Source organism: Ictalurus furcatus, chromosome 29, assembly GCF_023375685.1.
Source record: "Ictalurus furcatus strain D&B chromosome 29, Billie_1.0, whole genome shotgun sequence".
NCBI classification, from domain to species: domain Eukaryota; kingdom Metazoa; phylum Chordata; class Actinopteri; order Siluriformes; family Ictaluridae; genus Ictalurus; species Ictalurus furcatus.
In genome coordinates this window covers 8,882,379-8,945,172 of record NC_071283.1, presented here as the reverse complement: position 1 = coordinate 8,945,172, position 62,794 = coordinate 8,882,379, and the positions used below count along the sequence as shown (strand labels likewise).

The window sequence follows — 62,794 nt, the reverse complement described above, 5'->3', positions numbered from 1 at the left end:
AAAAACAACAACAACAAAAATAAATAATAATAAAAAAACTTTGTTTTTAAAATGATGGATAATCTGCTGTCAAAGTTATACAGATTCAAGACTAAAGACACTGTTTTGTTTTCTGCATTAATGCAGACTTTTCATGACATTTAATAAGCTTTAAAAATAAGCAATAAAACTAAACGTCTAAAATGTTTGTTTTTTTTAAAGAAATAAAAAAAGGTCTATATTTTTATGAAAAAAGTGACAAGAACTCCATTCTTAGCTAATTTTTGCCTTTTTTTCCTTTTAAAATTGAATTTATTTATATATATATATATATATATATATATATATATATATATATATATATATATATATATATATACATTTTTAAAATAAGCATTATATTTTAAGTCTGTGGTGAGAAACTTGGTTGTAAACTCCACTGTCATTCTCAGACAGTTTCCTCTGTGCCATTTTACTCAACCCACCTCGCAACACTTGACATGACGTTCCAAAATGGCCACCTGATTAATAATCCCAATTCCAAACAGGACAAACAGACAAATAGGAAAATGGGCATCGCATGTGGGGACACATATCCATTATCATTTATTATTGTTTAGGTGGTAGGAGATGCCATCTGCCTAATATTATATTAATATGTGCAGGAACAGGGTTTATGTATATTGTTTCTTGCCTATTGTGTGTGTGTGTGATACAGTAGCATGGCCACCCGCCCCGACAGCTTTGATTGTTTTTTTTCCCCCTTTTTTTTCTCCGCAGCAAAAATGCACCAATTAATATGCAGAGAGTGAGTGAGACAGAGACAAACAGAAAAAAATATACATGCAGGGGAGGAGGGAGGGATGAGGGAGGGCATGGGGAGAAAGAAAAAGGACGGATGGTAAGGGAAGATGAAATGAGAGATGATGAACAAGGCGTGAAAGGGAAAAAGTGATGGAGTGAGGTATGGAAATGGTGAGAGTTGGTCTATGGAAAAGATGTAGAAAAGAGAAAGGGATGGAGAGAGAGAAGGATGGGGTAATGTGAGGGGATCAATATGTACATATTTAGTGGGAGATGGAGGGATCGATAGGGAAGGGGGGAGAGGATGGGGTGAGAAGGGAGTGAAAGAGAGAGATGAGCGGATGGTGAAGGGGTGGAGTGATGTGGCAGTGGGCTGCTGTCTCTTTGTCGCAGTGTCAGGGGTATTGATACTGTAGTATTGCCATGACAATAGCACCACAGCGACGGCCATGACGACTCCGGGGAGCACAATGTGGCCACAAAACTGAGGGCACTGAGGCATCACATATAGCTGAGAGACAGTGAGAGAGATTTCAGGGTGGGGGGGCAGCAGGTGCATGTCTGGAATTTTAGGGACAGATATATAATACTTGTCAGAAGCAGTCATAGTCTAGGCACACATTCCTACACCATATATGATTGATTTCCAGTTCCCCAAATTTGGTTTTATTGCTGAAATGCTAAGGGCATGAATTCTGATTGGGACTATATTTGGGCATACAATCTCAGAAAATGGTACTAAACGGTATCTTTTCTTGTCACTGGGTTGGTACTCACAATCAAGATACATCTTTTTCACTTTTAATGTGTATCTTTCACCTAGAAACATGGATATAATGATTTAAGGTACAAATGGACAGTACTCATTTAAAAATGCATGCACCTTTCTAGGTAAAAGATATCTACTAACAGATACAAAATGTGTACCACCCCAGCAACAAGGAAAGGTACATTTTAGTACCTTTTCTGAGAATATACTTGCTTAACTGTATGCTTTATCCTCATGAAGTTTCATTCATCAGTTTTATGATATACATAGTTCATATTTTTCAGCACCGTGCTAGCTCTCAAAGATATAAACAGTCTCTTGTCAGCCAGGAAGTCAGTGTGAGTGGCCACCCCTTTCTCCCAGTATGATCTATAGTACCCTCCCCGCACCCCTTCCCTCCTTAATATGATGTAAAAAGCTAATCGCATGCAAATGCCTGTTGTCCCGGTAACGGGGGCCGAAAAATCCCTTTGATGTTTCACCCAGCTCATTCTCTCCACGTTCCCCTTTGTTCTGCCGAGTCTCGCTGCTTTGTCAACATAGCCCGTCTATCCCTCACTCTCCATTCCTTTCCCTTTCTATCTTCACCAATCTTTGGCTATCTCTTCTCTACTACATTATCACCCCCTCCTCTCTCTCTCAACCCCACAAACTCTCCTTTTTTCCCTTACCCATTTTTCTCTCCCAAACTTCTTTGTCCCTAACCTTTGCTCTCTACAACATTCAGTCCCTCTCTTGCACACACTTCAGATTTCTAGTGAGACAAAAAACTTCCCTGCTCTCAACCATTCCTCCATGTACAGCATCCCCCCCTCTCTCATTCTTTCACTCTTGTTCTCCCTCTCCCCTCTCTGTGCCTCTCTGTCTGAGCCCTCTCACCCCGTCATTACCCATCATCCCATCTACTGTCTTTTGCCCCGTCCTCTCGAAACCCCTTCCTGTTTCTCACTGTGCTCTCCCTCCCTACATTCCTCCCCCCATTTTAGCTCTCTGTCTTTCTCCCTTAAATATCTGATCCCCTCTATTGACCACTCAGCCGCTGCTATTTTCACTGTGTCACTAATCTTTTCCAATATGTATCCCATAATGCCTGGTGCTGCATAATATGTGCTAAATGTCATTATCGCACACTCTAAAATGGCTGCAACAGACAACACTCTTGTTCATGTCCAGTTTTAATTCTTGAAGAAAAAAAATATCACACTGATGAAGTACAAAATACATAGCAACATAGCATGCAATTATTAAATCATTAAAACTAATAAGAGATTTTGCATTACCAAAAAATTGTAAACATCAATATAATAAGAGTTATACTGAGAAGCTTACAAAAGGCACCTTGTTTCTTTGGTTAATGCTTGTATTTACAGTGAGAACGATGAATCATGCCAAGGTATTTATAGTTATGAAGAGACCTGCTTTAAAAGCGCTGAACTGAACACATTTCCTACTGTGCAAAGTATATTTGGATTAAGTCTGGCTGTGGGTTTAGCTTCATTCCTCATGTAGCTCGCATGCACACTCATACCACCTCTTATATAAAACAACTTAATAATTCTCTAGATGAAGGTTTTTTTTTTTTTTTTGGAGCTCGACTGTTCCAAAATGGATTATGAGTGCTTGGTTAATGTCAGCTCTAACAAAGCGGGATTCAAACTCTTTATATAGAGTCCTGGAATCCAGTGACTATACAAGATTAAGACTGTAAGGTTGAGTAGAATATAATAGAATATAGAAGGGTGGGGTGCCCCAATTACATAACTCAAAGATTAAAGCAGAAACTCGTAGCATTTCCTCTTATGCAAGCAATCTTTGGATTTGGCTGGTGGAGCTGCCATGACAATCAAAGCCAGCTGGATCATAATGCAACTCATAAACAGACAAAGGAAAAATCGACTCTTTTCACACAGTGGGAGAAACTGAGTGAGAGGTGGTGGGTATGTAAATTCATATGGGAGCTATACGAATTCATATGGTGCTAAATATGGAACTAGTAACAATAACAATCAGAGCTGTGTGGAGAAATCTGTTTAGCTCTCAAGAGTTATTTTCAACTCCAACACACTCCTTTATTTGAAATACTGAAGGGAAAAAGGTCAACGTGGCAATTTGGTCAACATTTACATCATGTTTTTCAGAGCATTATGTGCTGCCCAGCAGTTTTTGCCTGTTAATGAACAGAGTAAAAGTGCTATCGATCCAAAATGTACACAGCATCACCACAAATGAGCAGCTATTCATTGTCCTACAAATAGCATTTTGGCCTTAAAAAATAGGAGACACATTGTTTCCAAGCTGCAGTTGCTCATTAACACCACCTATTGGACAATATCTGATTTCTGGCTTGGATTCGGGTAAAAAAAAAAAAAAAAAAAGCATATTTAAATTTATTTAAGAGCCTTTTTGTATATCTGAAAGATTATGTAATATGAGGAGAAATTAAAAAGAAATGTTAATCTCCTTTGTTTGATCAGAATTATATAGAGCAGGATTAAAGTCAGTAGACTTAACTCCAATTTGTCACATCCATTCATAGTCATGTCACTGTCATGCTGAGGGGTTCTCAAACATTTTGCAGCCAGGGACACCTTTAAATGTTAAATAAATTCTATAGACACCCTCCGAATAACTATTTCATTATTAGGTTAATTATTTAAATGTGTACCGTAATATTCTGGCTATTTTTTATAGACATAGACTTTTTGTTTTTTAATTATTATTATTTTTATTTTTTTAAATATTTTTTTTTACAATCACTTTGGCAGTAATTTCCGAACCTTGATGTAATTTTTCAAAACTCCAGACAAAACTCACAACCGATTATCAAAATGCACATTGTTCAAAATGCTAATACTTTTTCCAGCTGCTTGGATACAGTAAACATAACCCTTAGATCATTTGTTCATTGAACTAAACTCACATGTTCAAAATGACTGAACATAACATCAAAGTATTACCATTTCAAAATGCAATTCATACATTATATCTGAGATGACTGTCTATTCATTTCATTACAGTGATCTAACTATCAACTGATACAACTGCTCAAAATGATAAGTAACTGTTGCTTTACTCTTAATGCATAGTTTTCTGGAAACTGAAAACAATATTCATGAAAGTTTCGGGATAACGAGATCCATTGACACGTGGAACATGAACCATTATCTATGGATGTGATATTTCATCATCATTCTTTATCAGACACTGTTTCTATGGTCCCAAGTACCACTTTTCTAGACCATGTTTTCAGACTGACATTACAGAGAGGGAAAATTCTGACTGACCAACAAGAGCGGGCTGTGGTCAATTTGGTTTGGGCCAGAAATGACATTCGCCTTACAGACATTCAGCAGCACATCTCGGACAATGACCACATGTTCAACAATGTGGAAGCCATAAGTTTGCCGATGATTGTGCGCATTCTGAAAAGGCACCAGGTGTCTCTAAAACAGCTATACCATGTGCCTTTTGAAAGAAATGTGGACACAGTGAAGTAACTGAGGACTGAGTACATTCAGATATGTTCAATTTCAAGATGACTGCTGTGAAAATTTCCCCCCAAATTCTACATCGTAATCAGTAGTTGTCTTTCCAAAATGTATTTTTACTGGGTGATGGAGCTGGATGCTGACAAAAACATCAGAAATTCATCTTTTTGGATGAGGCAGGCTTCAACCTGGCCAAGACAAGGAGGAGATACCGGAATTTCATTGGCCAGTAGGCAACCATCCAAGTACCTGGACAACGTGGGGCCAAAATCACCATGTGTGGGGCTATATTGGAAGATTGTGTGGTGGGACGCAGACCTAGTCTTTGATGAGCCAAGAACCTTCTTTGATGAGCTAAATCAGATCTGTAGAGCTGATGGCGTGACCTAGCGTAATGTCATTGTGTGGGTTAATGTCAGGTTCCACCATGTTCAAATGGTGCAAGCATGGTTTCAGGCCCATCCACAATTTACCACCCTGTACTTACCCCCACACTCTTTGTACAAATAACTACGCAGTGAAACTCGATATCTTCTGTGTGAGTGATCTAAATGAATGTTCCTATGGTATTTAATGATAAAGTTATTTGAACCAATGATTCGGCAAGTGCAAGGTATCGTTAAAGATATGAATGAACAATGCAATGTTTCGAACATTGGACAGCCTGTGTTACAAGTGATGACCGAATTTTGAAAAATGACAATAAGGTTCCGAAAATGGTGCCAAAGATAATGTAAAAAACTGTAATGGGGTTAGATTAAACTCATTCAATTCAAGTAACTAGTCAAAGAAGCTAATAACTATAGGAATGCAATAATGATAAGGCTGGGTTGTTATTTCTCCCACTGTATCAAAATTTTAAAAATAAAAAAGATCACTGTCATTATGTGTTGTTAATTTGTTTTTAATTGTGGCTTGATTAGGTAATGGAAGTAAAAACTGCATCGGAATTGACGCCATAATCTTAGGTGTCATTCAAACACTTCTCAATTATCGTTCCCTTGAAATAAGACTTTTATACATAACAGGATATGCACTAGAGGAAGAAAGTGAATATATTTAAGAGAAAATGGCAGTTATTCAGTGGCTGCAATGACAATCAATTAATTTTTCTATAGAACAAATAGGGCTTTGCTCAACAGTACTTTGCGTGAAACATTTTCCTTTGCTGCTATGGCACATGGCTACAGAAAATGTGATTGGAAAATAGTATCTGTAAATTGTTTTTACAATTTGCAGGCTGTGAATTGGGATTTTATATTATGTTTGAGATTGTACCATTATAGATGTTGAAAAATAATCTGGACAATCGACATGTAAAATCAAATCTACACATAACAGGGTAACATTAGGTTATAATTTTAAGATTCTTTCGTTAAAATGGGACACATAAAGCAAGTAATGAGAGAGCAAGAAAGGCAAAAATACACAGTAAAGTATGGTATACTATTGAAGTCATTCTTGGCAAGCAGCAAATCAGTTGGAGGCAGCAGTGCATGAAAGCCTGAAACACATTACCCTGCTACACGCTCCAGTACCTGGCGATTAGTTGCATACGGAGCAACTGTGAGAGACAGAGCCAAGATGGCCCTGTGAAATGTAGCATGGCTTACAAAACTTCAGTATACCATATCATGCCGTAATGTTGCTGAGTCATCTTCCCGTTTCTGTTAGATAAACATTTGTCCAGTTGAATTTCTAATCCTTCAAATTTCCACCGAAGAGTTAAGACTCTGTTTAGAAGGATGAGGAAGAGAAAAAAATGGCTTAATTACATCATATAAATATATAATGTATTATTTACTTATATTATCTTATAACAAATTTCAGATTTTAAAAAAATGTTTGTGGGAGGAAAGGACTAACATTTGTGATTCAGATGATATTCAAACGGCGGTCGATGGTGATGAGCTCTAAACAAAAATAATAGAAATTATCAAATACGTTATTTATTGATTGTGTATGTGTTTGCAGCATCAGAGATGCCATATGAGTGTAAAACATTTAATGTAACAGCCTACAGAGACTAGAAAGCTCTATATATTATGCCTGTTGCTACATACTCACTGACCATTTTATTAAGAACACCTGTATGTACACGTGCTCATGCATGCAATTATCCAACCAACAAATTATTTGCCAGCAGTGCAGTGTATAAAATCATGCAGATACAGTTCAAGAGCTTTAGTTAATGTTCACATCAAACATCAGAATGGGGGAAAATGTGATCTCAGTGACTCTGACAATGGTATGGTTGCTGGTGCCAGTCTGCTGATCTCATATTTTTACACACACAGCTCTAGAGTTTAGGCAATTGTAATTCGAAAAACCACTTCGTACAGCCCTGGTGAGCACAAAGCATTTCAGTAAGAACAACACGTCAAACCCTGAGGTGGATGGGTTAGAACAGTAGAATACCCCATCAGTTTCTACTCATGTCAGCCAAGAACAAGAATCTGAGGCTACAGTGGGCACAATCTCACCGAAACTGGACAACTGAAAAATGTTACCTAGTCAACATTTCAGCAGTGACATCCAGATGGTAGGGTCTGAATTTGGCATCAAAAGCAAGAATCCATGGACCCAACCTGCCTTGTGTCATCAGTTCAGGATGGTAGTGGTCATGTAATGGTGTGAGGAATTTTTCCTTGGCACACATGGTGCCCCTTAATACCAATCGAGCATTGTTTGAATGCCACCGCCTATCTGAGTATTGTTACTGACCTTTATGGGTACAATTTTTCCATCCTATAATGGCTACTTACAGCATGATACTGCACCATGTCACAAAGCACAAGTGGTCTCAAATTGGTTTCATGAACATGACAATGAGTTGATTGTATTTCAGTGGTCTCCCCAATAACCAGAGTTGAATCCACTAGAGCACCCTTTGGATGGTAGATCAGCAGATTTGTAGTATGAATGTGCATTTGACAGATCTGCTGTATTTATGTGACACAATCATGTCAGCATGGACCAAAATCTCAAAAAAATGTCTCTAACACAATGTGGAATTCATGCCGCAAAGCTGAGGCCAAGGCTGTTTTGAGTCCTACCCAGAATTATTAGTATATGGTGTCCCTAATGAAGGGGTCAGTGAATATTTTAGCATTTTTTAAAAAGGTAAATAAAAAAAGCATTAAACGTGTGTGTGTGTGTGTGTGTGTGTGTGTGTGTGTGTGTGTGTGTTGGTTGTAGTTCTCACTTGTGTATGGACAGTTTGTGCTGAATCTTTCTTTGCATCTCTTGCGATGGAGGGAGAACCTCCTTCTTTCTGACTTCCCACTGAGGAAGAGTCTGAACAGCTACTCTGGACTGGGAGAGAGAAAAAGGCAGGGTAAAGAAAGCTGCTTTCATTTTGGTAGAGGTCTTATGCTGTGTATATAGAAAATTGCTACATAAGCATTATACAATGTCACTGGAGACACCCTGTGGACATAAAGCATATAAGACACCAATTTCAGTATTAGTAATGAAGTATTGCAATATAGAGCTAGTAGTGTGTGTGTATGTATACCAGAGATGGCACGATACTGCTTTCTCTTTTCCGATACCATCAAGGTTTTCAAACCTTGAGTATTTCCTGATAGCATGAACCAATTTGTTTTTACAAAGCTTTAAAATAAGCTATTTTTAATTGACGCAGGACGCATACTCAAACACTACTTCTCTACAGGAAGAAATGCATAGCTGTCATTCATTCATCATTCACTACTTCTTTATGACATATATATAAGCAAATATTTAAATAAATATTTATAAAGAAGTAGATAAAAACAATAAAACATTGTAAACCTGCTAAAATAAATAGAATATTATAATAGTATGTTCGCTAAAATCGGACAGGCTCCTCCGATCTCTGATCCAGCATTTTCTGCTGATATGGATATAGAATTTTATCCAGCTCTAATATTGCATCTGTCGTAACATTGTGACTGGCAGAATGTAAATGTACCTCTATTTTGCAATTTTACAATTTGTTTACATAAAGAATTCCAAGGTGTTAAACATGTTAGAGTAAATTTATTTCTTTATATTTTTTTACAATAAGGGTATGCAAAATTAATGGTGTGAATGTGTGAGAATGTGCATTTTTGTGGGTGTATATTATACCCCTGTCATTAAGGCTGAAGCCTGAGTCTAGCTCAGATGTCTGAGTTCCCGTCACATCCAGCAGCAACTTGCTGGACACTCCCATGCACAGAGATTCCTTTAGACACAATTCTTTGAAAACACAAAGACAAAATATTTATTTACGTTTTGATCCAGACCTTGGAGCTTTCTGCACTTGAGACTTCCCAAAAACAGTTTATGCCCAGACCCTTGTAGACAACCTCACCTGGATACTATAGACTTGTATCTAAGAAATGCTTCTATAATCAGAAAGACTGTCCGTTGTTTATAATGAACATCAACATTTTTTCAAACTTCACAAAATTCTTAAATAAGGTTTCAACAGCCTGCATTGTGGTAGTGACTGCTATCTTTACACAGTTTGTATAGTCCTTTAGTCTGTCCAGCTCTCTCACCATCTCATCTTTATACTCTGCTCAAACTGATCAGGTTCCACAGCTTCAGCTTTTATGCTAATACTGCCATCAATTCCATCGTGCTCATCACTGCTAACTAGCCGAGCCGTGAAACCTGCCAGTTATCCCATATGTCAATCATTGTAAATTCTCCCAAGAACAGCCAAAATAAGGCATCAACAAACAAATTACCACCAGAATAGCTATGCATGTCACAAACATTTCAATATACACATATTTTACATGTCTCCGGAGTTTCCCTTGTTTCACTTTTTCACCAATTTTTGAACACGGTGGACAAATGACAGTCTTCTCATAAGAGGCTACATACAGAGTTAATATAATTAAACTGTCTTATATTGATCTCTTAATTACATATAAAACTGGGTCATTAATGACATCCCATAATGATTTAACTACTTCTTAATTACGGGATGTGTGCTCAATTAATTAAATAAAACTTTGTGGTTAACAAATAAATATAATTGATTTTATGATCAATTAAAGTGCAAATGAAATTATTTCTTCTATACACAAACAATATTATAACAACCAGTAAAAAATATTTTCATTAAAACTAAAATGACATTTAATGCTGCCTCAATAAGACATTTTTAAAACCTTTGTCTATTTATGGACCTTTTTGAGTTCACGAAGTACACACAAACACTACACAAATAATAGTTAACAAATTCATACATTTTCTTGAAAGGAATGACCAAGGTTAAACAGTAATGTACTCACCTGTGTTATGGATGGCATGAGTCCACAGGAGCTGGGCAATGTCATGCGTCCAGGCTTCTCTGTCCTCTGAAGATGATGCCTGGAGAGTGAGACAGTATTTGGTGCGAGATGTCTGTCTCACCCAAACTTCAAACCTCAGACCCTCCTCTCCAACGCTTTGGGTCAAACCCATCTCTCCTGTCTGAAGCAGAGAGACATGATAAGTGTGTGCATGCACTGAAAAACTGGTGTAGCCTTTAAGGTATAGTGTATTTTGCCTTCCATTGGTCTTTTTTTCCTATTATAGCAGCAGAAGGGCCAACATCTACTGTACAACAGCCATAGCATTTATGATTTTTCATCCTTTATGACAGTGATACAGAAGATACCTGAAAATTATGCTTTTCTATTAGTTCAGAAAAAAAAGTGGTCAGAAAAGAATTCCACACCTGCCAACCCAAAGAGGAATTACGTGTAGTCCCACCAAAGGGGGGGGGGGTATTAAAAATGTAGTAAACAGTAAAAAACATGATGAAGTACATTTACAAATTACTTGTCTAGTGGCTGTTGTAGAAACCATGAAATGCTTCCACATGGATGAAGATTTTCACTGTTATTGTGCTGCTGCTCAAACTTGAACATGTCTATGCATTTTTTATTTTTTTTAATCACCATTACCATTATTTGTAAAGCATCGGATTTGACACTTTGTTTTTTTGCTAAATGATTTTAACTTGTCTAAGTCAGAAATACACTGGTAGATTATTTCATACTAAAAAGATCAAAAGATTGGTCATTTACACAGACTGAAAGCAAGGGTTCTGCATCAGTGCACCTTTCAAATAGGACAATTTGAGTCGAGACAAGAGCAGTGGCCAAAATCATGAAGTAGTCACGAGACTTTTGCCATGCTGTTTTTTTTTTCACTCACATGAACTAAGGGTTTTATGGTCAAATTATCTTTTTTTTTCTCTCTGCCTGTAGAATTTTCTTGATATCAATATCGACACCACTGTAACAGTTTGATTTTTTATTTGTTTATTATTTATTTTAAACATTGCACGTTTAGCTTTCAGCCGACTCCATGTTTGTGTGTGCATATGTGTGTGTGTGTGTTCATGCACCTTTATGCTGTTTTTAAAGGTGTATGCACTGCAGCCTTGGCTAGGAGTTTTGTGTTTGGTGAGAATAACGTAATGCTGGTAGAGAAACACAGTCCTGATGCCTGTCTTCTTTCTCCGTCCGCCTGGACAGACATATAGCTCGCCCTGACGTACCAAATCCCCACGTTCTGCCACAGGTACCTGAGACACACATATACATACATTTCCAGTATATGAATTAGAGACAAAAATTTACAACATTCTATTGTTCTGGGAATTATTAAAAACAGACCTATGAGATTATCCTTGGGGATATATAAAAATGTTATTACAACAGTGACCACACACTAGACATTCAACACCTTTCTCACCAGCCTCCATGGAAGTCTACTGGAGTAGTTAAAGTAAGCGCTGCATACACACTACCACCATTCATTAAATCCTTTGAAATTTCGGGTATTGTCATTGTACAGTATGACATATGCTTCTTTATAGCACAGCGCGGCTGCGTTTTTTAGAAGGAGTCTCCAGTATCAGTGCTTTGTAACAGTCTGAAATAAAGCTGTAACTTTTTGAAAACTTTTTGTTTTCTAATATGGAAAGACTTCAGGACAGCAAGCTGTTTTCCTTATTGTTTGTCTGTTTTATTAGCATTGAGAGAGAAAAAAGTGAGGCTGGTGCAGGAACAGGTGTTGTTAGCAGGTGTAAAATATGTGATAAAGGCAACTAGCTTATTTGTAAAAGGATTGTAAAAGGAAAAAAAAAATTACAACATGCCCTTCTTTAATAAATAAAAGTTGTAATCACTGGCAGATTTCTGTGGTATAAAAAGAATAAAACACTGCCATATGTGCTGTTTTTGGAAAATAATAAACTTCAGGGTGCTGAAGACCCCATTGTTTATTACTCCTTATGTAACTTGTAACAAAAAAGGATTGGACATCGTTTCGGGGATAGTTAATTTTACTTATATGTGCAAATCTGTCTAAATATAACATTTTCAAAATCACTGAAATGCAATATTTGTGTCACAGTTTTAACACTATGACATCCCCACTCTAATCACATTCACTTTAAAGCACAAACCCTATATTCACCCATTCATACTGTGCACTTTAAGTCTCACCGGACAGCCAGTGATGAGGTCACTTATCCTCAGGTCCTCTCCATGGCGCTGTGCATGTCTGATAATGGAGAGGGCAGAGCCGGGTCCAGGGTTTACACCTCCCAGTTCCTCAAGGATCTCGCAGTAGTGCTGTAGTCTTTGAGTTGGAACAGCAAGGCACTGAGGAAAGGAGATGGTGGAGAGCACAGGAGAGCTGGACAGCTTTACCTAGAAAGAGAGAGAAAGAAGTAAATGCTGTTGAAATGTTGAAAAAAAGTTGAAAATGGCTCTTTAGCAGAAGGTTGAAAATGTCTGCATAACATATGTTCTTGGGAATTAACACACAGATTGTAGCTGCATCATCATAACATGCAGTTGTGTGTGAAATAATCTACTGAACATGAGAATAATGTCATGGATGAACAAAAAAAGTGGCCAGATGCTGCCTTTGCATTCTATCTCTGCACTCAATAATTGTATTAGCCACCTAGTGGATACAAATGGTAATGTTTCAGCAAATGCTAAAATGCAGTCAGTGACGGTCCACTCCTTTGAACACATTACCAGACACGTGGTGGGAGCTTAGCTCCCAATTGTATATTAAAGAATAATCAAGCCTAACCTCATTCTACCACTTGAGTTCAGGAGCTCACCTTGAAGAAATCGGCAGCTTGGTTGACCAGCAGGGAGTCCAGCTCTGGCTTCATACGGATGTAGTGGGAGTATTGCAGTAATTGATCCCTCTGGGTATTAGTGTTCCAGTTTGAGTGTTTGCGTAAGAGAGACAGTTTCAATTCAATTTCAATTAAGAGATTTTTATAAATATTACATATACTTTACTCATATTACCAAGATATTTTTTTAAATAATGACAATTGATTTATGGGATCCTTAACTCCAGCAATAACATCTATTATAGCTAGCACAAATGTTTTTCTTGTACCATGCACATTAACTCTGTCAGTCACACCCTGGGATGCACTGATCTGATTTTGGGTATTGTTATCAGGGCCAATACTGAAAAAATTAAATGGTGGCTGGATATTGGAAGGGATTTAACATATTTTGATTTTCAATATAATTAGCAAAATTATTTACAAATAAAAAAGTTTATACGTGTATGCATCACCCTTGTTATGAAGCCTTTGAATGACCCTTTCTAGTACAACCAGATGCAGCTTAATTAATTGAATATTCTCTGGTAAAATATCAATTGAAATTTGGTTATGAAAAAAAATATCCCGAACCTTGAACATCCTGCAGCGCACCATTAAATGACTAGAGGAGGCTGTTCACCAAATGTCTGTGTCCAGGTAACTAATTAACTTATAATGACATCTGGTGTCTCCCCCTGCCACCCCCAAATCCAAAAGGTAAAAGATAAAAGTTTAAGGGAGTTGAATACTTATGCAAGCCACCGTATTTTATACCATGAACATGTGTAACAACACAAACCTTGCACATGAGAATATGACACATCCTGTCTTAAAGCAGGCCGCTAGCATGCCCCTGCTGATGGGCATAAACATTCTCAGCTTGCTGAGTCTGCTCAGTTAGTAACAGGATTGGACAGTATTGCCTCGCTATCCTGGCTCATAGTCAGTGCATCACAAGTTCTGGGACTACCTTTAACAGAGCCTCATTGACCCCTCACCCCTAGCTAGCCATGCATGATAAATGAGATGACATAAGGAAAAGCATTGAAATGCAGACAGTGTGTGCAAGTACAGACATAAAATCTTACATATTTGCTGAAGCAGTCAGTTTGCTGTAGCGTTTGAGAGAGGGCACCCTCAATGGCGGGGAGGAGTAGCTGTGAATGAAAAGTGGCAAGGCTGCTCCAGTTGGAGAAGATTGAGTCAGCCTTTCCTCTCAGACAGAGTGGTGTATCAGTACTATCCAGCAGAGGGAGGTAAGTCTCCTCCACAGCCTTCAGTAGAGCTACGTACTGTCTTTCTGAATTGACCAGCCTACACCACTGCAGATACAACTTACTAAGAAAGTGAGAGAGAAAGAGACTGTAAAAGTACTGTTTATATTAGTGACCTAACCAAGTAGTTGAGTGCAAATTTTCTCATATACATAATACAAAAAAAGTTCACACTACAAGGGATTAGACTTATTTGTGCATGTCTGCTACCTCAATCTGAACTGGCATTCTATTGCAGTGCACTACAGACCTGCCAACCCTGGAGAGGAATAGTGTATAATCCAACAGAGGCAGGAGGTTGTTAAACACTTAGTCCTTTCAGAAATCATTTATCTAAGATAGAAGAAGTGTGCATACAGTATATAGAGGGTTTTTACTGTAGCCATCAGACACTTGGGAGAAAAGCTTCTGCTTGTCTGTTTTAGTTAAAATGTTGACAATGGATAGTTACATGAAACACAGTAGAATTGTTTACTTAATTCCGAGTATAGAGATTTAAAACATGTTGTGCACTGCATTCTGGATAAGTTCCACAGGTCGAATGGAACTCACGAGTAGACTTGCCCGGAATACATCACTTTCTAATTATCATTTCCATTGAAATTATTTGCAAAAGAATAGTCTTTATTTCACATTAAGGAACTCAAAACATGCTCCATTCACCTTGACAGAAAGTGAGGTGCCACATCTGTCAAGCGTGGAAATCAGGTTGATCAATGAAATCAATGGGCCTGTTTACACCTGGTCACTTCATCGGTTTTCTTTGATCGGATAGCTATCTGATTTGTTAAAACGGTTCCATTTGCCATGTAATGCGTTTCAGCTAAACGGTTATATATCCGTTCTTCCATTCCCACGCAAAATGCAAATACACATTTCTGCTGAACTGAAATGGCAGCCACCGTTATTTTGCTCTATTTGGGTTTGTGAATACAGTCGAAAAGAAAACGAAAATGCTTGCTACAACGCTTACGCAACAAAAGGCAGCACTTACTACGTGCAGCATTTTCGCTGTCGGCAGTGCTAAACCCAGCAAGATACTTGGATGAAAGCCAGTAGTCAACACTGGTGGGAAAATATAGTGCTGGCTTCTTTTACGGTACAAGACTGGCTATCCAGTTTCCAAATGGGGCGCCGGACCTTCGATTATCTTTGTATCAGCCTGCAAAGCAATTTAATGAGGAGGCATGCTCATCTTTGCTTCTGGAACGGCTAAAGCGAGTGACATACTTCTATTTGGGAAGAGAAAAGCCTTGATGTACGTAGTTTCAACAACCAGATGCACTTAGACTTGTCGAGTTTCGTCTGGAATGCGTCTCAGACCACCTTCTGATGTGGTATGAGCGATCGGATTTAAATCCGTCTCGAAGGTGTTTCGGAAGGCATTTACACCTGGTCTTTTCACAATCAGATAGCTATCCGATCAGAGAAAACACGTGAAGTGACCAGGTGTAAACAGGCCCAGTAAGTCGCCAGCTGAAAGATTACTAATGTGAGATGGAGGGAAGAAGGTGGGACTTCCAGGGGACAGTAAATATTGGAGTTCAAAGCACCTATGCAAATGTTAATCGTTCCAGATTCATATGTTGATTGGCTCATCTGTTGTTTTTTATTGGGGGAAAAAAGAAGAGTCTTTTGGCATACTTTTGAGCGAAAACTCATAGCACCTTACTCTGATGGTAAAATGTGGAGCTCTTATATAAAATGTGTAAAGGTTGGTAGGTCTGGCACTATATAGGTTCTAAAACATCATTATGTCATATCACAGGTACTAAGCATACTGTATATAATGAATAGGAAACCAGCTGGGATTCGGCCATTGAAAACATTGCATGATGAGCACAGACACTCAGAAATAGCCTAAATAAGTGGGATATCCATTGTAAAGTAGTTCCATAATCATAATCAAAGGCTACACACTGGATTAAAAGTTATCCTTAAAACCACATACATTCTCTAAAGCACATGCATACCTCTGTGCAGTAGTGCCAGGCCTCTCCACTCCTGTCTCTCTATCAGTCCGGCCAAGCAGTACGTGCTGTCTGGTGAGCCCCGTATGATCTGCCACCTCCTTACTGCTGACCTCCACGCCCCGGATCAACACACCCCCTCCTCCTACCCCTCCTCCAACTTTCTCATCCCTCCATCCTGGTACAGCTGTCGCAATCCCTGCCGTGAGGATAGGCTCAGCTATGGCTTTCTTCCCCAGCCAGGACAGCGGAGATGAGCGGCTGCTCATGGCAAGTGGAGCCTCTGCTGGCTTTGGTGATGCTGTAGCTGAACGACGGGGCGCCAGCAAGGCCTGGAGGTCAAAGCTTGGGTGACGTCTGCGAGGTGGTTTCGGAGGGAGGGGAGCTTCAGTGGGCTAAGTGAGGTGGGGGTGGGGAGGGGGGAGACACACAAAGATTATTTGCTATGGACAAAAGGACAATTATACAACTTGAATGCAAACAGAAAAAATCCTCAGTGTGATCATGTGGTGTAAGTAGGATACAGAAGTTGAGTCCACTACAAAAAACTTGAGGAAAACTAATACAATTTTGTCAAATTCTACAGGAAAATGCATTTTTCATAAAAAATAGTAAATGCAGTTTACACAAAACCCCCAAAAAATCTGGCTTGTCTTTTAATAACTGCATAACATTTTGTATTAAAGTTTGATAAATGATTTCTACATAACACAGCTATGCTCTCTGCCCTGAATACTATCTGTTGAGGTCTCTGCCTTTGGTGAATGGAGATGTCTGTGTTCTCTCTCACTTACTGTCAGTCTATTTATGCCTTCTGTTATACCTCACAAATGCAATCTAGCTCTAGTCTGACCCCATGCCAAACTGCACAATTAAGTGGATGATCTAGTTATACCCTCAGCTCCTGCTATTCACCAGTCTCTACCAGGACTCCAGCACCTAGTTAGATCCATCCTGCTTTAAGAAACTCAAGGGAGCTGTGGGAGGTGGCTCTGCCTCAACCATAACTGCTCTCCCAATTGGTTTTCTCAACCACTGGAGTACGTTTCACCTGTCTTTTTTTCATCTAATATCTTTGTGAACTCTGGCAAAATTCTAACAAAGGTCTGAGCTCACTTTCCTTCTCTGGTGATTCCTGTAACCCAAGACCTTTTTTTGGTGTTTTCTGTGGGGTTTTTTTGTGTTCCTGTTATGTTTTGATTGGTGATATGGATTGATATTGATTATAATTCTATTTCCTTGTCACGATTTCCCCTGGAGTCAGCGCCACAATATTGCAGTGTGCGCCGAAAACCGAAGCACATGCGCGTGCACGAGCCAGGTGCGCGAGCACTTAGTGAACGCACGCTCTTCGATCTTTCCTGACAGTGACTTTGTTTACATTGGACATTTGCTTTTGTTATGGTTATGTTCTTAATCTGCCCCTGTTTTGTCACTGGTTATTTCTCGAGTCTGTGGCATTATTGTTTTCAGCTGCCCGTGTTTAACCCATGAGTACATTTGTCATTTAAAGCCCTCCTGTCTCAGAGCACATTGCGTAGTATTGAGTTTATCTCATACCAAGCGATTGTTCTTTGTTTCTCGTTTCGTTTCATGTTCTCTGACCTCGTTTCTCGTTTCTCGACTCTGATTATGGCCGATCGTCTGACCTTTTGTATGTTTTTGACCATGCTTTGGATTACTGATTTGGATTTTCTGCCTTTATCTCCTTTAATAAAACTCTTAACTGCACTTGCATCTGTCCTATCCTCCCTTACGTTCCGGAACGTGACATTCCTTGCTTTACTAACACAAATTCCTGTCTGGCCAGTATTACAATGATAAAATAAAAACAGTTTTTGATAGTGGATTCATAGTTAGAACCCTCTACACTATCATAACCACAAAGCCTCTCATTTCACTGTGATACATTCTCTTAACAATGCAAAAACTGCGCTCAAATACATGCAGAAACTACAACTCACACTTTTCTTGCTTGGGTTTAGCAAGTTCTGCAGGAACTTCCCTCCCCCCGCAGCTCCTGCAGTTCCCTCTTTCTTCTTCTCTTCTCCTATCTTCAGCGTAGAGCAATTCTGTGGACGGAACAGTGAGGCCAGTGAGCCCCAGGACTGCAGCCCTGCTTCACCTCCTCCTCCACACCACTCTCCATCTCCCTCTCCCTCTATCTCCCACAAACTAGAGGTAGTGGAGATGGGTGTTTTTGGCGCCTGTGCCATGCCCACACTGGGATCCTGACCATGGTTGGTGGGCATGCCACGTTCAGCCTGAAGCATGCGAGTCTTGAAGTGTGCTAATGTGCGCTGGTAACGCTCCAGAGTCTGGGCCCACAGGTCCAACAGAGCACCACCACCAAGCTCAAGGGCCAAAGCTCGTGCATCTTGGAAACGGGATGGAGGGATGGGAGGGAGAGAGGACAGAGGAGAGGAAGGCGTGGAATGGGGAGAGGAGGAAGAGACCACATCGCACCACTGGGAGGCCTATAAATGGAGGCAGTATTATTATTAAATACGTGCTTGTGTGGGGGTAGAAGTGTATGGTTATGTGATGTATGTGCATGTGGTACCTCAGTAAGTGTGGACAGTAGTCTCTGGGTGTTGTCCAGTTGGGTCCAGCAGTCAGACAGGCAGTGAGACATTCCTCTCACTTTCTCTCTTATCGATGGGAGTCGCTTAAGGACTGCCGTCAGGCCTCCCCACTCCAGCTCAGACCAGCTCTCGACCTCACCCAGCACCACTAGTGTCTCACTGTGAAGTTCCTGTACACACACAATGACGTCTATAACTTCATTGTACAACACACACAAACACACACACACACACACACACACTCACCATGGCAGATTCCCTGAAGCTTTTGAACTTCTGCTGTTTGAGTGAGAGGCGGCTTAGTGATTGAGGAGGATCCTTATATTCCTCCAGTTGCTCCTGCACACGGTCTATTTCATTCTCGCACTAAGGATGAGAAAGATTTGCAATCTATAAAATAATTAATATATCGGTGAATAGAAATCAGTTCCACAAGACTGGAAGGATCTTGAGCACCTTATCCAGTTTGTCCACTAGAGTTGCCAGTCTACTGAGTGCTTCCAGGTCATGACTTCTCTGATTAGAAACACGCACCAGTCGATGGAGTGAATCATCGACACTGTCATAGAGACTGGAGGTTGCGGCCAAAGCAGCACTTAAAATATAAAACATCAGAAGTAGAAATCAAAAGACAAAATTACGAGAAATATCCAGTATCCAAGAGAGTTGGGTCAAAATACTAATTTGTTCTGGAGCATATAATTTATCCTAAATATGGATGGAAAACTTCTAATGAGTCACATACTGTTTTTATTCATTTAATTCAGTCTCTATGGCTACCTGCAGTCTGGTGACCTGTGAGCCAATCTGGATGTTCCGTTAGCCAGTCCAGCCAGCCAAGCCCCACCCCGTCTTTGTAACTCTGTCAACCGTTGGTCAGACAGAACACCAGTCATCAGCTGCTTGTGCTTTTCAACACTTAGTGGTACAGACTGGAGTGGAAACAAAACAGGCAATGGTCTCATTTGACAGATCATGAATTGAGCTTGCAGAAGCTGTGGCATCCCGAGCTGCATCTATGTGGTTTCCTAGTCAAATTGTGAAATGTAAAACTGTAAAAAAAAAAAAAAACAAAAAAAAAAAACAGCGATGTTTAACAGACTGACAAGCTCTGTTTAAACTTTCCGCTGTGGTCGTGACTGTTGTCCTGAGCTCCATTTTATATAGAAAATGATGACCTTAGGTTCAAAAGTATTCACAAATCTAGAAAATAAAGAAGATGGTATTGCACCACACGGAGATGTAGCTTTAATTTCTGAGGACGTGCACAAACGACACTCCACACAACCACAAGATACAAGTGGCAGCCATCTTGCATATGCGTACACATCGTTAAAAGCAAGCATAAGCCTTCAGAGCCCACCATCTCTATACTACTAAACTGTTCACCATAATTACCACCAATCAGTCTCACTTGGTTGTAATCACTACTCATTAGCCTCTGCACATGCACACCATTTTATGGAGGATTGATTCAGACTGATAAAGAAAATAATAATTGAACACATTTTTTTTCAAAAGGCTGTAATGTAGAAAATAGGAAAAGAGAGGACAGGGTTTGAATACATTGTGAATGCAATGTATACTAAAATACTAATATTGTATTACTACATTACCTTAATACAGTCAGGCAGTGGTTCTGTGCCCATAGACATTAGTGCATCTTCCAACAGAGAGAGGACACTCTCACAGCGTTCAGTCAAATGTTCCAGGCTCTACATGCAAGGAGAGGAAACCAAGAACAGTATATAAGGTACTGCTGCTGTTGGATTAGATATACAGTATCATGGGTTAAGTTATATGTAATTTTATGGGTCGTTTTCACTGATTATACTAAATTCTGTTTCTAAATGTGTAACAACACTTGTTACAGGAAGTCCTCAAATCAAAGTGGTACACTTGGATAAGTAAGGAATAAAACATGACAGGGCGTGCTTTTATAGGAAAATTATCAATGGCTGGGTGGTATGATGCAGCTCCATGCAAAATGGAGGGCTGTTATCATTCAGAAGTTGATTGGTTAGGTACAAGAGCACATCCAGAAGTGTTTTTATTCCTCTTATACCACCACAATTTGCCAATTCTTTATTCCTGTAAAGAAACTGCAAAACCCTCCAACTGGCTAATGAAAATCTAAAGGAACAGCATTACATCTGACTGTTACAAAGCACTGACACTGGTGACTCCTACTAAAAATGTTAAATAAATATCTCACACTTTATATCAACAACCATATCAACAACTACACATTTTATCACGTGGATCGTCCACCGTACAAGCCCCTGTGAATTAGTTGTTACTATAGAAATAATAGTATAAATATAATCGAGATAATGTATTAGAATTAGCACGTTAATAATATAAACCTGTGATTTGACTTGTAGCTGGAACTACCTTTTGACCAATCAGATTTGAGAATTCAACAATGCAGTGGCATATATGGTGTTAAATCATCTACCTAATTTTAGTTCCCCAGGTGAAATTAACCAAGTTAAATCAACCACTGAAATTTTACATGCTTTTTTTAAAAAATACAATTGCTGACAAAGCAGTTACAGAGGCTGGTAAATTGTTTTTTTCTCAAATTAGTTCATATCCACATCAAATGATTAAATACAGGGTATCCGCAGCTATCAGCGCTTCAGATTTTTAAATACTTTTTAATACCATATTCAAGACATTTCCAAAAAAAATGTTAAGACCTGCACGTCACTTTATCATATCAGCTATAATGAATTGTTTTCATGCATACAGTGAGGGAAAAAAGTATTTGATCCCCTGCTGATTTTGTACGTTTGCCCACTGACAAAGAAATGATCAGTCTATAATTTTAATGGTAGATTTATTTGAACAGTGAGAAACAGAATAACAACAAGAAAATCCAGAAAAACGCATGCCAAAAATGTTATAAATTGATTTGCATTTTAATGAGGGAAATAAGTATTTGACCCCCTCTCAATCAGAAAGATTTCTGGCTCCCAGGTGTCTTTTATACAGGTAACGAGCTGAGATTAGGAGCACACTCTTAAAGGGAGTGCTCCTAATCTCAGCTTGTTACCTGTATGAAAGACACCTGTCCACAGAAGCAATCAATCAATCAGATTCCAAACTCTCCACTATGGCCAAGACCAATGAGCTCTCCAAGGATGTCAGGGACAAGATTGTAGACCTACACAAGTCTGGAATGGGCTACAAGACCATTGCCAAGCAGCTTGGTGAGAAGGTGACAACAGTTGGTGCGATTATTCGCAAATGGAAGAAACACAAAAGAACTGTCAGTCTCCCTCGGCCTGGGGCTCCATGTAAGATCTCACCTTGTGGAGTTGCAATGATCATGAGAATAGTGAGGAATCAGCCCAGAACTACACGGGAGGATCTTGTCAATGATCTCAAGGCAGCTGGGACCATAGTCACCAAGAAAACAATTGGTAACACACTACGCCATGAAGGACTGAAATCCTGCAGCGCCCGCAAGGTCCCCCTGCTCAAGAAAGCACATATACATGCCCGTCTGAAGTTTGCCAATGAACATCTGAATGATTCAGAGGACAACTGGGTGAAAGTGTTGTGGTCAGATGAGACCAAAATGGAGCTCTTTGGCATCAACTCAACTTGCCGTGTTTGGAAGAGGAGGAATGCTGCCTATGACCCCAAGAACACCATCCCCACCGTCAAACATGGAGGTGATTTGGGGGTGTTTTTCTGCTAAGGGGACAGGACAACTTCACCGCATCAAAGGGACGATGGACGGGGCCATGTACCGTCAAATCTTGGGTGAGAACCTCCTTCCCTCAGCCAGGGCATTGAAAATGGGTCGTGGATGGGTATTCCAGCATGACAATGACCCAAAACACACGGCCAAGGCAACAAAGGAGTGGCTCAAGAAGACTCACATTAAGGTCCTTAAGTGGCCTAGCCAGTCTCCAGACCTTAATCCCATAGAAAATCTGTGGAGGGAGCTGAAGGTTCGAGTTGCCAAACGTCAGCCTCGAAACCTTAATGACTTGGAGAAGATCTGCAAAGAGGAGTGGGACAAAATCCCTCCTGAGATGTGTGCAAACCTGGTGGCCAACTACAAGAAACGTCTGACCTCTGTGATTGCCAACAAGGGTTTTGCCACCAAGTACTAAGTCATGTTTTGCAGAGGGGTCAAATACATATTTCCCTCATTAAAATGCAAATCAATTTATAACATTTTTGACATGCGTTTTTCTGGATTTTTGTTGTTGTTATTCTGTCTCTCACTGTTCAAATAAATCTACCATTAAAATTATAGAATGATCATTTCTTTGTCAGTGGGCAAACGTACAAAATCAGCAGGGGATCAAATACTTTTTTCCCTCACTGTATACATCCATTTCTGGGTTTAAGTAAACTAAAGCAGGGTAAAATTCTACAGAGGTATATGGGAGACCACAGCAAATATCCTTTTTGTATTACCATTTACTCCAACAGTGAAAGAAAAAATCCAATATTTCCTTCCCATGACTTTCCAAGAAAGGAAAAAAATATAGAGAGATGGATTTCGGCAGTCAGAAGAGAAAAAGATGTCAAATTTACCATCAGCAGCTGTATTAGAAACCCCCCTGTAGCAGTGTTTGCTAGTTTTTTTTTGTAATTTAATGCCAGAGTAATGTAACAAGTAGTGTTATAAATGTACATTAATTATTGTAAAGAAGAAAAAATATATATTTTTTTAAAACGTTGCTATTTTGTAATTGTAATTACTATTGCACTGAATAATACTTACTACTACTACTACTACTACTACTACTAATAATAATAATAATTATACATTTTTATTTGGGGTACAAATAGTAATATAACAATAGTAATACCTTTCTGACTTAATTCACTTTTATGCGTTAGACCTTGTGGCTTTTATTTTGGCGGAAAACCGCAGGAAGAGATTTCTCATTACCAATCAGGTGAAATGCAGTAGACCGCTGCTCACAACAAATGTTTCAGATTGCTCTAACATAAAACCAAAGTGAATCTGTCATGTGTTATGTCTAATGCAGGTTATAAGCAACTCAAACTCACAGCACAGACAGATATGAAGTTGGTGTGGAGCGGCGTTTACTGTGAACCGAGCCGCTCTAAAACATAGATTGCAACACAGTGACATGGGTTTACTATTTCAAAAAGCAACGAGTGAAAATAAAATCTAAATCTGCTTTATGGTGTCGGTTCGGTTGCATTTTTAAGACCTTTTGAAACGTGAATTTCAGACATTTTAATGCTAATTAAGGCCTTAGTTTTACATTAAGGAATTTAAGACATTTTAAGACTTTTTAAGGACCTGCGGAAACCCTGTAAACATTACTTCCCACCTTCATACAATGTCATCTCTTGAACATGCCTAAACAGCTTTATTCTGGTTTCTTTTAACAGTCAATGTGTACAAATAGAGGAATTCTCACCAGTCTGAAGGATAACCAGTCATTATGTGAGTGCTCAAAGTCTCCATCCAATTCTTTAGTCAGCTGCTGTCTATCCACATACTGCTGAAGGACTCCAGTTCCTTTTACTGTGTGTACCTGCATGAGTTAAAAAAAAAAGAAGATTAATTTAAAATCACATGGTTCCATTATGTTGCTCACTCTTAATGATCGGAAATTAGGATTACTATTTTATTTGTTAGTTCATTTTGTTTATTTATTTATTATTATTATCATGTGAGGTGGAGTTATGTGAGGCACCTCTATCCCATCCAGCGTATATGAGGCTGATTCTTGCTCTTCCTCTGTAAGAATGAGAACACAGCCAAGGCCTGCAGCTATCTGAGCCTGAACACACACATGCATACAAATGTATACACACATATATATGTACATATACATAATAATTGTATCCTAATAATACAATGTCTCACCTTGAATGAACTCAAGGCAGAAAAGCAAAGCTCAGAAGGTGAAGCCTGCCTACTGTCCACCAGCACTGTCAAGCCCTTTTCTCTGGCTGAAGGTCTGAAAATAAAAAAATAAAAAAAAAGTTAAAAAGTAACTTAGTAACTTAATCCAAATTAGGAATGTTAGGAATTCAATTCAATTCAGTTTTATTTGTATAGCGCTTTTAACATTGTCTCAAAGCAGATTTACAGTAATCTATAAATTAAGGATATAGATTTTAAATATATGACTTTATCCCTAATGAGCAAGCCAGAACCGAAGATGGCGAGGAAAAACTCCCTGAGACGATATGAGGAATAAACCTTGAGAGGAACCAGACACAAAAGGGAACCCATCCTCATCTGGGTGACACCGGATAGTGCATTTATAAATAAATCCTTTCTATAAATGTGCTAATGCTACATGGTCAAATAGTGCAGTTGTGTAACCAGGAAATTTATTTTGAATTTGCTGTGAGATATTACCCCACTCTTCCACCAAGGCATTTGCCATGGTTACATGTATTGCTTGAAAATTTATTACAGTTTTTACATGAAGTCTGTTTTGTTGAACTGCTCCACTGTTCACTAATGGAAACTTGTCAGCTGGTCAGAGGAATGTCAGCTCAGTGCAGGCAAGGGTCCTGGACTAATGCCCACAAAGGAACCAATTTGGGGATAAGGGGGAACCTACACTTAAGAATACAGGGAGTTAAAATATGGTTATGTTGAGCAAAATGTATTTAGTTTTAACCCTTTCATGCATGAATTATGAAATCCTGATCAAGGATATTTTCTCTGTGTTTTTAGTGTTTTTTAGACATAAAAAAAATATTTTACCTTCATTTTACTTTTACATACATTTTTCAAAAAGTTATTGAAATGTCCACTCCAGTGGACTGCATGTATTCAAACGAATAATTAGTGTCCACTCTAGTGGCTGTTATACAGCTATTCTATTGAAATCCTTGCAATAGCCACAAAATGGCTTTTGAATGGCTGTCCACTGTAGTGACCACTATGCATGAAAGGGTTAAAGAGCATGAAAACCAGCTTGTTCTTGTGGTCTTGGGTTTGCAATCTCTTGAGGCCTCATAAGTCTCTGTCACAATATTGGACTAGTTATCAATCTTGTATTATGGTCTCACAAGACTGCAGTGTGTTGGATACTAAGGTTCTGGATAATGTACTAAATTACCACTTCCTTTCACTACTAGTCTGTGCTGTATCTTCGCCGCCACAGATTAATAACTCTTACAGGAATAGGCTCCAGATCTACCACGACCCTTACCAAGATAAAGTGGGCCCTGAAGATGAATGAATAAGTTAATGAATGAGTGAAACTATTATCGTCTACATAACCAGCTTTGGAAGGTTAGGGAGAAGTTTGTGTTTTGTTGGCAGAATCTAAAGAGCACCAAGAATAAAAGTAATTGTCTAAAATGGCAATAACAATAACATTAAAGCATTCAGCTACAGTGCCGTACATGGTGAGTTTATTTATTTATTTTGCTTTTAAATATACAATACGGTAAGTCCAACAGTGTCATAAATCGTTTTGGCAGGTCTGCATGATATTACTAAAGCACTGTATGTGGTTAGAGCCATATATTTCCATTGAGTAGGCAGGATTTAGGAGTGACTTGCTTGTTGGCTAGAATACATTCATAGCTCCAGTGCAAACATAAAGTGGTAACTATGGTCACCAAACATGTTCTAGCTCATCAGTTACATTTGGGGGAAATTTTTTCTCCAAAGGTCCTTTTGTTGTATGTTTGCATTTCTTATATACTCAGCAAAAAAAAAAATGTCCTCTCACATTCAACTGCTTTTTTCCCAGCAAATTTCTTAACATGTGTAAATATTTATATTAACATAAAAACATTCACCAACTGAGACATAAACTGAACAAGTTTCACAGACATTTGACAAACAGAAATGGAATAATGAGTCCCTGAACAAAGGGGGGGGGGGGGGGGGTCAATATTAAAAGTAACAGTCAGTATGTGGTGGCCAGCAGCTGCTTTAAGTACTACAGTGCATCTCATCCTCATGGACTGCACCAGATTGGTCAGTTCTTGCTGTGAGATGTTACACCACTCTTCCACCAAGGCATTTGCCAGTTCTCGATCACGTCTGGGGGGTACACATGGTTACATGTAATTTTCCACTGCAAGGACGATCAGCTGTCCTTCCTGTCTCCTTGTAGCACTGTCTTAGGTGTCTTACATTACAGACATTGCAGTTTATTGCTCTGGACACATCTGCAGTCCTCATGCCTCCCTGCAGCAGGCCTATGCCATGTTCACGCAGGTGAGCAGGAACCCTAGACATCTTTCTTCTGGTGTTATTCAGAGTCAATAGAAAGGTCTCTTTGGTGTCCTAAGTTATTGTAACTGTGACCTTAATTGCCTAGCGCCTGTAAACTGTTAGTGTTCCACAGGTGCATGTGCAATAATTGTTTATGGTTCACTGAATAAGGATGAAACACATTGTCTAAACCATTGTTTTTGTAAAATCCAAATAAACTTTACAGATCTTTATTGGAAAAGGTTTAGACTCTAAACCGTTTCCAATAAAGATCTGTAAAGCTTCTTTGGATTTTACTAAATGATCTTTAAAATAAAGTCTCCTGATAAAGAGACGTTTCTTTTTTTGCTGAGCATATAATTTTTCATTATTTTACAGCAGACTGGAGGCACATAGTATATGGTCAAACCAAAGAAAACAGTATGTCAAACATAACTTCAATAGTTTTCATTTACCATCAGCAATATTAGTATTTTGGATCATTTTCCTGTCCAAGTTATTTGAATGCTATACAGGTTGTTAGTTACCTGGTAATGGTGTAATAACAGGATAAGAGCTGCACAATGTCACTGAGACTATGACCCTCCTCAGGAACGTGTGCTTCTGTAATAACCAACCCACGTCCCAGTCTATCCACAGTACCTTCACACAGATAAAGAAAGACAGGAGTTTAAGATCAAAGACAGCAGATTGAATATTATGTTATATTCTATATATTATATTATATTATAACATATTCTATCAGGTATATCATATATTCTACATATGTTATCCAGTTATCCAGTTTACCTGTGACTATGAACTTTCCTGACTGGAGCAGATCTTCATTTAACTCTCTAAGCAGAGGAGGGGCTTTCGGAGATGGTGCCTTTGACTGGTCAGAAGATGCTGATGGTATAATCTCTTCTGGTGAATGATCAGGTGAAGCTGCTTCTGATTGAGCCTTAGCATCTGGGAAGATTTCGTGTTGGCCATCTGGTTGTTTTTCTGCCAATTAACAGACAAAATGTAATGTACTGCAAGCACAAGTCTACAACACCAACCCTGTGAGTTTTTGGATTCAAACAAACCTCCAGCCCCATCAGTAGATTTCGGCTCTACTTCATGACCGTTCGCTAGCTTCTTTACTGTATTTTTACCCTCATCTGAATGGCTATCTTTGAAGAGAGGTGATTTAGCTGGTGAATCAGATGTTTCGGGTAGTTGGCTTGCTTTCTTCTGACCCTTTGTGGAACTATCAGGGTCTTCTTTGTTTTTAGGGTTACCACGGCCACCAGATTTGCCCTTCCTTTTTCCACCCTTAGCTTTCCTCCTTCTCCTATAAGCAAATGAAAAACAAACAAAACCATTAAATATTTACACAATACCATACCACTACATATACACTATATACCCAAAAGTTTGTGGTCAGCTGACCTTCACCCTCATATGTGAGTCTTCCCCCAACTGTTGCCACAAATTGTACAGAATACCTTTGGACACTGTAGCACTACAATTTCCCTTCACTGTAACTAAGAGGCCCAAACATGTTCCAGCATGACAGTGCCCCTGTACAAAAAGGTCTCTGAAGGAATGGTTTGCCAAGGTTGGAGTAATAGAACTTGAGTGGCTTACACAGAGCCCTGACCTCAACCTCACCGAACACCTTTTAAATGAACTGGAATGCTGACTGCAGTCCAGGCTTCATCGCCCAACTTCAGGCTATACACTTGCCATAGTACAGTCATGTGAAGAAATAAGTACACCCCATGGTTTGGAAAAGCAAACATTTCATCGTCTTTGAAACACTGCCTATTAATGAAGTTGATATACTTGAACAAAACCACTAAGAAGATTAGCTTTTTCAATCATTTATTCAACAGAAATTTCAATAGATGTGATATTCTTCTGTGGAAAAAGTAAGTATACCCTTGGCCTCAGAAGCTAGTATTGCCCCCTTTAGGATAATTGTTCACCAGGCTTGCTGGAATTTTTGACCATTCTCCCATGCAATATTCTTTCAGATGCAAGATGTTTGAAGGTTTTCTTTGCCTGTTTCAAATCCCCCACAACATTTCAATGGGATTCAAATCTGTGCTTTGACTAGGCCATTCCATAACCCTCCATTTCTTCTTTTTGAGCCATTCCTTGGTGGATTTGCTAGTGTGAATAGGATCATTTGGACAGATGGCTTTACATTATCTTCAACCACTCTTTGATATGATGCAGAATTCATAGTTGATTCAAGCTGTCCAGTCCCTGAGGCAGCAAAGCAACCCCAATCCATAACATTTCCACCACAATGCTTCACAAGTGGAATGAGGTGCTTCTCATGAAAAGCTGTCTTTGGTCTGCTCCAAACATGTCTGCTGTTACTGTGGCCAAACAACTCTATCTGTGATTCGTCTGTCCAGAGCACATTATCCCACAAGGCCTGGCCTTTGTCTATATGCTCTTTGGCAAACTGTAGTCTTGCAAAGGCCTTTGCCTGGAACGCCTCCCATGCAGGTCAAATTTGTGCAATCTCTTTCTGATTGTAGACACATGCACTTTGACACCAACAGCTGCAAGACTTACTAGCAGATCCTGTGATGAAATTTTGGGGTTCTTGGAGACTTCTTTTTGCATCAGACATTCTGCTCTTGGGCCGAATTTGTGGGACGGTCAATCCTGGACAAATTGGCAGTCATTTAAAATCTGCGCCACTTGTGGATTATTTTCCTTACAGTGGAACGATGTATTTCAAATCATTTGGAGATCTTTTTAAATCTCTTGCCATCCTCATAGGCATCCACAACCTTTTTTTTTAAAGGAATTACAGAACTCTTTAGATCTTGGCATGATGACACCACACACTTCAAAGGGAACACCAGACACTGGATATGAGAGGGGTATAAATAAGACAGGTTCCACCTACACTCCCTAAACAGGTTCTAATCCCTGGCACCCAATCTTCAACATCTGATTCTAATTTCATGGATTTGAAGGTGTGATAAATGTAGGGCTGTACTTACTTTTTCCATGTGGCTGATCTGTTTTTTTGTTCATTTAAATTGTGAAAATTACTTTAAAATGTTAATTTTATGTGTCATTTGATAGAGTGTTTCAAAGAGGATCAAATGTTTGCTTGTCCAAATATGTCAAAAAAGCCAACAATTTCCATGGGGTGTACTTATTTGTTCACATGACTGTAAATTTTAAAAGTGAAGTAAAGGAAAAAGACACACAGCTGACACAGACAATCAGAAAACAGGAAACTAAGTAGCATATACGTGTGTGACTATAATTATTATTTATGAAAAACAATATAAAATTACATAAATAAATAACAGCTAAAATTGAACAAAGAATAATATCAATAACAGCAAAAATTTGATAAATGAAACAGGCTGTAGGTGGACCCATAATTGTGGAATATTCAGAGGTGGGTAGTAACTAGTTAAACCTTTAATAGAATTGTCATGTTTTGGCTGATCATGTTTTTTTTTTTTGTTTTTTTTTGTATCATTTACCTCCAGTAACATTTTTATATTACATTTTAGATTATATATTTATCATGTTCTATAACAAAAATCTTTATCACTATGATATCAGTACTTACTTTTTGAACATAATAAAATTTTACAGTAGCCCATTAGTTTTCCAAAATAAGAATAATAATGGATTATAGAGTATCATCTCATACTGTATGAAATGTGATGTAAAACTGCAACTCAGTCAAAGTGAAGTCTTTTTGAAAAGTAAGAACAAATATGTAGTTTGACACTTTTTCTCATACTCAGGTTGGTTATGGAGGATATCTATCTATCTATCTATCTATCTATCTATCTACCTATCTATCTATCGATCGATCGATCGATCTCTCTCTCTCTCTCTCTCTCTATATATATATATATACTTTTATTTGTTTACTCAAGTATATTTTGCCTACTCTACCCACCTCTGGTGATGTTATACCTGGGTGCTCGAGATCCTCCCACTTTGACATCCTTTCCCCTGGGGCACACATGTTCCTCCAATTTCCCAACTTGCCTTTCACCAGCAATGTTGTCAGTACCTGGTTGAGAAAGATTTTTTTCTGGTTTCCTATGTTCATTACATTTTCCTTTTTGTCCTTTGGAGTTTCCTGAGTTTTTGGTTGAATTTTGATCATTGTGGGAAGAGTTTAACTCCCTGTTTTGAGATGAATCTGGTGGTGTGTTAAGCTTTGCTTTCGATCCATTAACCAAATGTCCGCTACAATCAGACACATTATTCACACCTGCTGTCGCATTACGCAATGTTTCACCTTCAGCCATTGACTTATCATCCTCAAAAACACAGTCTGAGTGGAATCCTTGATCCTGATCTGATTGGTCTGCCCCTATAGTTCCTGTAGTATGAATGTCTATTCTGTTGATATATTTACTTCTAGAGCTCAGCTCACTGCTGCTGGCCCTTCCTCTATGGCACTCTTCCCAGGGTAGTGTGCTTCCAGCTCCTTTCCTCTCCTCACCCACACCAGGCCTTCTCTCCTTGGATGGACCCTCTAAATAAAGGTCCTGGTTATCCATGACTACTGCATCTCCACCACCCTCATCTGAGTCCTGAATGCACTGATGCGATGGCTGTCTCTCTCGCACCAAATCAATGACTCGAGGTGGGGGTCGAGAGTTGACCAAATCTTTGCGAGCAACTCCAATATTCTTCCCGCTGTTGTTGCTGTCCCTCCTACGTAAGCTCCCCATCCTTCCACTGATCTCAGTCTTCGCGTACCCCCAGGCCTTACCCCGCCGAATTCGAAAGGCCTTGCTTCGCCTACATAGCGGCAATGTTTTGGTTTTGCAGATCCCATGCATCTCCAAATAGCGCTGCTTGGAATCAGTGCCACCATCTGGACCTCCTCGAGGTTCCAGGAGCTCCACATAATCCCCACATCCATCACTGGCTTGTCTGAGGTGCCGCAGCATAGAGTCACTATCAGCCTCATTGCCATCTGGAGGAAGATCGTCCTCTTCATCCCAGGACCAGGCATCAGGATCTCCAGGGGAAGAGCACCATCCCAGACTCCCTGTGTTTGGAGAAAGGTAATCAAGGGCAGGGGGGTGTGTGGAAGGAAGCTCCAGGTCGGTGGGGTTGTGTAGCAGTTTTGGGTAAACAACCTCGTCCCATGGAATACGTACTACTCCATCAGAAGTACTAACCAGACAAGTATCTAAACCACCACCACCTGAAAAGAAAGATAAAACAAAAGAAAATGACTGACAAGTGATTGACTTTCTAAAAAGTCAGTCAAATGATTCACTTTCTAGTAATAAGAGAAATCAAAACACAATGCTTTAACCTTTTAGCCTCATGTACCTAACGGTTGCCAATATAAAATTGATGGAGTAACTGCCTGACTGATCCCACACATTCAGAGGCATCACTCAGAGGAAAACGCAATTACTGTACTGTAGCTATCCATACACTCAGGGCTGTTTCTTTGGTGTCCCTAAGTGACATCCTACCTGGGTGCAAGTTGCAGACCAGATGGGGAGCCCATGCAAATGGTAATAACCATGAACTCACTGTCCCTTATCAGCAAAAGATATTACCATAATTGTTACATATAATTGTTAAAACAATCCTGCTTTCTTACAAGGTCACTGGGACTGAAAGTGACTGTTTATACCATCTATACCCATATGTATATATTATATATAAACAGTATATACCGTTCATACCCACATGCATAGACCAGTTGGTGGTAAATGCTTCAAAATATGAATATCTTGAGAGAAAAAGCAACCATGTACCAGTGATATCTGTGTGCTAGGTGGCTGTATAGAGTAGCAAGGAACTGTGCATTATTTTTTCTACTTCCAGAGAATTTTATACCCATATTCCAAGTTCCAGTGACAGTGTTTTGATGGTTTTCACTTTATGTGGTTTTGCGTGGTTTTATACATTAAATATTTTGTGACCTGCAGCCAATCTGTGGATGGGAACACATGCTTTAAGTAATTCTGATATGAACATTAACTTCAGTGTTAATTCACAGCTTTCACAGCTTTAATATACATGGCATACAGTAATCAGTTTAAGTAAATTATGCTTTTGATTAAATAAGTGATCGGTAACAGAGAAGAAATGTTTTAGATCCAAATGAAAATTAAGAATTAATTAATATGAAGAAATATCATGAAGGCAAAGGTTTAGCATTGCATGTACGTATGTTGTAATCTTATGTAACTATACAAATATCAATCTATCAAGCTCACCTTCTCTCTTGCAACCACGTTCCTTGTTGATGCAGTGCAGCCACTCTGCTGTAAACACCAGAGGGTGCTGAGATTCAGGAACCAACACCTCCTGGACATTACGGCCACCCAGAGCTAGACACTTGAGGGCCAGGCGGGGACAGCGCGTGGAGAATGGCACCACCTGCAGGTAGAAGTCGTTGCTTCGCAAGAGCCTCCAGTCAAGAGTAGAAAGCTGGACCACCACCTTCTCACCCAAACAAAGGGGCCAACCCGAGTGGAGGAACAAACAGCCCAAATACTGAGACTGAAAAAGAGAGAGTGATGTAACACTATTTTATTATTATTTTTTATTATGAATTCAAAAAGTTTACTTTCTGGATACATACAATCATCTTTTTTTCTATTATTGCTTTCAGTAAAAAGTGAATCTTTTGACACCATGGAAAATAATGTAATCGTGTTTGAGAAATATAAGTTGTGAGAAATGTGGTTCTGGACATGCCAGAAACATCAGCACATGTTTAATAAACATTTAGAGATTTAAACTGTTTTTGTGCTTCTTCAGCTTTCTCTCCCCTTTGCTTCATCTTTCCTTTCAGTAAATTTGCTTTGATCCTTTTATCAGGAGAAACTTTTTCAAACTGAGAAGCCAGCACTAAAAAAAAAAACAACAACACAAATAACACAATCTTTTGTGTCCCAAAGCCAAATTCACCCAACATCATTACCATTAACATTATGAGCTATCATTCACCTTTTCTCCCTGTTTGTTTCCTGTTAAAGACCTTTCTCTTTACTTATTATAAGCAACCTAAGTTCTGCTGGATTTTCAGTTTACTTCAAGTTTAATTATCCAGTGATATGATCCCCTGCTCTCCAACTCTCTCAACCATTTCACACACTCATAAGGCCAAATTACATATTATATTATGGAACACACACAGCTCCACTGTCACTAGCATACACGTAAAAAGTGAAGCATACTTAGTTTACTAAGCTTACTCTTCCCTCTCTCTACTACTGTCCAACTCCACTCTTCTCTTTAGATCTGTATTTTATATCATTTTCTCTTAGTCATTTTGTGAGATATAAAAACATATTCAGAGAAAACTTTCCACGTCTCTAGTCATTTTATTTGAATCCAGCTATTAAGTTTCCTCCACTACACTCTCTATCTGCCACAGTGCCTCAGTCCCACTTTCTCAATGTGTGCCTTAGTATTCTGTTACTTTATCCCTCCCCCTATTTCTCAATAAATCCTCTATAGCCCCAGACTGCTCTCTCTCTCTCTCATTCTCTTTTTGCTCCCTTATTCCCCTTTTTAAATTCTTTCTCACACAAGTAGCAGCCAAGCCCCCTTTCCTTCACCCCACCCCCCTTCTGTCTTAGACACACATATGGTAAGAATTATAGTCATGACTCATAGCTCTCATCCCAGTCAGTTCCTCATAGCGACAATGAAAACAGAGCCAGCAGAAAATGTGTGTCAGAGAATTCTGGTGTATGAATGAATGAGATATATCCATATTGTAATCATACAGTGGTGTGTGTGTTGGTCATTCTGTCTCAAGTGGTCCAAGTTGGTTGCTTGACCGAAATTTATTTTTAGAAACATTTTTTATTTTTTTTGCATGATTACCTCTATGTATTGGCATTGCAAAACCACCTTGTTTAAAAAAAAATCTTGGTTTAACTACAACGGCCATCTTTGTGTCATGGCACACAACAAATTTTGTTTACACAGCTGTTTACAGAAACCTCAATATCTCACTTCAGGATAGGCCTAGTTCTTTGGAACAAAAACTGATCTCTAGAGCACATTACAAGGTACATGTATATTTAAACACATTTTGCACATTCACGTTCCTTAGAAGTTAAGTCCAAATGTAATGCTCAAGATGGCTCACAGTTCCACTTCTGGGTCAATTTATAATGGGAAGGGCTTGAGTCTCAGTCTTAATTTTTATTGGGTACCTAGGGGATACTCATTTTTTCTCTCTCCTTATTTTAGACAACATGTCGTCTAAGCTTTTCATGTTACAGAGAAACCAAAAATTCTTTAAAACTCTCCTGTGGCAGAGAGCATACTATTCCAAAGTGCTGATGTGAAGACTCCTTCCACTATACAGCGCATCCGGAAAGTATTCACAGCGCTTCACTTTTCCCACATTTTGTTATGTTACAGCCTTATTCCAAAATGGATTAAATTCATTATTTTCCTCAAAATTCTACAAACAATACCCCATAATGACAACATGAAGGAAGGTTGTTTGAAATCTTTGCAAATTTATTAAAAATAAAAAACAAAAAAATCACATTTACATAAGTATTCACAGCCTTTGCTCAATACTTTGTTGAAGCACCTTTGGCACCAATTACAGCCTCAAGTCTTTTTGAGTATGATGCTACAAGCTTGGCACACCTATTTTTGGGCAGTTTCTCCCATTCTTCTTTGCAGGATTTCTCAAGCTCCATCAGGTTGGATGGGGAGCAGCAGTGCACAGCCATTTTCAGATCTCTCCAGAGATGTTCAATCCGGTTCAAGTCTGGGCTCTGGCTGGGCCACTCAAGGACATTCACAGAGTTGTCCTGTAGCCACTCCTTTGTTATCTTGGCTGTGTGCTTAGGGTCGTTGTCTTGTTGGAAGATTAACCTTTGCCCCAGTCTGAGGTCCAGAGTGCTCTGGAGCAGGTTTTCATCAAGGATGTCTCTGTACATTGCTGCATTCATATTTCCCTCGATCCTGACTAGTCTCCCAGTTCCTGCCGCTGAAAAACATACCCACAGCATGATGCTGCCACCACCATGCTTCACTGTAGGGATGGTATTGGCCAGGTGATGAGTGGTGCCTGGTTTCCTCCAGACATGACACTTGCCATTCAGGCCAAACAGTTCAATCTTTGTCTTGGTCTGAGAGTCCTTCAGGTGCCTTTTGGCAAACTCCAGGTGGGCTGTCATGTGCCTTTTACTGAGGAGTGGCTTCCGTCTGGCCTCTCTACCATACAGGCCTGATTGATGGAGTTCTGCAGAGATGGTTGTTCTTCTGGAAGGTTCTCCTCTCTCCACAGAGACACGCTGGAGCTCTGTCAGAGTGACCATCGGGTTTTTGGTCACCTCCCTGACTAAGGCGCTTCTCCCCCGATCGCTCCGTTTGGCCAGGCGGCCAGCTCTAGGAAGAGTCCTGCTGGTTCCAGACATCTTCCATTTACGGATGATGGAGGCCACTGTGCTCATTGGGACCTTCAATGCTGCAGAAATGTTTCTGTACCCTTCCCCAGATCTGTGCCCCAGATCAATCCTGCCTCGGAGGTCTACAAACAATTCCTTGGACTTTATGGCTTGGTTTGTGCTCTGGCATGCATTGTTAACTGTGGGACCTTATATAGACAGGTGTGTGCCTTTCCAAATCATGTCCAATCAACTGAATTTACCACAGGTGGACTCCAATCAAGTTCTAGAAACATCTCAGGGATGATCAGTGGAAAGAGGATGCCCCTGAGCTCAATTTTGAGTGTCATGGCAAAGGCTGTGAATACTTATGTAAATGTGCTTTTTGTTGTTGTTTATTTTTAATAAATTTGCAAAGATTTCAAACAAACTTCTTTCACGTTGTCATTATGGGGTATTGTTTGTAAAATTTTGAGGAAAATAATGAATTTAATCCATTTTGGAATAAGGCTGTAACATAACAAAATGTGGGAAAAGTGAAGTGCTGCAAATACTTTCTGGATGCACTGTAACTGAATTTGAGCACCCCTGTGCTATCTAAATGAAACAATTTACTATTGTTCAGTGAGTGTGCATACTCACACAAGCATGCTGCTGGAGTCTGTGCAGAAGATGTTTGGCTGGGATGAAGAAATCCAGCAGATACCTTAAACTGTCATGTTGATAGGTGGACTCCAAGACAGAAAAGACCTAAAGACACACACAGACCACTGATATAGTAAATATGCTACTAGGAAGAAGAAAAGAAGATAAAATGTAAAACATTGCACAATTTAGAGCAGAGGTATTGGATTAATTACTTGGAGCCCCATTTTGCACATCTGTAATCTTAACCAACTACTGCAGGTCTATTCGATGTTATAAAAGACTTAAATACTTTAAAAGGTGTTGATACTATTAAGGCTAATGAAAAATTCTATGATTTTTCCAATACTTAATGTTGTTGTTTTTTTCCCAATACTTTTCCCTGTGTGGAAAATGAAATGTAATTTCCTGTGACATTTACAGGATTTCCACAACCATGGAATCCCTGAGAAAAGCACGGACCTGGGATAGAAGGGGGGGTGCAGTGCTCTCAAATGGAGGATAGAGGGAGGAGAGCGCCCCTTGCACACAGTCCTCCACCGCCTCCGAACCCTGGGATAAAGTGAACAAGAAAAAGAACATAAAAATATTGTGTATATGTTGCATGTTATGTCAGATGACAACAAATGATATTCACATTGAGAAAAAGAGAGACAGAGAGGGAGAGAGAGAAGGAGAGAGAGGGAGAGAGAGAGAGAGAGAGAGAGAGAATGATGGCAGCTTGTTCATCTCACATACAGACACAATTTCCTGTTTTGTGTTCCAGGGGCTGTCAAAAACTTCCTGGAGACCAAATGGTTGTTGTGTTCTTTCAAGCAGTTACACTTTTTGACCTTTAAACCCTCTCATCAAAACATAAACACACACACACACACACACACACACACACACCACCCACATACAAACTCCAGAAAACACCTGCAAACTCTAGCCACCGTGCAACGTGTGGCTTTTCTCTTATTTCACTACAGCACAGTTGTCACAGCAACTCAAAATGTTTTCTCCCTTTTTCCAACGTTCTTCCTCTTTTATTATTTTTAGTTATCCACACTTCCCTCCGCTCCTTACTCTCTTCTGCTCTATTCATTTCTTCCTCTCCCTCAAAAAAATCATCTGACAGTAATTACAGAGAGATTTTCTGAAAAAGTATGGCATTCTAGCGGAGTCTTGGCGAGCAGGTCAGAAAACGAGCAACGGGAAAAGAGGGGGTGGAAAAAAAAAGTGAGGGATGACTAGGGAAAATGGGCCAGGAATAGTGTTTTATGCAAGGCCAAGAACGAGTGGAAAGAGAGGAAAAGAAAAACAAATGCTAAGGAGAAAGAGGTAGGAAAGAACGTAAAAGGAGAGGGACAGAAAGCTAAGGGCAGTATGGAGGCTAAAATGTGGCCTAAATGGTGAGGCACATCACATTATAAGCATAGTTTGTTTTGTCTTGTTTAATGTTTTGGTCTGAAAGAATAGAACCATACACCAATTTCTATCAGAAATTCTGACAGATTAATTCAGTCAGTTCTTTTCAGTCGATTAAATTTATTTGTATTAATGTATATTTATTAGGCAATTTAAACATATGTAAAACTTTGTCCAAGAGTGAACAGAGTGTGCAAGATTTTTTCTCTGTGTTGATGATATGACAGCGCAGGTGCATCATGTACATTCTGACAGGCGAAATCTGATTTCGGAACTGAACTGATTTAATTTATGTGCATTACGCTGTGGTATATAGCAAAGCAAAATTTGATCAATTCGTGAAAACATCACACTTAGCTCACTTAGCTAGCAAAGGTTTAGACATTTTTAGGCAAACTGACAAGGTTAGAAAGTAGCCTAAATAAAAGTTTTCCACATTTTTGGTATATTTTTGGTAAAATATACATATGTTTTCTTAAAATAGAGATATCAAAGTGTATTACTAGACTGTAAAACTGAATTTTGGTCAAAACCTGACTTTTTGTCATTTTTGTGTTTCCAGAAGTCACAATGACTTCCAAAGGGTTCTTGCAGACTTTCTCAAACACGATGACGTCATTATTTTCCAATAGAGTATAAGTTAGCATGCTGCTATAGGAAGATAATCAATGTGTGATGCAGCGCTACATGAAGCATAGTTACTGTTACCACCCCAAAGTTGATTATTTTCCTACAGGACACAGGTTTTATTTCTCTTATACCACAGCAATTACCCACCTGCAACATATTCTATTTATTAAAGTAAGACACATCATACTTTCTTTCTGTTTATATTAGAGATGCACCAATACTAAATTTCTCAGCCGATACCGATAACCAAATATTCAGAGTGATATCGTCAAATGCAGACAGTTTGGTGGTTCTGCTTTTTAAACCTTCTTTTAAATTAATAGTAATTAATTCCACAATTCTGAAGGAAATGCAAATAAAAACTTTATTCTCTCCATTTCAACAAGTTGTTTCACATTAACTGGTCTCATAAACACAAAACACATTACTCTAATTAACATTAACACATGAACTAAACTCTGAAGATTAAAGTAAGATTTCTTAACTTATTGAATATCATTAATTCATCTTAACATTGACTGAATTCTAAAAAACCTCCTGTTAGTCTCATATTCACTCACCAGAAACAAAAGCATTTCTACTTCATCACTGAACAACAAACTGGTAATACAGTGAGGGAAAAAAGTATTTGATCCCCTGCTGATTTTGTACGTTTGCCCACTGACAAAGAAATGATCATTCTATAATTTTAATGGTAGATTTATTTGGACAGTGAGAGACAGAATAACAACAAGAAAATCCAGAAAAACGCATGTCAAAAATGTTATAAATTGATTTGCATTTTAATGAGGGAAATAAGTATTTGACCCCCTCTCAATCAGAAAGATTTCTGGCTCCCAGGTCTCTTTTATACAAGTAACGAGCTGAGATTAGGAGCACACTCTTAAAGGGAGTGCTCCTAATCTCAGCTTGTTACCTGTATAAAAGATACCTGTCCACAGAAGCAATCAATCAATCAGATTCCAAACTCTCCACTATGGCCAAGACCAATGAGCTCTCCAAGGATGTCAGGGACAAGATTGTAGACCTACACAAGTCTGGAATGGGCTACAAGACCATTGCCAAGCAGCTTGGTGAGAAGGTGACAACAGTTGGTGCGATTATTCGCAAATGGAAGAAACACAAAAGAACTGTCAATCTCCCTCGGCCTGGGGCTCCATGCAAGATCTCACCTCGTGGAGTTGCAATGATCATGAGAACAGTGAGGAATCAGCCCAGAACTACACGGGAGGATCTTGTCAATGATCTCAAGGTAGCTGGGACCATAGTCACCAAGAAAACAATTGGTAACACACTACGCCGTGAAGGACTGAAATCCTGCAGCGCCCGCAAGGTCCCCCTGCTCAAGAAAGCACATATACATGCCCGTCTGAAGTTTGCCAATGAACATCTGAATGATTCAGAGGACAACTGGGTGAAAGTGTTGTGGTCAGATGAGACCAAAATGGAGCTCTTTGGCATCAACTCAACTCGCCGTGTTTGGAGGAGGAGGAATGCTGCCTATGACCCCAAGAACACCATCCCCACCGTCAAACATGGAGGTGGAAACATTATGCTTTGGGGGTGTTTTTCTGCAAAGGGGACAGGACAACTTCACCGCATCAAAGGGACGATGGACGGGGCCATGTACTGTCAAATCTTGGGTGAGAACCTCCTTCCCTCAGCCAGGGCATTGAAAATGGGTCGTGGATGGGTATTCCCTCATGACAATGACCCAAAACACAAGGCCAAGACAACAAAGGAGTGGCTCAAGAAGAAGCACATTAAGGTCCTGGAGTGGCCTAGCCAGTCTCCAGACCTTAATCCCATAGAAAATCTGTGGAGGGAGCTGAAGGTTCGAGTTGCCAAACGTCAGCCTCGAAACCTTAATGACTTGGAGAAGATCTGCAAAGAGGAGTGGGACAAAATCCCTCCTGAGATGTGTGCAAACCTGGTGGCCAACTACAAGAAACGTCTGACCTCTGTGATTGCCAACAAGGGTTTTGCCACCAAGTACTAAGTCATGTTTTGCAGAGGGGTCAAATACTTATTTCCCTCATTAAAATGCAAATCAATTTATAAAATTTTTGACATGCATTTTTCTGGATTTTCTTGTTGTTATTCTGTCTCTCACTGTTCAAATAAATCTACCATTAAAATTATAGAATGATCATTTCTTTGTCAGTGGGCAAACGTACAAAATCAGCAGGGAACAAAAAAAAATACTTTTTTCCCTCACTGTATATAATATAAACTTTTTTTTATATATTAACTCATATTAACATTAACTGGAGATGAAATATACTACTCTACAAATATATTTTTCTGTGCAATATATACCTTTTTTGTAAACTCATCAAATTTAAATCTTTCAACGGTGTACTGGCACTTTAATTCAGCGTGAGCAGCGCGGCAAAAAAAGAATTTAGACCCGACGCCGAAACTCCCGTTTCACTGCTGCAGCGTCCGGTATAAAAGCACTCGTTCATTAACATGCATGCCGAAAAAATACGCACTGCTTTTGCTCTGCTGCAGCATGCGGTGTAAAATTTTAGCAGTGCAGAGCTTACAAACTGCAGTTTTGTCGTCATTCCACACAAGAGACATCATCTTTACACACAGCACGAAATCGATGTGTTTTCCCGCCCTCTTTTGATTGACAGGATATAATCGGCCCTGATCATCGGATGTTTTTAAACTATTGGCCAATGGATAAATTGCCTTTATCGGCCGATACTGATTATTGGCCGATACATCGGTGCATCTCTAGTTTATAGTCACATTTAATTTTGAGTAACGAACTGGTTGAACTGGCAGGGAACACATGATGCTTCTCACCTGTGTCTTATTAGAGGCGGTCTACTTATTTGTGTCCATTTGTGCTTTCAAGGACTCCCGTAACCCATGAGAGAGTGAAACAGAGTGTGATACCGCTTGGCAGAGCTTGTGACACACACACACACACACACTCACAGACACACACGGCAAGAAGCGTGAACTTGAACCTGATGGAACGAAAGCGGTAAGTCTGGGACAGACCCATTGCTTGTGCTTGTGTTGTGTCTTGTTGAGTTTTGAAAGTGTGCTGAAAAGCACAGACTGAATAAACATGAGCCGGGAACTCAGCTAAAATTCAGCATGTCCCCCGGAGTCTTCCTCCACACCATCACACACTGGGGTTCTACACATATTATAGCAGCACAAGCCTATTTTTTCTCTCTCTCTTGGAGTACATAATATGAAAAAAATGCAACTATGTTACTTAGAAACTGCAAATCCCTCTGTTGAAAATACGTTCCCATGTCATAAATTTTAAAAGAAGAGCTTTACTTCTCACTATTACAAACCACTGACACTGGAGACTCCTTACATAAATGCTAAATAAATGTCTCCTCACACAAAGAATTACACACATTTTTAATCTGTTAAAAAATGTATGTGGCACATCCACCATGCAAGTCCCTGTGTAGTGAACAAGCGATAACGTATTAGACAACGTCAATCAGTAGTACTGTTAGGTTTAATAGTTTATGAATGTTGGTTATGTACTGAAACTGAATTTCAAGAATGGCAGCAAAATATATAGTATATTATATGTTATACCAATGCTGTGATGTGTCTTGAAATTTGTCTTTGTGCATCAGGAATACACATACAGATAGGAATCTGCAGTCTGACACTTGCTCTGTGTTCACTCTTTTCACAGTGCTTGATAACCCAACCTCTGCACAAAGGCCTTCTGTATGTGGGCACCCAACTACCAGCACTCTGGCAGACAAAACAAGAACACCAAACTATGTGCTGGACTCAACAGCTTAAAGAAACATCACTATATAACTGGTGTTTCCTTGGATTGTCTTTGGATCACATAGTTTTTCCTGGAATCAGATTGTATAGTCTGATGAACCACTCAAGATGAAGAGAAAGGGGAAAGCCTTGAGATGACTAGGGCATGAGACACAATCACAAAATTTTGTTTATTAGATTATTAGTCTAGTATTCAGTAATAGTGACTGATGAAATTGACTGATATCTTATATAAGTATTATGAGGAAATCTGACCTAAATAATACTGTTCTTATAATAATTATAATAATGTTATTATTACTTGATCCAAACAAGCATCCATTAAGTTTAATGATTATTTCTACACTAATACACTACATGATTTTATTTATAACATATTAAATTAAATGCACACTTGGGGTAACCGGGATTTAATTTGCTTGAACTTGCCTTGTTTTTATACAATATATACAAACATAATGTGTTATAATATGCCCTAATTTGACCGCGTGAAAGATTTTCTCAGGCCTCCACCGCACATATTTTACCTGCTTCAATTTTATTTTGTGCTAAGAGAGAAAGCAGAAGAGAAAGAATATTCTCTAGAGAGCTATTGTCCTTTTCCTGCAATGTGAATTGTATTTTGCTTGAGCATTGTGGTTGAAATGGCTCCTTTGTTTGAGTTGTTAGTTTTACTGCCACTGCATTTTTCAAGTTGAATGATAAACAGCCAGGTCGGCACTTAGCGGGACAATATTTTTTTGCAGAGAGTACTCTATTAATAATCTATTAATAAAAATATTATATATAATTAATTGCAGAGAGTACTACTGTACAATCAGGTTCAGGGTTAGATATTCACAAAGCTATTGTTATATTACCTCGCTGCCACAATAAACTGTAGTTGAAATTAAATAAATAATATGACTTCAAAGTACAGACTTTCAGGTTTAATTTGAGAGTACTTCTGTCTAAATCTGTTGAACAAATTTCAGCACTGTGTTAACTCTGTTAAATCTCACTATGAAGTCCAAATTATCACTGTCAATTAAGAAAGCCAGCATTAGGCTGAAAAAAACTAATCTAAACAAATCCATCAGAGAGAAAACAAAAACATTAGGTGTGGCCAAATCAACTATATGGAACTTTTTAAAAGGAAAGAATACACTAGTGAGCTCACTAACACCAAAAGACCATATAAAACAATTGTCGTAGATAACAGAAAAATGATTTCCCTGGTGAAGAAAAACACCTTCACAACAGTTGCTCAGATCAAGCACACCCTTCAGGAGGTCAATCAAGAGAAGACTTCGCTAGAGTAAATACAGATGGATTACCACAAGATGTAACCATTGGTAAGCCTCAAAAACAGGAAGCCCAACAGCTAGCTCTCAGTCATCCATACTGTGATTAAACTGTCTGTCTGCTTGTATAGAACAAAGCAATTCTGCTTCATTTCTACCAGAATTATTTTTTATTACAATAGTCTTAAAGTGACTCAGAACATTGTAGCTAAAGTGTTTACGTGATTCATTATATGTAATTGTTGACATTTTTTTAACACATCAGAAGCTGTATTGACAAGCAATCACCTCTCTAGTTCTCCAAACTGGCACTAAAAGGTCTTAGCATAGGGTTCTAAAAACCTTTTTGCAAAATGGATGAAGCAAAGTTATGTTAATTAATCTTGGAAGTGTTTGACTGATGTGGTATCAGACCCATTTCACATGTTAGGCTACAAGACAAAACACAAAAATTCAAATAGATAGATAATATGTACATCTAGACAACTACTTGTACATCTGCCTCGTTGTACACTGCTGAGGGAATTCTACTTTACATTTAGGGTATGTTTACATGACAACGATGTACTAAAAACAAGTTTTTCCTTTGGGATTTTAAAACATTTTGCATACAGACAACAACTCTGTCAAAACAATCCACAAAAATGACAAAAATGCTGTATTATGCATGTATTATGCAGGCTTTTGACATGCAGAAGTTTTCATTCCATTCACGCTCGTCAACAACTGATAACGTTTTCCGACCAACTGCTTGTCCTCCCAGGTCTTACCCAAATGTGCCTTTTGAATGCCCTTCGTCGGCGTAGATGTGGGTTAATAATTTGGCATATGTAACAAGTGCGTCTCCACTGGTCGTAGTAGTGATGCAGTAAATCTACACTTTGCTAGAGAAGTGTCAATAAAATCAAAATCTTGAGCAGCACAAACACATTCATTTAGCCTGCCATTGTAGTTTTGAATGTCTTGCACGTTGTTTTGAAGTACTCGCACATGGCATTAGACTGAACAGGTAATACGTGTGCACATGAGGTCATTGTTTTCACAAATTTGTGCTTTTGCATGTTTACACAGAGACAAAAACTTTCACTTTGAGACCTGTTTTCAAAAGTTTGTGTTTTCAGGCCCCAAAACGCTGTTGTTGTGTGAATGAACAGCCACAATGCATAAAATGTTTTCCGTTTTTAGTTGAAAATGTGTAAACGGCCTGTTATTAATACATTATTAACTTAAATAACTTAATAACTAATTATTAAGAAATAGAAAAGAGAAATTGGTGAGAGAATTAATGTTTGTAGCTGTCATATAGCTGTTTGTAACATATATGATAACAGAAACATAACAACAAATATGGAAGTATTTTGCAGACAATATTCAAAAGCAATTGCAAACTGTATTAGCAGTTGCATTTCCCGTGTGTTACGCATTATGATCCTGTCAGTTTGAAATAGCAATAGCAGTTACCTCGTTTGCATTTTCATTTCCTCTGTGTGGCATATGGAGCCTGTCAATATTCAAATGGAATGGCGAATCCATTTGTATTTCACATGCCTTGCACAGAAACCTGGCAATCAGTTTTGGGGGTGGGAGTATACTATGGGGCGTGTTTGTATTTGGAAGTGACGTCACTCACAGTCGACCGCATTTTAGACTGCCTCGCAGTCACCGGAGATTCACTGTACATTCGAGATTCTCTCTTCAATTACTCAAACAATAAACTCACAGAAATTACAAAATGTGTATGGTCTTACTCTGGAGTGGAATGAGAACCAATACAATTTAATATATATATATATTATTCCTGTCAAATCCCCCTGAAGCGAATCTCTCAGAAGCGCCCAGCTCTTATAGTAATAAAGTCAGTAAGGGACTGTCTAAAAATGTAATGACCTGGGCAACTATGTACAATTCTACCAAGATTATAGTCATCTACTTGCATATCTAACGTATTGCCGTATTATGATACAGTATGGATACAGGATTTATTAATTTTTTATAGCATATAGTTTATTAATAATAATTAATGATATACATTTTTAAATGTGATTACACATATAAACAATTATTATTATATAAACATTATTGTGCCACATAAAACCCAGGGTTTGTCACGTAAAGGAGGTTTATGACAGATACAAGTGCACATAAGAGCTTTATTATAGATGATATAGCTTGCACTTCGGGTTTCAGAGCGCACTGCGAGCTCCAGCGCTTTGCATGAGGGGAAATCGTGACAGAAACCGCCCCCCAAAAAAAAAGTGCTACTCCTAGAGCACCAGAAAACACTCCCTCCCCTAGGCAGCACCCAGGTGTGGGAAGCTGGATCGTCAGCTTCGGTGGAACTGGATGGCAGAGCGACGTCCTCAGCTGAGCAGTCGTTCTCCATCGACTATGTAGGCTGAACTTGGTTGGCCGTGTCAGCAGACTCTGGTGTGAGCAGAACTTGGTTGGCCGTCTCGTCACCCTCAGACAGGACCATGGCTTGAGAGGCCGTTTTGTCACCCTCAGACAGGAACATGGCTTGAGAGGCCGTCTCGTTGCCCTCAGACAGGAACATGGCTTGGGAGGTCACCTCATCACCCTCAGACACGAAAATGGCTTGGGAGGTCACCTCGTCGCCCTCAGACAGGAACATGGCTTGAAAGGCCGTGTTGTTGCCCTCAGACAGGACCATGACTTGAGATGCCGTCTCATCGACCTCGGACAGGAACGTGGCTTGGGAGGTCACCTCGTCGCCCTCAGACAGGAACATTTCTTGAAAGGCCATCTCATCGCCCTTAGTCAGGAACATGGCTTGGGAGGCAGTCTCGTCGCCCTCAGTCAGGAAAAGGGCATGGGAGGCCATCTCGTCTGCCTCAGACAGGAACATGGCTTGGAAGGCTGTCTCTTCGACCTCCGACAGGAACATGGCTTGGGAGGCCATCTCTTCAGCCTTCAACTGGAACTTGATGTGGGAGGTCGCCTCGTTGGTCTCCAATGGGAGTTCAGCAGGTGAGACCACCTCATAGGTCTCATGCTGGAACTCTGGAGACGAGGTAGCCACGTTGACCCAAGGCAGGCACTCTGCAGGTGAGACCCTTTTGCACCTCAGTCTGGAGCTCTGGGGCAGAGGTCATCACGTTGACCTCCGATTGGAGCTCGGCAGGTGAGACCACCTTGTGGGTCTCAGGTTGGAGCTCTGGAGTCGAGGTCGCCCGGTTGAACTCCAGCTGGAGCTCCGCAGGGGAAACCACCTCTTGGGTCTCAGGCTGGAACTCTGGAGAAGAGGCCACCAGGTTGACCTCCGGCTGGGGCTCTGCAGGTGAGACTGCCTATTGGGTCTCAGACTGAAGCTCTGGGGCCGAGGTCGTAATGTTCAACTCCGACTGGAGCTCTGCAGGGGAGACCACCTCATGGATATCAGACTGGAGCTCTGTGGTTGAGGCTACCTTGTAGGTCTTGGGCTGTAGCTCTGGAGCTGAGGTTGTTATGTTGACCTCTGGCTGGAGCTCTGCAGGTGAGACCACCTTGTGGATCTCAGGCTGGAGCTTTTGGGAGGAGGTCACCCTGTTTGACTGCAGCCATAATAAGTGGTGAACAGCAGGGAAGGTTTAACTGCCAGGGCAGGTTTAAACCCCCTGCCCAAAAAAAAAAAAAAAAAAAAAAAGATGTTCCAGGTCATCCTTGGATCCTAGCCTCCCAAATATCATTTCAACAAGTCCCACAAACTGAGTTACATTCTCAAGTTCCCTGTATCCCTTGGCCACGAGAAGCTGCACCCACTTGTGGGCTGGGCCGAAGAGCCGGGACCACATGAACTTGAGCAATTGATTCTCGTCGGGATTGGGGTCTGCTAGGCTAGCAAAATAGAACTGGCAGTCAACAAGAAAATAGTCAGGGTAGCCAAAAAAGTGGTAGCTCAGTGGTTAAAGGCTCTGGGTTACTGATAAGAAGGTCAAGAGTTCAAGTCACAGCACTGCCAAGCTACCACTGTTGGGCCCTTGGGCAAGGCCCTTAACTCTCAACTGCTCAGTTGTATAAATGAGATTAATGTAAGTCGTTCTGGATAAGGGCATCTGCCAAAAATGCCATAAATGTAAATGCAAAAAAACCCATCATACGGTTCTGGGAGATCTATGACAGTCCACTGGGGAAACTGGATCGAATCCAAAGCTGGGATGGTTTCCTTAGTTTCCCTGGTGTGATGTCAAAAGTAAACCAACATTGAGAAACCAGTTTGGAAAAAATAAGTACATCATATATTGCAGTAATACAGTAGAACCATTTTTAAAAACATTAAAGTAAACATTTTCTCTAAGGGATTATCAGTCTTTCACAGTCTCTTTTAGAGACGCTTGGGCCCACTCTTCTTTCCAGGGTTGTTGGAGTTCATTTATGCTTGAGGGCATTAAGTTATGTACAACTCTCTTAAGATCCCACCACAGCATCACAATTAGGTTGAGGTCTGGACTATGACCATTCCAACACCATTTCTTCCATTCAGCTATTCAGATGCCTATTTGCTGGTGTGCTTGGCATCATTTTCCTGTTGCATGACGCAATTTCAGACCAGCTAAAACTGCTGGACAGATGGTCCCCTGAGGTTATTTAGAAGAAGCCTTTATTTGTCACATATACATTACAGCACAGTGAAATTCATTTTTCGCATATTCCAGCTTGTTCAGAAGCATGGGTCAGAGTGCGGGGTTTGCCATGATATGGCACCCCTGGAGCAGATACTGTTAAGGGTCTCGCTCATGGGGCCCAACAGTGGCAGCTTGGCGGTGCTGGATGCATATGGTATAACCCAGAGCCTTAACCGTTGAGCCACCACAGTCCAACCTTGCCAGGCTATTTCTTTGTTTGTAGAAGTTGGTAAGGACCACACAATTTTTATTTAGGTCCTAATAAGTAAAATTAGAATTAAAATTAGAATTAATATAGAATTGAAGGAGGGTGCACATGTCTGTATATCAAATATTGATAGATTTTATACATCAATAATAGACATCTGAAGAGGTTTTTAAGATTTCTGTAATTTGTTTCATATGAGTATCGATATTTTCATTAGAATTTTTCTTCTAATTTGTTTGAAATTGAGCTGTGCATGGTGTTCTCATGTCTGATTGCACTGCTTGCAAGGAAATATCATATGCAGGGTGGTCAGTATGTGTGACCTAGCACTCTGTCCAGTAGGGTGTGTACTGTATGTAATGGGGGTTTCTGCTCTTCCTCTCTTTCCTCTCAACTTCCTCTCTTTTTCTCCAGCCTGAAAGGGTACAGCTTCTATCGGAAAAGTCTGGAGACCTCCTCCAAACAGACACAGCACAGAAAAGAGAGAGTGAGGGAGAGTCCAAGCCAAGGTGAGAGAAAAGGTGAAGAAAATAGCAAGGAGCAGTATGATAGAATGCAGATCCAAGAGAAAGAGAACTGGATAGTGAAAGTATGTGAGAAAAAAGAGGGATCAACAAGATGCTAAGCTTTTTATAACAGTTGTGCGTTCCCATCTGTTATATCAACCTGAGTTTTGTAAACATGAGGTTTAACTTTAGAATGTTCTAGGTTGTATCCGGAATATGATAATGCAAAAAAGTTGTTTTGCTGTTGTTCAGCATGATGATCTTGTGGTACATTCTATATTCAAGCTGCAATCAGCATACACATACTTACTGTCTGTGTGCAGGAGTTTTCCATATCACACCTCTTCCAACTAAAAAAAATCTCTCTCTCTCACTCTCCCTTTCTTTTCCTCTCATTTTGTCTCTTGTTCTCATTTTCCCATCCTCCTTTCTCTCCTTCTGCATTTCCAATGTGGAAAATGCAACATCACCCCTACCATAACTATGGCTCTTTACATCTCCCAAAATAAAGTGGGCCTCTCTCTCCCTCCCTTTTTCTGTCCCTCTCTTTTCCAAACTACTCCACCCAGTCCCACACACCAAATGCTGGCTTCACCATTCTAGAGCTTATTTTGTCTGCATTACCTCAAACCCTGTGCTACCTTTTCCTTCTCCATTTTCAGCTCAGTTTCTCCTTCCTAACTTTTGTGATCATTAAAACTGCACAGGGTCTTTGTGTGGAAGGTTAACAGCAGTTTGTCTTATTGTGGTTTGCCTTTAACCAATCTCATCCATACAGGTTAGTTTACTACAGCCAGCATCCAAAGATCATAACAGCTTTCTGATCTTCCCAACCCAACAAACAAATGAGATGGCAGAAACCTCTGTATAACAAGCATCGTTCTCCACCTTTGCTTGAGTAGTCTCATGTCCTTCAAAAATGGCATTCAAAAATGATTTGATTAAATGTGCTTACAGTGAATAACATAAGTGACTTGTTTATCAGGCATTAGGCGTAACTATAAACGGCAAACAAGTATCATATCTTGAAGTTTAATGAAGAAATTGACAGGGTTGACAAATTACTGTGATAGAAGAGGAATAACACACTTCAGGGTGTGCTGTTATAGGAAAATAATCAACTTAGAGGTGGCAATGGTAACTTCCCTTCACACTGGGCTGCATCATCATCACTGAGTATTTTCTTATCTTAGCACAAATTGTCAAAATGTTTTATTCATTATTTCTAGACTCAGCAAATGATTAATCATCTTAAACCATATTATGGACATTTTGAACAGTGAATTAAAAACTCCAATATATTTACAATTAAAGGTACTTCCAACAAATTGACAGTTTATTAGGTCACTATATTGTTATATCTGATAAACTGGAAGAAATATTATATATGTTTAGAGTTATACTGAGTTGCCAGTTTATTAGGTACAGCCAGGTCTGTAATGCATATTGTCCAGGAAACACCATTTGTAAAATCTTAGCAAACTTGCATTAGTGAACGTAACTAATAGCCAGAGACCATAAAACCAAATGTCTGTGACTAGCCATGAAGGTTTAGAAGCTGTTACTGTGAAAACACAGCAGACTCTCAAACCATTTTACAGTATACAGTAGGTGCATTCATAACTTATCTTATGAGTTGCACATGATGAATTGCCCTAGACCATCATAATTTTATTAAATAAATGCATTTCAAACAGTACTATTCTGCATGTCAGTGGACTACTAAACTCTCCTGGACCTGGGACCACTTTCCTAATAATCCTTTCAACGGTTGACCTCTGAGTACATCGATATCTTTAGGTATACTTGCTTATACAGAAAAACACTGATTGAGTGTCTTTCCTGCCATTCCTTTACACATTTAATTCTAACACTATGTATAATGAATAAGAAATAATTTGTATTTGCACAAATGTGCTGTAATATAAATCCACTACATGGATAAGATAAGATAAGATAAACTTTATTGAACCCACACTGGGGAAATTCCTTCATTGTGAACATGGGAAGCCACAATCTATGAAATATCTGAAAATTATATCGTTGCATTTGTTACTGAACTGACATCAAAGTTATCACCCTTTAATAAAACTACAGTATAGCTTGCAATTTAAGTGCAACTGAATGAATTTCCTCCAGTGCCAGAAGGGGGGATTTCCCTCACCAACAACCACATTCCAACTCTTCAAACACATTTTCTTTAGAGATAAGAACAGGAAGTCTGGATCAGAACAAATTCTTTTTCAATGGAAGTTGTTCATTCTGTACAAAAGAGGCATTAAAATTCAAGAAAGAAGGAAGCAAAGAAAGAAAGAAAGAAATCAAATACATAGAAGGAGTAAAAACAAAGCAAAATATGACGTATACATGCAGGGCTCGTAAATATAAAAACAAACAATATTTTCTGAAGGTTTTATGAGTGAATTTGTGCCTGGGACACTTACCATGACTGAGCTCCGTGTCTTCGCCTACATGACCGTTATATTTTCCCTCTTCTTCGACATGTGATCCAACATCATCAGTAAATCCGAAATGTACACTCTTTCTAGACGCGGCTCGTGTTAGTGTCTGTCAGTTAGAAGGTCTGATAAAAATGCTGAGGACGAGATCATAGCGTGGCATTATGTTTGCATTTGTCTTCTCTAGTTTGAGAGCGCTATGTGAAAGGCGCTATGTGAGAGGCGCTTGTCCGATGTTAGCCCGGCCGGGTTGCCAGATTGGATTTAAGTCTCTCTCTTCAATAGCAGTTTAAAACCCGCATAACTCAACAGAGCAAAAAATTATTTCGACAAACGCTAATGTTTGATTATAGCGCTTTTTATACGTTGTTTTAAGTATGATAACATGTTATAAGGACTTTGATATGATGTAACTATAGGTTATGTTGACAATAGTTTCTAATGAATATGGGTTACTAGGTTCTATTTTTATTATTTATTATTATAGGTGCTACTACTAACTATATATGACCTAGGCGCATTAGTTGTGCCTACTTTCTGTATTAACCGAAGGTTCAACCCACCGCTAATGTTGATTAATAGAAAAGTTTAAAAAAAACCTGATCTGGCAACCCATCAATCAAGTCCCGCCCTCAGCATTTAGAACAGCGGCGCTATAGAGGCGCATCTACAGCTGCTGATCATTCCAACTATTCAACATTTCCCCTCTAGTGTATAAACAACGACACACTGTTCATCCACGTACCAATTTTCCTTTACACACACACACACACACACACAATCACACAATCACACTCTCTCTGTGGGGAAATTGAGGTAGGTAAGTACCAGAGGTACAAAATATCCTTCAATATGTTCTCCCTGAAAAGAGACTGAAATAGAACACACACGTGCACGATATTTGTATCATAGACTATAGGCTAGTAGAACTTTATTAAATAAGACTCAATTACTTTTAAGTCTGTTTTTGCATCACATTCCTGTGCAGTGAACTGACCGACCAAGGATAACGATTATTCGACTATTATTATTATTATTATTATTATTATTATTATTATTATTATTATTTCAACATATTGCATGACGTCATACGCATTAAGGTTGGTGTACACAGTGGCTATAGAAGTCTTTATAAAATGCATTAATGTAACCTAATTTAACAATCTAACCACATTCCTATAATGATCATCCTCATCATCATGCCAACACATTTGCAGGACATTTCATGTCTCTCAAGAACAAAATGGTGTAGTGGCGACATCTGCTGTTCATAAGTCTCTGATCAAATTTAAGGGGAAACAGTAGAATCAGTTTTCTTACTTCAGTTACCTTCTGTAAACTATCTCAGCCTAGGAACACTGTGCACAAGGAATACACCAACAATACACCCTGTATAGCACTCATTCACACTTATATGGCAATTTAGCATAGCCAATGCACTGAGTATGTTTTTGGGAGGTGGGAGGAAACCAGGGAACCAAGAGGAAACCCACACAGACATGGAAAAACTTGTGACATTACACGTTAAAGGCACCTGAGCTGAGGATTGAACCGGGAACCGTGGAACTGTGAAGCGGTAACATGCTACCAGATGCACCACCTTGTTAGAGACGTCATTCATCACCCAGCTCACTCTACAAACTAGTAACAAACTAGCATTAAGACTCCAGACAAAAATTAATGGGCAATGTACTTTTTGAATTCTGAATTAATAGTTCACTTCAATCTGGCATGGACAACATTTAACTATTTCTAAAACAATTTTTTTTAATATTTTTATCTGTCATATAGTAAGATGGCAATATTCTGATGGATGTGGAAAGTCACAATGGGACATTTTGTAGTAGGAGTGTGAAATTTTTGCAATGGCTAACATACATTCCCCTCTGAAACTATTGGAAAGGCAAGGCCAATTCATTTGTTTTTGCTGTAGATTGAATGTATTTGAGTTTGAGATAATAAAAAAAATTAATATAAGAAGACAGTTTACAATTGCATGTATTTTATATGTAGGTGTGTTAAATAACATAGAACATAGCACATTTCAAATCAGACCACCCAATTTATAGGCAAGCAAAAATATTGGAACGTGTCATGACTGATCGGTGTTTTTTTGTTACCTAGGTATGTTAGGTTTGACTGATTGTTTAAACAATAAAAAGCTCTGAAAATCTACTAATGGAAGTAGCCTTCATTTTCAGTTGTGAAGAGTGCATTTGTTGTTAAAAAAGGATGAACCAATCTGAAGATCACAGAACTATCTATGGGAGAAAAGCAAGCCATTTTGAAGCTGAAAAAAAAGTAAAAATCTATCAGAGGCATTGAACAAACATTGGGTATAGCCAATACAACAATTTGGAATGTACTGAAAAAGAAAGAAACCACTGGTGTACTGAGCAACAGACATCAAATGGGTCAACCAAGGAAAAGAATAACATCTGATGATAGAACAATTGTGAAAGCTGTGAAGAAAAACTCAAAAACAACAGTCAGTGACATCAACAACAAACTCCACAGGGCAGGGAAGGCGGTATCATAATCCACTGTTCGAGGAAGACTTTGAGAGCAGAAATACAGAGCCCGTATCACAAGATTCAAACCACTCATCAGCAGTAAGAACTGGAAAGCCAGATTAGAATTCATAAAGAAATGCAGAGATGAGACACAAAATTTCTGGAACCAAGATTAACCTCTACCAAAGATGGAAAGGCAGTGTCACGGCTTGGGCTTGTATGGCTGTTTCTGGACCAGGCTCACTAATCTTTATTGATGATGTAACTAATGATGGTAGCAGCAGAATGAATTCAGATGTTTACAGGAACATTTTGCAATTTATAGAGAAATGCATCCAAATTTATCAGGAGGAACTTTATCATGTCATGACCCCCAGGGACAATTCCATCTTTGGCCACTAGATGGCACCCTGACTGTCCTTGCAGAACTACTTCTTCTGTTGTCACACTCATTTCCTGTCTGACCATACACCTGTTTGTTACTTTCCCTGCTTGATTAGTGCTCTATTTAAGTTCCCTGGTATGTATTCCAGAAACTAGTGTTAACTTACCTTCACAGAATCCTTGAACTTTATTAACCCAAACCTTGCTTACTCGAAGTATGTCGGTTCCAGAACACCAGTTAGGAGTTATTTCAATTGGTAACTCGGAGGTAATGCGTGTGCAAGGCGAGTACATAAAAACATTGTGAATGGATCGCCGATTTCAGTAGTCGCCATGTAAAACCAAGGTGAAAAAAGCGTGCTGCATACTTCAACGAAGCAGAGTTAGAGGTTTTAATGCATGCTTATGAGGATTTTAAGCCATTTATACAAAAATACTAACTGCTGCTTCGGACAGTGTGTTGGCTTGGAAAAAAGTAACGGATCGAGTAAATGTGTGCATTTATAAGTTCATAAATATCTGAAAAGTTTCCTTTCGTTATGCTGCTAAATTAAACATTGATCCTATTAGACCCATGCCGTAACATTTAATAGATATGCCTTTACTTTTAGCCCTCCATCAATTTATTAACATTGTACATAGTACTAATAATATAACAGGCTTTATATTTTATCAGGTATAATCCTTCTGGAAAAAGATTAACCTGGAGCCAACTCAAAATGAAACACCAACCTTCTATAACAACTTTTTTCTATGTTCTATATAGCCACAGGAAGAAGGCAGAGGCCCATAAAATGGGTGGGGGACCACCAGCACCTTCACTCACTCCGGCTGAGGAGCTGGCACTGTCCCTTAATCATGGGGGCAGTTCATCAGAGTCGGCTACCTCCCATGAGACAAGTGGCTTGGTAAAATGTATGTGTAACATATTAGTACTTAGGACTTGTGTTTTTTTTGTTTGTTTTTTGTTTTTTAAATAATAAAATTTCCAGTGCTTTAAGTAATTTATCCTTCAACAATTAAGATAACAAACACTGCCACAGTCTAAAAATAAATTTTAATATAACTCTTTATTGACAATGTTTCACTTGTGTATTATGCATGTTTATTTTATTTTACTGCATATGGTGTGTACTGTAATCTTAATTGTAATGCCCCTACTAGATCCTTATGTCTTTGTATATTGCTTGTATTTGTTTGAGAATGTACATGATTTCATTTTCTTACAGTTGCTGATGGACACATTGTATTAATTGACCTTCCTGCAACAGCGCATTCTGCCACCGTTGACAGTGATTATTGTCTTCAGGTATTGTTTCTGTTTGCTAGACCAAACATCATTAGTAATTTGCACGGTAGGATGAAGATTATGGAAATTCCTGTACAGAGGCGGGTCCATCTACCTCCACGCAGAATCTTGGCAGTTTAAAAAATTGTCTGCAGTTGTCCTGATTAAAAATATTTGGTCTGTGTATGTATAACAGACATTTATATCAATTATATTGAATTATCATTCTGTCTCTTGCGGGGAAAGCAGGACCTCACACTCACGGGGCAGTACTGGCCACTCTCTTCCATGGAAAGTAGCTAAGGTTTGTCCGAAAAGTCGCTAGATGTCGCTAGGTGCTTTTTTGAAAAAATTTCTTCTTCTTCCTTAAAACGAACTGTACTAACCAAACCCTAAATTGTACAGACATGAAACTTGCTCCATAGGTAGTGCTCCCTCCCATTACTCAGGGAAATGAGATGTCGCTGTTCACAAATGTCAACATATTGTTGATAATTATTGAGCATCAGACCAAATATTAATTATTGAGGATTGTCACCAAATTTCTGAAGTTAGGCCAAACATCCTAGGACTAGTTGGCAAAAGTTAGTTTAGCATTTTTTGCTATTTGGCAATTTGTGGTCAATCATCAATTATTATTTGGTGTGATTCTCAATAATTATCAAAAACATGCTGACATTTGTAAACAGTATGGCTGCCACATGTCAGTCAATTCTAATGAGGTGGTGCTAAATTTAGCTAACCTCATAATGTTCCTGTAAAATTAGCCTAAAATGCCTATCCAAGGCATACCCAAAGTAAAATTAAAATCACATTTTGGAGACTCCAAAGGGCCCTTATTAACCATGTACACATACCTAGGATAAAAACACTACTACTCCTGATTTTCTTATAATTTTGGGCACTAATGAAAGGTGACACTAAGAGCCATCATATCACAAGCCCAGCAATCTACAAAATGTATTTTTATATTTCTATATATATTCATAATTGAAATCTTTGCACATACGATGGGCCAGTCATCGATGCAATCAGTTGCAATAGGCTCGAGCTTTTCACGAAGGAAAGGGGGAAGGCACTTCTCTTCAGCACAGACTCTCATTGGATTTTGAAGGCTATGGACAGGATATGGAAGCCCCTATTGGTTCAAATGAGGCGCCATTCAAAAGGTCACAGCCCAGAGGCCATTTGGAAATCTACCGATAAGGGATAGTCACTCGTGCGCTGAAGAGATAAGTGAGAAAACATGATTTTCCAAGATAATTTGGAAAGTCTGTGGGGATTTACTAATGCAAAATGTGTTTTGGATTAAATATTTTTACATAATTGGATCATTTGGATGCCAGTGTAACAAGACTGTCTTTGTCAGGATGTTATGGATCAGTGGACTGTGAGGTTTCAAGGGTGAGTTGCCTCCGTTTTGTAAGTGTTTGTTTGTATGTTGGCAGTCTGACAGATGTTGATTGTAGCTGCTGTTGTGATTGTATCTTGAAACGGTTTACAACAATTGAATTACAAGATTCTTAGCTTTCCAATGGTATATCGCATGAGTACCTATGTACACACAATAGCTGTGTACATGACAAAGTTTTGCTCACAACACAGCAAAAAAAATGTCAGCCAGCTATAACTCATGAGTGCTTACATGGATATGCACATAACTTGAAAGACATGTACAGGACAAGATCCCGAGGTCATGTGCCAAGTTTGGTCACACAAAGGGAGCAGACCTAAGATCAGATACCTGTTTATGAGGATCTGTAAGTCTGATCAAGCTCAAATTTGCTATGGTACGTAAGTGCTAATCTGTAATGGATTCTCATGATGACTTAATTAATGAAAAACATGCCTGTCATTGGCCAATCAGATATTTGAAACGGTTCCCATTAAGCTATTGCCACAAAACTTGAATAGTAAGTTCAAGGAGGGACCTCCTATTATCTGATGCAATCACTCTCAAATTGGCTACCTGGGGGCATGATTCATGTTCATAAGGGTCAGCGGTAAGTTCAAATAGCTGTTTCTCAGGAACGAAAATTACAACTGAGCAGAATTTGGTGTGCGCTTTCTGCTAATCTGTAACTGAATTACTTCAAAAACTTGTCTGCCTTCTGCCACTCTGATTTCAGCAGGTAGGTTACACAACTAGCATTGAGCTATCGTCACAAAATGTGATGTGTGTAAGTATGCTCACGTATGGTCTCTCTATTGATCTATGTATCTTGACAAGAACTGGCCAGTGGAGGTGCTAAATGCAAGGAGTGTTTGGACCCCGCAGATTTTGGCTATATTACAATTATTATTATTATTAGCAGTAGAAGTAGTGGTAAGGCCACATTCAGAGACCCACTCATCCCAACACCAGAGGGAGCCCTCTCCCGAATATTGACTCCACTTCACTCACTCCACAGCCACTTCTAATGTGTAGGTTTATAAGCCATGTGCTTCATGAGACTCACTGCAAAGTTTAAACAGTTAACCTGCCTTAGCGAACGTTTGTATGATTATTCTCATTTTGCTTCCTGTTGTGACCATTTGCCTGTGTTTCTGGATTTATGTTTTTGGAATACCTTTCTGTCTTGTTTGCCAGTAGGACTCTTTACCCATTACTGAACCCTGCCTGTTTCATTGACCAAGACTGAGCCTTGCATTTTGTATGTGTTTAATAAAAGCTTCTGCAACATGCATTCTAACCCATCTCCCAGTGTGAGTCGGTTACAGTAGTTGTATTATTATTATTATTATTATTATTATTATTATTATTATTAAGCATTTGGAGCAACTTTGCCTCTAGGACCACTGCTGTCAATCAAATTGTTCTTTAAATATTTGAGATTATTTTAAAAACTTAGTTTTGTGAACTAGTCCTAGGTTTTTTGCTCAACTGTAAAAATCTTATTGCAGGACAGTTCTTTGGACCACTTTTCCAAATCAAGTTTGAGTTACCCTCGCAAGGGCACTTCAAAAATTTGAAGTGGGCATGGCCACTTTTACTCAAATCACTCTGGAACAGTATTAGAGATTTTCCCCAATTTGGGGCACGTATGTATGGGCTCCATTTGAGGACAGATGTTTTAAAAAAAAATTACTGACTGTGACCAGTTGGTGGTGCTATAACGGAATAAAATCTGAAATTGGGAGTTCATGTGGAACCATTGGTCCAATAGACTTGATGGATAAATCTTGAAAGAGTTGTCCTTGTGCAAGGTCCAGTCAGCATATACGAGGACAATTGTGAATCTTGAAAAACATGGCTGAGATTGGTCAAGCAATTTTCAGCAGCTATTAAACAAGCTTAATGGAGGCCAATATTTCTTAAAATTATCTTGGTTTTTCTTTGATTTAGGTGCTTATAGGATTCCACAATATTAAGCAATATCTTTTAATGTCTTTAGGAACCCTAAAGGGCTTGAACCCTGATAATTGCTGCTTATAGCTATATTTATTATTATTATTATTATTATTATTATTATTATTATTTCAGTATTAGTAGTGAAATAATTTTCCTACCATGTTTTTAAGTTTCAGTTTCCAGTTCTAGTTCCTTTGTCCAATGGACCTGATATACTGATGGCTGGATATTCACAGATATCATCTATGAGGAAAAATTACTATTAGGTATATAAAATCTTCCATACATGTCATTGTGTAAGAGTGTAGCTACAAGGTATGTGTACCTAGTAAACTTACAACTGAGTGTACATTCTCATAAAGACAAACATTTTGAAGAACTTTGTCCCTCATGGTAGGGTTCATGAGATCCTCACTGTTGTTAAACTTTAATCTGAGAAATGCCCTCTTAGTAACAGGCACTAAAAAATAGCAGTGTTGATATTTAGCAGCTGTTGTAAAACTTAATTTGACTAAGTTTAAGTTTTCTTTAGTGTTGTCACATGAAAAGATATAATCAAATATTTACATGTGTAGGGGTGTACTCACTTTTGTGAGATACTGTATATTTATATTGCTGTTTTTTTCTTTGATTTTATTTATATATATATATATGTATGTATGTGTGTGTATGTGTATATATATATATACACACACATACATTATTTATATATATATATATATATATATATATATATATGTGTGTGTGTGTATGTATATATATATATATATATATATATATATATATATATATATATATATATATATGTGTGTGTGTATATATATGTATGTCATTAACATGAAGAACATTGCATTAATACTACATGAATTCATCATGCTCACTTTACATAATTCAATCTTGTAAATAGAAACTTTGTGTAAATTAAGTTTAGCATAAGCAGTGAAATCGTGTTTTGATGAGAAATTTAATATTTCTTTGTAAACTATGCATCATATTTTTTTCTCAAATCTAGCCTACCACATGTTCCATGTTTTTTTAAAACATTGTAATTGTAAAGCAACATTGGTTATGTGTAAGGAGCTATATAAATTACACATTATTATTATTATTTATTTATTTATTTATATTTATTTATATATATTTTTTTTCAACTGTTGAAGCATATGTAATTAAATGGTAATTTCAAATGTGATTTCAATGATTATATAGTGTGACAAAGTGCATGTTGGCCTTCTTAATGAATTTTTTTAAGGAAAAATAGTACTTTGAATACATTTTGCATTAGGCTATTCAAAGTACCTGGAGTGCCGATCTTATTTGCTTCTGCAGGATGTTTTTGAAAAAGAACTAAGCTAATTCATGTGGCAGCTGCGCAATGCATAAAATCATGCAGATACAGGTAAGTATTTCAGTAAGCTTCAGTTAATATTCACATCAAACATCAGAATTTCAGTGATGATGGTATGAATGTTGGTGCCAGACGAGCTGGTTTGAGAATTTTGGAGGATGATCTGGGACTTTCATAGACAGCAAGCTCTTGAGTTTACACAGAATGGTAGAGAAAAACAAACACCTTGTTGATGAGAGAGGTCAGAGGAGAATGCCCAGACTGGTTTGAGCTGACAGAAAGGCTATGGTAATGATAATTCTTTACAAGTGAGTGAGCAGAAAACCTTCTTGCAACATACAACACATCAAACCAAATGAGGTGGATAAGCTATAACCGTATTAGGTTCCACTCCTGTCTGTGAGACAAGAACAGGAATCTGAGGCTAGAGTGGGCGTGGACTCACTGGAACTGGATTTGATGAATCTTGATTTCTGTTGTGACATGTAGATGATAGGGTCAGACATTGGCATCAGCAGCATGAACCTGCCTTGTGTCAACAGTCCAGGCTGCTGCTGGTGGTATAATGGTGTGTGGAATGTTTTCTTTCTATTATGTAATGCAGTCATGTCAGCATGGACCAAAATCTGAAAGGAATGTTTCCAGCACCTTGTGGTGGAGTCCATGCCATGAGGACTTCAGGTTGTTCTAAGAGCAAATGGGATCCTACCCAGTATTAGTAAGGTGTTCTTATTAATGTGGTCAGTGAGTGTACAAACAGAAGCTAAAATCAGGCACTTAGACTAATTCAAAATACTACTATAGAACCCTGTGTGTGTGTGTGTGTGTGTGTGTGTGTGTGTGTGTTTGTTTCCCTCCTTCCTTCATCGACTACACCCACCTTGCCACAAGTATTTCTCCTAAAAATGTTTGTAGTAGGACAAAAATAGAAAGAATATGGCACAAACATTCTACCTAGAGTACGCCTACCTTCAGAAGTCAGTGACTGGGTAAGAGTCCATTAGTCAGTGAAGCGCTAACAAATTCTGAGAATTTAATCAGTATAAAGCCTACACTTTATATTCTTGCACAATGAAAAACATTCTGCATACCTCAAAATCGGCATACCTGATCTCTAAAAACATTTTAAAATATTCCTTTTGGCTTCACCCCAACCTTGGAATTGTAGGTTGCAGAGTATAAATGATTAAACTTTGGGTTGTTAAGCTTCCTATGATTTTGTTTGGAAAATTCAGTTCCATATAGTAGACAAACATCTGCTTCTGTTTGAATCAAATCACCAAATATTAAATTTTTTTTCTTTATGTGAGCCAGACTGATACAGGTTCTAAAAAGATTTTATACAAGTGTCAATCTCTCCAAGCCACACTAGATAACCAAATCCCTTCCTTATAATTTCCACCATAACAGCATTCAAAAGCACTACAGCTGGAAATAACAACACAGAAAGATACTGAGCACGTGATATGATTATCACTCTTTAGCCCTTGTTTAGTTTGTCTATTTATACCCCTCTGTTTCTTTCTTTCTTTGTAAAATCTTACAGTACATTTCTAGCATCCAAGCCTTGTTTTCTATAACCCCAATTCTAAAAAAAAATTGGGACGCTGTGTAAAATGTAAATAAAAACATAATGCAATGATTTGCAAATCTCATAAACCCATATTTTATTCACAAAAGAAGATAGAAAACATCAAATGTTTAAACTGAGGAAATGTACCATTTTAAGGGAAAAATAAGGTAATTTTGAATATGATGGCAGCAACACGTCTAAAAAAAAGTTGGGACAGGACCATGTTTACCA

The 62,794-nt window shown here is 38.9% G+C and overlaps 1 protein-coding gene across 1 annotated transcript; it reads right to left on the bottom strand.

The window, feature by feature from the left end:
* Positions 1-3,082: 3,082 nt before the first annotated feature.
* Positions 3,083-52,666, bottom strand: arhgef40 (Rho guanine nucleotide exchange factor (GEF) 40). The gene is made up of 27 exons (XM_053619088.1): positions 52,091-52,666; positions 37,664-37,753; positions 37,199-37,306; positions 33,407-33,692; positions 31,122-32,373; positions 28,256-28,503; positions 27,975-28,172; positions 27,713-27,827; positions 24,861-24,954; positions 24,688-24,774; positions 24,409-24,525; positions 20,602-20,700; positions 19,766-19,917; positions 19,442-19,580; positions 19,232-19,351; positions 18,964-19,155; positions 18,365-18,877; positions 16,404-16,795; positions 14,245-14,494; positions 13,154-13,243; positions 12,522-12,728; positions 11,417-11,596; positions 10,314-10,494; positions 9,154-9,264; positions 8,246-8,355; positions 6,907-6,953; positions 3,083-6,773 (listed from the first exon to the last, which is right to left on the bottom strand). Exons 1-26 carry the CDS (start codon positions 52,091-52,093, stop codon positions 6,927-6,929), a joined length of 5,361 nt encoding a protein of 1,786 aa, XP_053475063.1. The 5' UTR covers positions 52,094-52,666; the 3' UTR covers positions 3,083-6,773; positions 6,907-6,926.
* Positions 52,667-62,794: the final 10,128 nt, after the last annotated feature.

Coding starts and splice junctions, on each gene's coding strand:
- arhgef40 (XM_053619088.1), bottom strand. Junction 19,581..19,765: donor CACAGGTCACCAGACTGCAG/GTAGCCATAGAG, acceptor TTATATTTTAAG/TGCTGCTTTGGCCGCAACCT. Junction 8,356..9,153: donor CTTCAGCCTTAATGACAGGG/GTATAATATACA, acceptor TCTCTCTCCCAG/TCCAGAGTAGCTGTTCAGAC.